General features: G+C 44.7%; 1 protein-coding gene across 1 annotated transcript; it reads right to left on the reverse strand.

Moving 5' to 3' along the window:
- Nucleotides 1-17,226: 17,226 nt before the first annotated feature.
- On the reverse strand, nucleotides 17,227-53,219 carry LOC146174463 (lipase member N-like). Its single transcript, XM_084585401.1, has 10 exons — nucleotides 52,856-53,219; nucleotides 51,691-51,800; nucleotides 47,310-47,514; nucleotides 41,242-41,356; nucleotides 37,833-37,983; nucleotides 35,204-35,296; nucleotides 27,941-28,093; nucleotides 25,227-25,298; nucleotides 21,814-21,882; nucleotides 17,227-17,481 (listed from the first exon to the last, which is right to left on the reverse strand). Exons 1-10 carry the CDS (start codon nucleotides 53,217-53,219, stop codon nucleotides 17,227-17,229), a joined length of 1,587 nt encoding a protein of 528 aa, XP_084441527.1.
- Between the last annotated feature and the right edge of the window lie 18,870 nt (nucleotides 53,220-72,089).

Consider the following 72,089-nt stretch of genomic DNA (forward strand, 5'->3'; position numbering starts at 1 on the left):
AGCATATCGCGACAAACTTAACAAAGCAACTCTCAAACTTGCATATTGGCAACCAGCAACTCGTAGCGGGGACTGCGTGCTTCCCTTTGTTGCATTTCAGTTTGTTATATTCGCTAGGGGCAGTTGCTGAACATCGCAATCAATTTGAAAGTAAAGACCACATCACTCATATTGGTCTCGTTTTATTCCTATCGAGCAACTCAGGCGGCAGTGATATACATGGATGGATTTATTGAAAAGAAAGGCAGAGAGGTCTGCCCGAATGAATAAAATCTGGCCTGCAATTCTGCACTGGGGAAGGGGAATGGAGAAGAAAGAGGATAATGATGGGTGGCGATGTAAGAGACGGCATATGAAAAAACATACACGCCGGGCAGCTTGCTTTACAAGCGTGAAGCAGGTCCGCTGGCGCACTAAAACGGCAAATAGCATGCACTGCCTGGACATCCTTCCCCTTGTCTTGCCAAGCGCCCAGCGGCAGTTCCTCCGACAGAAGCCTCTTGTGAAAGCGCTTCAAGGAAACGACTACAACATTTCTTCCACGAGCATATGATGGGCACATCAATAATATATGCTCCACAGTTTCGGGGAAAACACAAGTTGAACATTAATTAAATGCAAGTACCTGCGCGCGAAAGTCATGATTTAAAGAAGTTTATGTAGCAAACATGTATGATGGTGCGGAAGTCCACGCAGAACATAAAATGTCCATATTGCCGCGAAACCTTCAAAACTCTATTTCTTGTTTTTTAACAGCCGCCGTTATGCAGGCTTACCACTCTGATTCTGGATCGCGTATCAGTTCAGTTCTCTTTGTTTGTTAGTGCTCGATGTCGCGTGTCGCACCTTTATCAGTTTCGTTGTAGCGCAAGATGCACCGAGACCTGCCTCGAAGATTCCGGCCACTCGTGTGTCTTTCGACAATTTTCCAACCCGTGCTGGTAGCTGTTTGTGACGTTATCTAGATTGTTCTGTGCAGCCTTTAAATTTAGCATTGACGAGTGTGACGAGCATTCTTTGTTCGACGATCGACCAGCATGTTTGTTGCTATCGCCACCGCCGAGTTGCTTAGTTCTTTTGAGGGCGCAAGTCAGCCAAATAAAGAAATAATTTCCGTACCATCAAGCCTGTGTCCTCATTTTGTGTCATCGACCCTGGTCACCACCACGTGACAATATTTGATCAAACCTTGTTAAACGAATGTGTCGAGCGCTTGGCTGGGCTCATCTAGTGGAATTTTTTATGTAGTTAGTAAGAAGATACGTCACATCCGCTCTTGCAAAAGGCACAACGGTTTAGAGGCCATTGCTTGGGGCACGTTTTGCTGCACCATCGTCCTGTTTATTTGCAAGGGGCCTGCAGTGGGCAGGGATCAATTGAAGCATTATGATGTGGCTTTGCAGTCCGGCAGATGTAAGAGGTTTCATAAAGTTTAGTACCAGAGACTGGTAAGCAGTGTGGCGTAATAAATTTTCCAAATTTTGCAATGCAGTCTTCAAGGCCGTAAATATACACCATATCTGAGGTGGGTCCATGCATATGTAGCGAATACATTGCCTCAGGGTTACAAATTCAGCGGTGGTCGACTTAGAAGTATCTCCCAACAGAAATGTAGAGTTGTTTTCTGAGCGGATATGACCTCAGCTGTGCTGCCACAGATCCGTCAGTGTATATGTGAATATAATTTGAATAATCTAACCAGATGTGAGCCAGAGAAAGTTCTTTGAGCCCACTAGCTGGCACCACTGATTTCTTTAGTATCCCGGGAACACAAAGGTGCACCAAATGTTTATCCATCAGCCATTGGGGTTAGTCGGGACGATTTGGGAGGGCATATCCTGTTGGTACTTGAGACTGATGGCAGCGGAGTGCACTTTTAAAACTGAAGTCAGGCCTCTCGTCCAAAATCTTGCTCAATGAGTGAAAATGGTGTCGTGTAACCGCTCGTAAATATACTCGAAGTGGTTCGTGTGACAAGTATATATATATATGCGCGAGCATGTGCCTCTTCAATTGCACCTTTGTTAGAGGTGCATGTGAAGAGTCCAAGGCATATTTTCAGTGCATACGCTTTCACACTTTCTAAAGTTCACCAAAATAAAACACTCATATCAGAGAGTACTAGGCGTCTGTACTGGACGTAACTTACAGAGTCTCGTAAAGCCATAGTAAGGAGCGCTCAGTTGAACCTCATTTGATTCCAGCTATGAAACGAAGAAAGTGACAAATATCACCTGCCGTTTCTTCACCATAATAATATAAATCGACAAAAATAGTCTGCGGTCAATAATTACTCCCAAGAATCTAACATTGGAGAAGTAAAGTATTATAACTTGATGAAGAGTAGCCCAGCCGGGGTGGTGCAGTGGTAAGACGCTCGACTACTGTGCCGGAGTACCAGGGTTCGAACCCGACCTCGGCGGCTGCGTTTCGATGCAGGCGAAACGAAGAGGCGTCCGTGTTCTGTGCGATGTCAGCGCACGTTAAAGATCCCCGGGGGGTCGAAATTATTCCGTAGTCCTCCACTACGGCTCCTCTTTCCACTTTCACTCCCACCTTCCTCCCTTCCCTTACAGCGTGGTTGAGGTGTCCACAGGAAACAAGTGAGACAGTTACCGTACCTTTCCCTTCCTATAAATCAATAAAAAAATGTAATCGGATAGCAGCAGACACATTTTGCCATAAATGCGATAATACAGCGTCATTGCAATCTCGCACCTAGTTGTGAGCGCGTCGAACTAGAATCCCAGATGCAGATGTCATCAGCATATGCACTGACGTTGATATTAGTTGGCAGTTCACTCCTGCAGTTAGCGCATCGTTAAATAAAGTTGGGCTGAGGATACCTCCCTGGGGAGCTCCATGACTGACCTGATAGCAGGAAGTATCTCCATCAGGCGTAGTCATGCAAACAAAGCGCCCTTTCACATACAATCCACAGGTACAACTTACCCGCCCCGTTTGGACCAGTAGTGGAGTTGCTAGAAAAGCAACCCATGCCTTACTAGGTTCAGCAGAGCTTTCTCCAGAGTAAATAGCTTTAGGCATTCTAAATATGTCAAATATTTGATTTTCCAGAAAGTGTTTCGCGTGAATTTGTTATTTTGTGATGTATTTGTTTGCTTTAGAATGCGATGTGGCCGCCATCATCATTGTATTATAAATAAAATTCACTGCGACGCACATTTACCTTGATATGTTTCATCAAAGGAGCCTCGCAACCTCCATCGCCAAACCATTTTAGCTGCATGAAGCCGGTAAGTCAATAGTTTACGCCTTGTATTTTGTATGACAAAATGAAGCGCTCTTTGTGATTAAAACGACTAATGCTCCCGCTACCGAAGACGTGCATCGCAAAGTCTTTGAACCGTGAGGTAGCGTTAATGAAGTTAACTAAAACGTATAAAACAGCGCTGGCATTTTTTCCTTCGACAAAGCGAGCGCCGATGCTCCTAATGAATTGCAAACATCATTAGCCCAGCAATACAGAAAAGCAACATCAGAATTAGATCCCTTGATGAAAACTTCAGGTTCCTCCTACGCCCCTAAATCTTTAAATTCCCATCCTGTTTTTGCTAAAAAAGTCGATTCCAAAGAAGAAAAACCTCATAAACCACTAACTTTAATCTGTACTTGTTTTGTTTTGTTTTACTTCCAAATTTAATTATATGGCCACGAAAAAAACGAGCGGCAATTCACCTGCCATAGTAACAGAAAAGTAAGAAGGAAGCCCAGCGGCGCTTAAGATCTCGCCAGTATAATACACTTATTGCGCCTCTAGGCAGAGACGCATTTGAATTAACACCATTTTGTTTTAACGATAAGCAATACCAACGCGTTAACTCAAGGTATAAATATATTTTTTTTAATTTAATGCACCTGAAGAGCGACTACGAAGAAATAAAGTAACTAACCAACGGTTGACTAATTCCAGCTACTAGTCTACTGTCTGGCTACTTCTTAGGCTTGCTTCTATAACCGATGGCCCTGGCTTTTATTTTTAGAGACATATTAAAGAATAGGAAGCCATTTGGCTTTATCAGATATGCAGAACTGTAGTAGAGCATGCTAACTGCAAAGCTTGGACTTATAATGTTTCCTAAGACATTTGATCCCATAAGGTATGCATTAAAGGATTATTGGTATGCTATATAATTCAGTTCAGTCGTTCAATTGTGTCCGACTCTTCGCGCCCTTATAGACCATATCACGCCACGCTTTCTGGTCTCTCACTATCTTCATACATCACATAACGTCATCTACAGCGCCTCGAGGATGCCATCTAGCCGTCGCGTTCGCTGCCTACCCCTTCTCCGGTGACCCTCAGCCTTTCCCAACATCAAATCTTTCTCCAGCGACTCCTCTCTTCTCATCCGATGACCAAAGTAGCTGAGCTTTAACTTTAGAATTTGGCCCTCCAATGAGCAGTCAGGGTTTATTGTCGACAATACCGACTGATTTCATCTTCTGGCAGTCCAAGGAACTCTCAAGAGTCTCCGCCAGCACCACAATTCAAACGCGTCATGCTATATAGTACATCGTGGCAAAATTACACGCCACATGAAGCAAGCTGAAGTGGTGAAGTGATGGTAAATTCAATCGTCGTAGAGTCCTAATGTGCATGCTGAGACAACACACAACACCAGGGAGCATTATCATCCACTGCCATCGAAAAGTAGCCCAAAAGTAAGTTTTTTAGTCGGCCACCTATCGCATCTAAAACGCCACTGGCGCACTCTCGAAGGTTGACGAAACTTAGTGTTCACCCTTTAAAGATTTTACGTTTTTGTGTTGTGGCTACGTCTTTACAAGAATTGAACCTTTTGGCGTTGTTGAAAGCGGAAATATTGACGAACTCTAAAAGTCGCGCGCCCGTTGCGTCCGATATTATCTATATTAGCTTCATAGAATTGTACAGCTGCTTGTTTTCCTGTGAGACAGGTTTTTTTAGCTTTTTAAAATATGGTGAGACAATGTTAGGACAAATATTCTTTCCAATAATCTACTTATTGGATTCGAATGCACAAGCGATAAGTAAATGTTCCAGTGGAAACTTAAAGACTCGGGATATCATCTACTTCTTTTTTCCGGGCTTTTAAGTTGGCTAAATACGTTTTCATGTGATTTTCCCAGCGGCTGCTATATCACACATGACAATTGTAATTACCATATATGTTTGATAAGAGTAAAAAGTATGCATTGCAACATTACAGTAGGAGCGTAAATATAAAAATTGAAGGTTAGCTTCAGCAACGCCGAGAAGCAAACGTTTTGAAAGAAATTATGCATTGCATCTAGCTTATCTGTTTCCTTACACGAAGTTGTCAATTTTTTCTAACGGTGTCTGGTTCACACAGTAACGGAGCAATGCAAATATAAAAATAACTAAAGAAGGAATATGATTTCCAGTGAATCCATCAAATTGGAACAGAGCTAAGAGATTGCATAACGAAACTAATCTGTGCAGATGGTATAGTAGACGCCAACGTCAGTCACAAAATTTTTGTACAAGGGTATTCAGGAAGTAAATGGAAATAACACTTTATCGTGTTAAGCGTTTTTCTGTTTCCGAGCCATGCAAATCTTAAGCATAAGCCCAACACGACTGACTTCTGAATGGATTTAACAGTCAGAAAACTAACTATATATCTTGCTGATTACGTTATCCTAATACCCTGCATTTATGAGGAAAAAATGAAGGCGCTTTGATACTTCGCACAATCAATTTTAATTATTTCAGCAGGTCATAACGGCATGCATTCTCTTGTCAGACTGCCTGGCTATGAACAGCTTATACGTTACAAGGAAATAGCCTTTCTATGTTCGAATCCGTAGCATTCAGCTTGATGTATCTCTATTTCAACTTTAGACGCTGTGCTTATCTTAAACCATGAAGACCCGCAGACCGAAATAACCAAAATACAGGTAAACATTTCCGAGGGAGAAATTCCATCCCGAAGTTGTGCCAAACGATCCATTCCAATGAACATTTCATACAAGCACTCAGTCATCGACCCGCCTCCGCCTTTCATGTGCTAAGCCTACATAGCTAACACTCACTGCCGCTATGTGGTGCAAGTACTCGAATTCTCCAAGATACTGACCCAATCATCCCCCAACACTTCGCTCTCGCACTGCAATTTTAAGATTCACTAGGCTGCCAACAAATGTTATCATGCGCTAACAGCAGAATCCCCATTGATCATTTTCCCAATTCGTAACGTTGACATTGAAACTGTAGGTCTGCACCAAATCGACATTGGACGCTACAAGCTAGCGGACATACTTCCCACTTAGCACATTAAGCTAATTCGTGTTTAATTTTTATTTATATCCCTTCAGGTGTTCAATCAAGCACCTTCTTTCCCGTCTTACATAAGCAAAACTTGCTATAGGAAAGTGGAATTCCTTACGCCACAACTTGCACACATTCAACGAGAAAAATGGTATGCGCCGAGCTAAGGGGCTGTAGTTTTCACAGTGAAACCCTATATCACCTGAACGTGCACTGTATACAACCTCTAAGGTGCCGAGAACAGGACGTTCACGGCACTAAGGTTTGGAAAGCTCGTTTACGCGACACCGTTAAAGGACTCGTTCTCAGGAAAACCTGGCTTTGGCGTTGTCGCTGGAGTGAGCGACATACAGCAGGTATCCTCCTTGCAGGTGCCAATTTCTAGGTAATATAGGCACGCACAGGTTGGTGCCCAGATTGTATGGTGTCACACATTATATATATCATTGCAGAGTTAGTAGGAGCTCCTAACATATGCAGCACATTTGATTTCAGCAGGTGTGAAGAGATCTGACCATATAGGCTGGGTCTAATCAGACAAGCCATTCCTATGGGTACGAATGTTGCATGTTTGTATGTCCAGTTTAGGGCGACCCTTTTTTATTTTATATTTGAATACTGCAGGCAGCAGCGCTGCCCGAGCAGGGAAATGTCACTATGAACATTGTCACTTTGACCCTAGAGCTTTGTAAGACAATAGTGTACGTGCATACAGAAGACTCAAGCAATACCTGGCCGACTTCACTTGCAGCAGTCAGCAGAGCGTCGTGCTGCTTACCTCGCAGCAAAAGAAATTCAGTTTTAAGCTGTTTTCAGAGCATGCGCACGCTGTGTAGATCTGCCTATTGCATTGTGCACGGAACTATTAAATCACTGAAGCCCAGTTTTAAATGTTTGCCCTCCCAGATTACGCCCCTAGTATTAAGAGTTAGCTGGAAATGAAAATGTTTTGATTCATTGGCCTATACAAAAAGTTAATTGGAAGTACAGCTCAATTACCTTTGCTGTTGAGTCCCTGCAAAACGGTCTCGTCCACAATAATTTCAAATTCATCAAACTCCCAGTTGGGATATGGTGCTTCTTTGCTGTTGGTTAGTTTCAGAGAATAGATGCTATATAATACCAAAAGCGTTAATAATTATTTCAAACTGTTTATATATCTCGCAATTATGAGAAACAAAGCCGTCTGTTGGTCTCCTAGCGTGAAAATGGTACCCAAACCTTAATGTCTGTCAAGTGACACCTGACGGTTGCTTTCAGTATCATTGCTATGCCACACATCTGCAGCTCGTAGATAATAGTGGTCAAACGCATTCTCAGGGACAAACAAGCGCACGACAATCGCCGTGTCCACGCAACTATTCTTGCTGCCGTGTAAAAATTCAAATTTGGTGGGCTGTAACCATTTCCCCTCTGCACCAGTATTAGAAAACTTAATAGATCGCTATTGCCGTATCTAGCGTAGAAGCTACAAATAAAAACTGATTTACTTGTATATCATTTCTTAAAAAAGCTTTACTAACGTACAATGTTTTGCTGTTTTCAGTGCGATCCAATGGACCTGCGAATGCAATGCAAGCTGGGATGTCATTGTTTTCCAGAGACACGAAACGAACGATCTGGAGTGTGCCTTGACCCTAGTCTTCAGCTACCTTGGGGATTTAGACCTCAGGTTCATGGGCGTCAAAGACAACGACTGTTCCCAAGTTAAAATGCACTGCTATATAGTTGAATAAACGACCATTTCGATCTGTGAATAAGTTAGTTAAAGATATATATATAAACAAATATATTGGCTATTGGCAAATTCCTCTACATCCATTCGACCGTGAGAAGACTGCGTTTGTAACACCAGATGGTTTATACGAATTTAATGTAATGGCCTTTGGATTATGCAACGCTCCCACGACGTTCGAGAGATTTATGGACACTATCCGTTGTGGCCTCAAATGGGAAATATGCATGTGTTACCTTGATGATGTTAGCATTTTTGGAAATACCTTCCAAGCGCACCCCAATGAGAGGCTCCATAATATTCTTAAATGCATTGGCAAAGCGGGCTTCATTTTGAATTCGAAGAAGTGCTATTTAGAGAGCGACAAACTTTAGTTCTTGGGCTCCTCGTCAACGAGGATGGTGTGAGGCCGCGGTGACCATTTCTTTAATATTTCGGCGCGCGCGCCGCAGAAAACGGCGATGGAAAGTTCTGCAAGCTTCGAGAATGCGGCAAGACCAATTACGTAACCTTGGTCACCGCGCTGCGCCTCCTCATCCTCGTCGTCATGGGCGGAGTCACGCGTGCATTCCCCCGCATGGTCCCGGCCCTCCTCCTCACTTCGCGCGGGAGGGCCGCGCGAGCTGACCATGTTCGAGTAAATTCGAGACCCCTCCACAGGGCAGAGGGGTCCCCGGGAGGCATAGCTTTGGCAGCGCTAAGCTGTTTTCCGTTCCCCCTCCGCGCCTAGAACCTTCTGCGCTGCCTATTTAAGAGCACGCCGCGCCACCATCGACGGTTCTGGTTCTTATTTTGGTTTGATTCTCGCTCGGAGAAGACAGCATAGCAGGCAGGCCCCGACTGAGAGGTCCTAAAAAGAGCGATGCGCTGAGTTTGCAGTTAGTCTTTCGCCCAGTCTCGTTTGTAAAGTGTGATGTCTCACTGCCTTGTGTAAATATGCACGTCTCGTCTGACCATCGCAACTGGGATGCAGTGTTAATGTATGTGATGTACGCTTATAACACTACAAATCATTAACTTACCGGCTATTCTCCTTTCTATTTACTCTATGCAAGAACTCCCCACGTTTTCCTAGACACCATCTTCCCATTGTCCCCCAACGAGGATGCGTCTGTTTCCCTGATACTATGCCGTGCCGAAGAAGCGCGTCGTATAGCCCGCTTACGCACACTGGCTTCTCAAAGCCGCTCGAAAGAACACTACGATCTACATCATCGTGCAGTTGCTTACTCCCCTGGAGACTACGTCTGGCTTTTGACGCCCATTCGCAAGCGAAGATTATATGAGAAGTTTGTCTGCAAGTACGATTGCCCCTTCGTCGTATTGGACCAACTTATTGACGTGAATTACGCCGATCCCGCAAGACACAAGTTGTTCACATGGCTCGCATGAAGCTCTGCCATCTTCCATCTGCCTAAGTTTCTTGAGAACGAGAATCGTTTGCCCAGGGGGAATTTTTACGCCGCGTAGCGGTGTTCCGAGAAGCAGCAGGAGCAGGAGAAGAAAAAGCAGAGGAAGCGAGGAGGCACGCGCAGACTGATCCGGGTCTCTGAGCCGTGTGCGTCCGTCCTTCATACGACGTTATATATATATATATATATAGGGAGGGGGTTGAAGCTCGAATGGGTCCGGTAGGTCATAAACTTGAAGTAGAATGACACACGGTGAAAAAACAACACTTTAATCCGACGTCTCGGCCGGACTATATATATATATATATATATAAACTTGAAGTAGGTGACACACGGTGAAAAAACAGCACTTTAATCCGACGTTTCGGCCGGAGTCCGGCCGATACGTCGGATTAAAGTGCTGTTTATATATATATATATATATATATATATATATATATATATATATATATATATATATATATATATATATATATATATATATATATATATATATATATAAAGTATATATATAAACTACAAATAACAAACCATGGTTAGCAGCAACTAAAGGTGCGATTCAGGCAAAAAATCAACCAAGGCAGCAACACGGCCTCCGGTGGTGTGGTGGTGAAAGACATTTATTGGCTCAAAAGAGCATTCACAGGGAGCTGTATTGGGCTCCATGAAGTGTTCCCTTTCCCGCAGTAACTTTCTCTTGAAATGCGCTGAATGCTTTGCGCATTCTGCGAATTTATTGCATGGCAGGAATGACAACATCAGTTGGAAGGCGTATCATTATAGATCCTGATCAATCCTAAATTATGTAGCAGCTGCTAGCCGAATTGAGTACAATTGCTGAATCTTAAAAAAATATTGCGAGCTTCAGTGCCTATAATGACTCCTGAATTACTAGAACATAATCAGCGGCAAGATAATATTATGTCCCAGATGGGGTGCTGAGGCGATGCGCGAATAGAAGGTATTGTACACTAATAAAACGCGCAACATTATCGAGGAGAATTCTGCACGGACTATAATTATTATACGCAGCTACATTATGATGATCTACAATGGTTCAACCATTATTATGTGTGACATATAGAGTTCTACGTCCTTTCCCCTTACATTTGTCCTTCGTGCTTAACATTCAAGAGTCGTTTTGAGCTAATAAAAACAAATTTCGTCTTCTGTGCAAACTGGTTTTTCTATTTGATATTAAAACGACTTGTGCAAAATAGAAATCTTGGAAAGGTAAGAGAATAATGAATAGAAAAATTAGCTATAAACAACGTACTACGCACGCTCTATAATGGACATGAGGGAACTTAAAAACTCACACACACTGTCCACATTCGCGAAAATGCCCACATCTTTCCGATTGTTTCTTTGGGACAGCGGAATCGCGGGAATTAAGCTGATTAACCAGCTTGCCTCCGACATCCCTGCTCACGCAATCCGCTTTCATTTACCACCGGAGAGGAAGATGCCCTTCAGTATAAAGAAAAACCTTATGGCAATGCCAAAGAGGCCCACCTCACTGCTGTGCAACTTCGCAGAATGCAACATAATAGCCATCCCTGTCCAGACCTACGTCTACCGTCTTTGAACAGAGCCTGGTAAAAAGAGCTTAGTGGCTAACAATGTTTCTAAATAAAGTCCTTTGCTACTCTCAGAACACACCAGAGCAAAAACATAATTCTTTCTGTATCTCAAACAAGCTAATCAACATCAGCAACCAAAAATGAACATAAGGAATCAATAGAAATGGAATGTCAGAACCGAGCTCTGTTTCAGCAGCCTTTTACTCAAGAGTTTTCTCTCACCTTGGTGTATTTATGTTACTCCCATCTGGATGTTTTATTTTTATATCCAGGTAACTTTTACAGAAAATTAGTTCCGCTGCTTTAACAGTTATCTTAATACCTGTCATCTCCTGTTTACCTCCTTGTATTTTATGCTAGCACAAGCTGTCAAAAGTTTTATTTCAGTACTGTAGTCAAAGAAGCGCTGCATTAGAACGCCTATGGTCCGAATGCTTTTGTATAAAATACCCCCTGAGAACCACCGATATCAGCGTGATTAATATCCTGCGTCAAATATGCACAGCAGGTATGAGATAAGAGAACAACGGTTTCCGAATTATTCTTGAACTTTCCGAGTACATGTTTTCGTTGCAAGCGATCACAACTTTCAAGAAAATCGTGTCTTGTGTGCGGAATAATTTCTTTTTGCTTTGCTTTTTTGATAAATATTTATGCCGATGAGAAAGGAAAGTTTTATTTCCTCTTTAATGTGTCGAGAGCTGTTTAGCGATTACACTCATCAATTTTTTTTTTGCTTTGCTCTTTTGATAAATATTTATGCCGATGTGAGAAGAAAAGTTTTATTTCCTCTTCAGTGTGTCGAGAGCTGTTTAGCGATTACACTCAGAAGAACTTCCGCCTCTTGCATGTCCCGAAGATGTAAAGTTTGACAAAAATGTAGAGTGCAGGTGGTGGGCCCCTGAGCCACTTAGTGTGGGTTGTATTGAATATCCAGTGTTGCGAATTAGTTGGTTATAATATTTTTTGTCGTACTCTTTCGAGTAGGAAGGACCTCTACCAATGCTAAACGAATTTTGCTACACGGCTCATAAACAGACCACGGGGGCTATACACTTTCTAACAAGGCTGTACCCGTGAGACTGGAAAACAAACGCTAATAACATTAAATTTGCTGGCAGTCCTGTCTTCATGATCTGAAAGGAAGAAAGTCTAGAAGAGAATTTTGATATGCCTGCGAAGAATATAACTTCTTAATTACCATATGGAAAAAATCCTGACTATTACCCCAGCTGCTATATATTGATTAAGAAATGCGTAGCATTGCGTTGTTACAGCAGTCATAAATAACGTTTTCACCGCAGCACGAGCTTCAGAAGAGCCATTTTGATATAAATAAGCACTTTACAACATTGAGGTTATGGTAATAAATGTCTGGTAGATTAGGTATCCTACAGTTATCATAATATAATTCAAAATGCAGAAAATATGATATTTACGGTTGTTTTAAAACTCTTTTAGAGCGCGGAAGAAATTTGAAAGCGTATTGAGCTACGTGTGGGAGCTTTAATCTATTCCAATCAAATTGTAAATATATCTACTTTTCAGCATCCCACAGTAGCTTCAGAAAATAAATGGATCCCGAAAACCATCATGCGCGAGATTCTTTTGCGCTATTTTCTTATGTTAGGTCAAATATATTGCCACTCGAAACTACCTTAACGGAGACATTTCTTCAAATGTTGACTACATGATACCACATTGAGCGCTATCCATTTCAACCCCTTCTCTTTCATTCGTAATGGTATTTAGGCATCGGCACGTGGCGGCTAGCAGCTTAGCTTTCATCACCTGAGAGGAATGGGCGAGGAACGGCAGCATTTTAAGCAGGAAACCGTTTTCAAGGCCGATTGATTGAAGTATCCTAACGCGGCATGCCCTTATGATGTTCCGTTGGCAGAAGTACGAAGAGAGCGGGTACATATAGATGAGAAGCGATGTAGTCCTTGCGTGCACGGTGAATGAGCTAGCAGTCACGCGGGGGATGTAGTATCTTGAGCGAAAAGACATCGTGGAGGGCACGCATAATTACTATCTCTACGTACGTGCTTGTGCGTTCGTCCTTCCATATATGGGACAGTGCGCATGCTGAAAGCGTGCGTCTACGAGCCGAAGTAGCCGCTACGCTCCCTCGAAGCCATGTCCCTCCTTCCGACCTCAGTGGCTCGTCACCCACAGTCATAACGGCGGGACGACATTTGTGAGGTTTGACAAACATCTGCTTTGATAGAGATAACTTCGATTTTTTTTTTTCGACGCCAACGCAACCGGTGGAGTCGGTTGGAGTCATATGAGGGTACCTGATCTCCGCTTACAAGTCGAAGAAAGGGCTTTCTGAGGAGAACCCATCATGCTTGCACAAGTATTATACTGGCTTCTTTGCCGACCCTGTGTGTTGCAACGTGTGAAGAGGCTGTTGTGGCCTTCGGGGCTGTTTTCACTCTTCGCAAAATCATATCTAAACAGTTTTAAAAGTAACGAAGCAAACGTTTTTCTAAGCCGACCGAGGGTATATTTTGTTCTAGCTTTCATTCAGAAAAATATTTATTATTAAGTGAGCTATGTCCTGAATAATATTTCAGTGATTGCCGGCAGCATACATAAAACCCGACGGGAGTCGGTGAATATAATTTGCTAAACGAAGGAGTACTGGGACAACAGCAAACGTTGAGCAGCACCTTTTTTTTATAAAGAAGACCACAGTTTGATAAAAATTTGATGGCATTTCTTTTGATGGGGCTATAGCAATGCAGTCAGGATGATATTGAACAAATACTTTTTCCCTTTTCACATAAGCAGTTATACACTTTTGCTGGCCCATGGAGTTGTACGTTATTCAATCTTCTCCCTTTTTACTGGAAGAATTCTCTTTTGCCAAGGAAGCTGAAAGGAAACTGCTCTGTAAATTCTCTCGTTAATATAAGGTATGTTAATCACTATGATAAGTAGGTGATATTCGTGCTGTCGAACATCATATAATAGGAACACAAGGTTCCTCCCCGCGTCCCAGTTGCAAGGAATGGTATCAGTAGTTTTTCGTCTGACTACAAATAGCCAAACAGTGCAATCGGCTTTCAGGCAGCTTTTGATGTGAGACAGGTTGGACATACTTTGTACTGTCGTTGAATTTATTAATGCCGCATCCAGAGGGATGTCTTCAAGATCTGATGAATGGCAAGAGAGAAAAGAAAGAAAAGACTAAGTAATTTTAGTAACATGCCAGGCAGCGGTCCGACTGAACCAATGAAATATATACTCTTAGTAATCACGCCGGGCACCCCAAATTTGCCAAAACTGCCATCAGAATGCACACGCGCAAACACAACATATATATATATATATATATATATATATATATATATATATATATATATATATATATATATATATATATATATATATATATATATTTCATACAAGTCTTCCAGGATCCAGGTAGGGCGAGAGCGAATTTATCTATAACTCGAAGTTATAGATCAGTTCGCTCTCGCCCTACCATCTGATCTGCTGACCGTCCTGGTTAGCTCAGTCGGTAGAGCGACTGCCCCGGAAATGCGGTGGTGCCGGGTTTGATTCCCGGATCAGGACGAATTTTTCTTTAACTACGAAGTTTCTGAGAAAGCTGTATAGCTTTCCTTTGTAGCCGTATGGCTGCGCTTGGGTGGATGCAATGAGTAATTACTCCCTTATTACAAATCTACTCCACCTTGGGGGATTCCCCTAAATATTTGAGTAATCATCCTTTACACACACAAAAAAAAAATGCAAAATTCAATACACGAGGCGCAGTCGCTAGTGAAACATACAGAAAAAGATATTTTTGTATGCTGACATCTAGAAAGTTCAAATCAAGGTTACTAGAGCACTCTTTTGTATTGAAAGCAAATACATGTAAAAACGTAAACATAGTCATGCACCTTCACTTAAATACTTGCGTCTTGGGAGAAAAAGATATTTTCCCTAGGTTTTCATTGAGACCACAAGTAACTGCATTGAATATATATTAAAAAGTATTCTCGAACCTCTCTTTCATGATGAGATTTAAAACCAGATTCCAGTATTGTGGCTGTAATGTTGTGAAAAGTATGGCTCGGAATCGCGACATGTTTGAAAAGCGAAAGGTTAGGTGAGCTTTTAGCATGGATCTGTGGTTATTGAATCGTAACCTGAACGGCAGGTCAGTGTGTCCAATGTATTGGAGTTCGCACATAGAACACTGGAGCAGATAGATGACATTGCTACTGTCGCAAGTGAAATCACCTTTTATTTTACAGTAAAAGTCTGATGCTGTGCTTTTCACTACTGTAGTGGTGGTCATATGATCGCACACCTTACAACGTGGCCTTTGGCAAGGGCGGCAGCCAGTTGAAAGAGTGTTAGTCATTTTAGATGAAGTTAGCAAGTCGTGCAAATTTCGCGACCTTCGGTATGCGACACGAGGTGGTTGTGGGAAGATTTGGGTCTGGCGACAGCTCTGCATAAAGATATTGTGATGTTTTCGGAGAATTCCGTTAACACTTGGTGCTGACGCACAATGGGTTAGCACTAAAGTGGGGTTCGGTGATTGTCAAGTATGTTCATGTGAGCTAAGGAGATCCTTGCGGTCCATTACATCGGCGCGTTTTATTGCGTCGTCAATAATTTGCGTTGGATATCTTTCTCTTGTTAGGGCATCACGCAGTTTCCCGCAGTTGTCAACGAAGTCCGAATCTTTTGAACAAATTCTGTTAAAACGAAGTGCTTGGCTGTATGGTATACTGGTCTTACAGTGCCTTGCACGGCTGCTCTCGAAATGGAGGTATTGACGCCTGTCAGTCGGTTTCCTATAAAGTTTAGTCACGAGTTTAGTGCCAGACAAAGACACTGTTACGTCCAAAAAATTTATTGACGATGCCGAATATGATTCTGTAAAAGAAATGGATGGGTGCACGCTGTTGAATCTTGCTATAAAGGACAAGTTCTGATTCACCGTGGTGCCAGATGAAAAAAAATATCATCTATGTAGCGCTTGTAATAAAAGGGTTTAAGCTACATCTACCAAGGAATTTGTCATCAAGTAATCCCATGAAAATGTTGGCGTAATTTGGGCATATCTTGGTTCCCATCGAGGTACCGCTCACTTGTACAAAATGATCCCAGTTGAAACCAATCTCTAATCCCGCGCATTAGGCAATCTCGCCTCACGTTCGCCGACGAAGGAAGAGATCCCCGACAGTGACAACGGCGATTGTCTGCGGCGAAGACAAGCTCGGCACTGCTTCGTTTCCTAAGAGTATCGAGCCTTCACGATAAGCTATGACAGTAACAGCGCGTGTTACGCTTAGTGTCTGGCTTTGCTCTCTTAATCCTCTCTCCTTCATATTCTTTAGAACACTTCGTCTATTTTCTACCTTGGGGATTAGCACCCAGCTTTTTTTCCCGGTTACCTTGCCTACCTTTCCTCCTCCTGAGGACAAAATTGCTCATTTTATAGTTCTGAAAATATACCAGTTCATCATTATTCACTGGCACAAACAAGCACCTTAGTGAAAGTGTCTTTTTTGTGTGTGTTTCAGCTAACTCAATACGTAGCTCAGATATCTGAAATATGTTTCAATGAATTACAAAGCCGAGAAAGTGTACACTGCATTTCACGCAAAAAGAAGTTAGAAATATATCGCAATAAAACTCAACACATCTGCTTGGTCCGGGCCGATGATGTGGCTGCGTGCTTATGCCTAGAAGCTATGGGAGCGAACGACTACACGGTGTTCTAGATTACCCAGTATTCTAAAAGCTACACAGCAAATGCGCATTTTATTATGTACTGTATTGTGTAACTTCCTATATAGTTACAACGGCCCTGAAACCCGTTTTCTGTATTTGTTAAAGCGAGAGGAAGGCTAATGAAACGTTATAATTGTAAAACTGCTTTCCGCATTCAATCACTAATATATTTTTGTACGGATACAATTTTTAATGCCTCTACCCAGGCCTCGATGTAGTAAATTGCAGTGAAGGTGTTTTTTGGAGCTCAAGATTTTGTATAAAGCTAAATAAGGCAACAATTCCTCCCAAATACAAAGCTTTTGCCCTGGACAGTCACAATACCTCGTGCAGGCTGAGTAAAAGGTTACACACACAAATTCTTCCGGAATAATTGCATGTAGTTGGAGAGTATTTATAGAGCCCATACATATCTCCGATTTGCAATGTACGCTATCACTGTTGCCCTCTAGCTCGACTATCGAGGGCGTCAATCATTGGCTTGTGAAGAAAGTCCGCGGCCTGGGAGCCAGTGATGAAATCAAAGTGTCGGAAGTCCTCCTGTGGCATTTTTTGCTGGTAGACAAGATTCGAACCCAGCCTCTTCATGAGGTCAGCAGCGTCTTCAGTGTTGGCTACTGAATCTCCCTCAGACCAGTATAATTGCACAGGAACAGCGACGAGTTCCAGGGGGTACGAAGGTGGTGTGGCCTGAAAGTATAAAATTTTATAGCGTTTAGATAATTATAGAAATACATAGCAGTAATCCATAGCACAACATAGTAATTATTTCCAGTGAGAATTATCTTGCATGCACTTTACACACTGTGCTTACGCAAGGTCGACTGAAGGGATAAGAAATGAACCGTTCTCCATTTCATCATCAGAACGTAGGTACAAGTGGTCGACTCCGTGTTGGGCAAAAGCATTGCAGGCCTAGCAAGAGCCAAGGTCATCGGTACCGCTTTTCATCCTCAAGTGAAGGAGCAGGCTGAGACGGCTGTTATGCATATGAGGTTAACACTGGATTGAGCCAGATGCTGTGACGTTCTAAATATCTAATACATTTTAGCGTGGGCAATGAGCGTACCGCGCTTTCCCCCAAAACCACCGACTTGACATTCAAAAATCTGGTGTGACATTTACCTAATAAGGGTATGTGCCTAACAATCAGCGCTGCCGATAAATTGTACACTACGCCTTCCTTTCACTAAAACCTAACTCAAAGGGTAAAATATAGCGGATACAAAAAGTGGTGTTACAACTATTACCGTGGCTACTCGATCTTTCGTTCGTATCTATGGGTTTAAGCAATGCTTCAACTCCCCTTTTTCCAGCCATTCTTTGTTCTCCAGAACCCAAGGCAGATGACTAATCAGGGTCAGCCTGCAGTCACCTACGCACAAGTTTTGCAGAGACCATTGCTGCTTAACAAACCCTAAAAGCCATTGCTGTATAAAATTCATTACAGTCGTCACAGCCGCAGCCTTTACAGGCTTACAGTCGCCTGGGTCTAACTCAATGACGCTGAATTCAGATGAAAGTTAAAGTAAGCAAACTTCATGTATATAATTGTAGACTACTAAAGGAAAAGAGTGACGCCGTAAGTGTCATATTTCCTTGCTTTACTCGCGACCACGCCAGCGGCGCAGCTATGGCTAATGACAGCTGTGGCTCTACATAGATGCTGCTGTCCTGCGCCTCAGGGACGCTATACGAGCTCAGTAATCTACGAAATACGTACATTCAGGAACTCACTTTCCGTGCCCCAAAGGTTAAACACGAAGAGGAGGTTGCCATATTATTAGCCGCTGCAGGATCAGATTCCAGGGTAATCATCACCGACTCCTTGGATGCCGGCCGGAATGTAAACCGAGTATGCATCTCGTGACGTACTGGCACAATTAGGTGCGAGTAGCAAAATCGAACCGGGACGTTTGTCATAATGTGAACGATAGTACTAGCGGGATTAGACAAAAGCAATACACCAGACGCCTCAGCTCGCGCGACCAACCATCGAGAATCGCCTTAACAATCGCCACTTGGAGTGTCAGAACTTATCCCGGATATAACTTACAAATACACTGTTGAATTATATCAATTCCAGAATAGCTCTTCTCATCTCCCTGCGTAAGTGGTAACCACAACCGATGAGAGTTAGATTAGTCATTTTACATCAACGCAGTAGTATTGATGCCCAGCAGTGCTGAAATATTTCAATCCGGCTTTGTTAAACGCAGAGAGCCTGCGCGTTATCGGACGTATACAACATGGTTTTGCCAGGCCTCTATATCTCCGCTAACCCCAATTCCCTAACCTACCCAAGAGATCTAAGAGGCTGCCCTGCTCAGTTTCAATATCATACAAGCTAATTAGCTCCCGTGGATAGAGCCCGAGCTGCCGCGGAAGCAGCAGGTGTTCCGGAGTAGGGACGACTGCTTGAATGTTTCAGGGTGTGGCCCTTAAAGCAAGCCCCACTCTCTATGCAAATAGAATTGAATCAATACTTTACACCACTACCCCCGAATTTCAGCGCAATCATCGAATCTGCGCCGTAAGGCAAGAGGCGAAAGTTGTGTTTAGAAAACGTTTTATCACGTATTAGTCATTCACATGAGCGGCGACAAATGACCAAAACAGAAAATGTGCATAATCAAGAACAAAGGAAAGAGCACTTAACATACATCCTAAGAACCAGACACATCGTAAATCAGTTTTTACTTAGAGAATTTGGCTGTTGGTGCTGATGATACATACAATTTTAATAGCATTGTACAAGATAGTGCAGACCGCGTAGAATAATTTCCCAAATAAAGAGAGATAGAAACGTATAGCGCAATCGCATGCACAGTTGTATTGTACCTATGTGTTGCGATGTGTACAGCTTTGAGTTGATATTGATATTTACATAATATTACAGGTACCAATGTGGGTCAAAACCCCCCGGACGCGTGCATCCGACATGTGTGTTTCCACATGTGTTTTGCGATCTATAAAGCTGTGAGTTGACATAGATATTTACATTATATTACAGGTACCAATGTGGGTTAAAAACCACCCGCAACTCTCCATCCGAACCGGAAACAAAAAGGCACGATCATTAGCAAAGGAACTCCAGCTGCCTAAGGTAGAAAAGTTCCTCAGGAGAAAACTTAGTTCTCCTTTCGTTGACGCATCGGGACAGGGAAAAGCGCACATTGGCGCCGGCTCGATGCCACAGCCACGCAGCAATTGCGCCATATTGCGAAAGTGCCAGCTACAATCAGCAATCGGGCAAAGCCACCGTGAGGACATCTACCATTTATCACCCTATTTCTATTAACTTTTGTTTTAGCTTCAAAATGTGCGCGGTACGGCGCTTTTCCTTTCTGCTAAACCAGTTTATGTTCATATATATGTTCTGATTGATTTATAGGAAGGGAAAAGCGCGGTAACTGTCTCACTTGTTTTCTGTGGACACCTAAACAGCGCCGTAAGGGAAGGGAGGAAGGTGGGAGTGAAAGTGGAAAGAGAGAAAGAGGAGACGTAGTCTCATATATACGTTCATAGTAGATTAATACTACTTATCTCAACACCGAAAACATGTTCGAATCCTCTGAGTTCAGTTTTTCAGACTTTTTTTCAATTCACAGCATTCAAATAAATTACATCTTTCCTGGGGTGTGTTCCTGTTTAGGTTCAATATGTAATGTTTTTAGTTCCAAAAAGCCGTAAACCCGCCACGAACAGACTGTAATGGTTTTGTTAGCTTTAACTTGGTGAATGAAAGCCAGCGAAGAGAAAGAAATTGAGGGACACCATAGTTGGGACAATGAATTTACGCAGTTTAAAGCTTGCAATAAACAATATGAAAACCTGTTCTTGAAGTGGTTAGGTGTAGGTGTCCATGATTTTATAGTGTCCACTTAAAAGCAAAAAGCATCTTATGTTCCCAAAACCATAATTTAGCCGGCTGCGGTCGGGTTTGGTGTTCACCGGCTCGAACCCGACCGCCAACGGCTGCGCTTCGAAATTATGGAAAAACAACCGCGGATTGAAAGGTGGTGTTATAGATGCTATCGCTGGAACACCTACAGCTTTAGCTGTGAGCCTTCCTATGATTGACGCGCGCCCCAATGCGTTCGGTATCGCAATACCCCCTGCATTCTCTCTCCGTCTAAAAAACCTTCCTCTCCGCTCAACTTCCTTTTCTGACGGCGCTATCTCCATCCTGTGTTGTCCTCTAACGGCGTGCTCTTCAGTAGATGCTCTACAGTAGTACAGGCGTAATGAAGTAACTGAGGCGTGAAATCCAAGGAAAATACCTTCGGTTAAAATCCGTATCAAACATTTACCTCCAGCATAACCAGAAAATGAGATCTGCATGGTAATAAAAAAGTAGTACTTCACTACGGGGTGCTTTGCAAGAAAAGCGTTTCCGTCTAATATGAGCATTGAAATGTGGAAGTCAAGCACGACAGAAAGGTCAGTTGGTGAAGTCTTACGAATAATAGGCATACCAGTTGCGACAGGGGAGACTTCTTCTACTCCTGTACCTGTTATGCATGCGATTGTGTCGCTCGCCCTTTCGGTTGCTGAACAATGCTTATCGACGCCTCCTTTTTGCGCGTCGTGAAGTGTTGAAAGCAAACGTGGCAGCCGGATATCGCGCAAGTATAGGTAAGGCCGGCTTTCGCTCCGAGAACTCTATTCGACAGCCTCGGTCTTGTGAACTATGCCAGAATTGGCAAACGGTTTTGAGAGATGTCCTGAATGTACCTAAGCTGCAATATATCTCAGGGACCATTATCAAGGCATTACTAGCTTTAAAGAAAATATTATCAGGAACTTTTGAGCACACGCACCTTGCTGCACAAATGTTCAAATACAAAAGCTAATTAAGAAAAGCTTTATAGCCGGGCAATGTCTTCAACATACAATTATGGCCTTATTCTACAGATCACAAATTAATGCAAGGAAACCAGCCAATTAACGTTTAACGGTAGACCTTATAGCATTGATGATAGATGTGAATAAAAGAAAAATTGCACATAATTTTCTCACCTGGCCGTAAATATTTTTATTTTGAATTAGCCCATGGTCATACATCACAAAATTCTTGGCCCTGTAAATCTAAAAAAATCAAAAGAATGTATGGGGTGAAGAGTATACAAATTTATCCATATTTCGTCATGCAGAAACAAGATATCCGTTTGTGTGCAAAATAGTTCGTATTCTTAGTAACTTTTATGACTTCGGAATAGAATTGTATTGGGCCCGCGAAAGAATGAAAAGGTTGGTGCAATTCGTGCCTAGTGCCTAGTAGACATTGCACGTTCCGAACCGCGACGTTTAAAGGCAATCCTCAAGAGATTTTTTTCCTAAATTATAATCGCCACTCGACAAAATGTAGTGTGCCTTAGGACTGAAAAGAGTTGCTTTTACTGAGGTAACAGGATTGTCTTATATAAGCACTGCCATGGATCGTGACAGGTTTAGGATTTTGTTTTTAATGCAGGTGGAACTTTCTAAGACACTAGAGCCATGTATGAGATAATAATATAGCCGAGCAAATGTATGTATACCGCTTTATCTAAGAATAAGTAATATCTTTATTAAACTTTATCAAATTATGCAAAAATAAAACATTTCCACTTAGTCATAGCAAGAAATCGGAAACATCAGATACCTGTCTTCATTTTGCAGGCTTAAGAAATAACCTGACATCGTCGACGTCCATCTTACGTACATACTAGCGTTAGCAAAAGCCGAAATCGAATCGATATGTTTCATTTAAGACTAATTGATCTGCGAACAAAATGAAGAAAGCACCAGCAATCGACGTAATAACCTTGCCTCCAACCTAAATATTTTTCACACACTCTTCTCTTCCTCCGGTATTCATTTCATCGAAACATTCTTGCTAATGGAGAAATCCACAAGGCACTAAAAGCAATTATTGAAACGAAGAAAACAATCATCATTCATAACTGCTTTTGCTTGTTTCTGGCATTACGTTTTAAAATCACACACAAATTTTGCATTAAGTCTAACTATGCAAGGGAAACTATTGGGAACACAAATCAACAAATACAGCTCCTGGAGGTTCTTTGCGGATTGTATAGGTTATTGTTAACAGCTCATATGAACGGAATGTGGTTTTCTTCCTCTGCGAATGAGAGGCTTGTGTACCTGTAACAGCACTGACAGCAAGAACGCAGAAATGCAGTCATATTTGGTTCAGAATGTTTTCTGTATTTTGTGTAGTTTTGATTACTTTTATGTTCTCTAATTCTTAATCAGGTTTGCCTAATATGCAGCTGCAGCAATGCTTATACATCTCAATGGGAACCAATTGGCCCCCTTCGCAGCTGATCACTTCACCAGGTATGTAAAAAAGCAGCCTGTCCATACGCCTCAGTGGCCGACGTAGCCTCCTTCATTTTGAAACGATTCGTCCTTCACGGCGCATCTCGCGAACTGCTCAGCGACAGAGGACGCGTCTTCTAATAAGGCGTAGCCAAAGCTCTGCTTAGCAAGTGCAACGTCATTCATTGATAAAGCACCGCCTGCCATCCGCAGATTAACTTTTTATAGAACGAGCTATTCGTACGCTTTGCGATATGCTTTTTAACTACGTATTCTCCGACTAATCAAACTGGTATCTCGTTCTTCCACATATCATCTACGCCTACAATGCTGCAGTGCAGTCGAATACTGGCTTCTCTCAGTCCTAAGCTCTTTACGGCCGCCACCTTTCTGCTCCACTTGATATTCTCTCGTACCAACCTGATGCATATCAATATACTCCACTATCGCAACCTGCCTGACACTCTGTTGAGTGTCGCCAAATTGTCCGCTCCCTCACCACTGACACCCAGTATCACCAGACATCACGCCACAACCGTCATCAACGACTCCACACTTTTTCTCTTGGAGACTCGCATGGCTCATGATTTCATGCAGTAATCCGTATCTCCAGAAACCTTTATACCAAGTTTCATTGTTTTTACGGAGACCTCGAACGCACCACGTCGGTTAATTATCAGATGGAAGCTCTGACACCCACTGCGGATCTTCGCCGGCAAGAAAGTGAGACTGTTCATGTCCAGTGCCTTAAACCGTGTAATGACTCTACCATCTTGCGGACGGTGTAATGCGCCAGCATGACGGCTCTTCTCCGCGGGGCAATTAGAACGAGGAATAAGTTTCTTGAAGAACGTCTGAACGTTATAGTGAGCGGTATTGCGATCGCTCCTGTGTGTTCTCGGACATGACCTGTCTGACCACGGACCGCTGCCGTCACTGCCCGAGTTGTCCTAATGCGTTTTAATAAACCTTCAAGTAACAATTAAAATATTATAGCGCACTCCAGAATCGGCATTGTCGTAATGCGAAAGCTCGGATGCTGCTGTTGGTTGTTTCTGGTTGCTTCTAGTTGCTTAATTCACTTCTTGTTTACCCATTGTAGCCTTTGCTACTTTCACATTATGTGCCAATTTCTTCCTATGCCCTTTTTCGGCTATACTTCATTGTTGCGTGACGTCACATCCTTGACATCGTATTAATTGACTTCTTGTTTACCCGGTTTAGTCTTTGATGCTTTCAAATTGCGTGCCAATCCTTTCCTATGCCCTTTTGTGGCTCGACTTCAGGTTGCGGGACGTCACATACTTGACGCCACCTAATTGACTGATTTATTTAACTATTTATACATTCAAATGTGATGCCAAATCATTGGCTAATATTTCCCTTTTCCTTTTAAATGTTTTGTCTATAATTAATTACCTAACTAACGTATTGGCCAAATATGTTTAGGATAACAGTACGTCACCTTCTATCGATTTCAACCACTCATTAACCTGTATCACTTCTCAATTACTCACAACCATTGCGGACACCATATTGCGAACCGTTCGGTGGACGCTTTCTGCGGAGAGATATTTGTGAAGATAGGGCTTTAATGCTTTCGCTATAATAATTGTACTTAATTGAGAGAGTGCCGGTTACGGTGCCGTACTGCCCAGACTGATTATCTAATGAACTCAAGCACTTTGATTTTATGAGCGCTCTGATCCTCATCTTTCGAGAACTAGCAAACGTAGAATTTAGATATAGAGAAGGAATGCTGTTACTGGATTCATAAGCATCACTTTGAAGCGCAATATTCACGGCATAATTCTCAAGCATTTACTGAAGCAGAAGAAATAAATGTAGCTGGTTGATTGTTTTAAGTAACGGATCGAAATCATTTTTTTGACACGCGGTAGTTTGAGGAAAGGGCTCGAAATTCAAGCTTGAATGTAAGTGCCATTTGTGTATATCTCCATTTGTGTATATCTCCTGGAATGTAAGTGCCATTTGTGTATAGCTTTCTCCTTGTTATAAGGTAACAGGTTTTCATGCATAAAAAGGCATCAGCAAATAAAGTGTCTAGTGCATCAAGTCCACAGTTTTACTCAAAATTTTGCTCTAACCTGTACAAAGTGCCGCAGGTTTTGAAACGATGTACCGATGGGAGCGTGGGACAAAATTACTGGAGACCTCGTCTGAAAAAAATCAATTTTTTATTTAGACAAAATCAAATTTGAATCCGAGTTTTTTGAATTTATAATTGTAATTCAATCGCTTTCCCCAGGAGTGATTAGCACCGTTTGTCTCTTCACTTACTAACGATCCGAATATTTGATTTAAAATATTCACCACCAAGATTTACCAACTCCCATCGAGTGCAACCAAGATATCCATTGGTAAAATACATTTTCGGTATTTTGGTATTTGGTATTTTGGTACTTTGGTATTTTGGTACTTCAATGAGCGCGATAAACTAAAAACCTGAATGATTTGTATCACTGGAAACCTTGTCACATGACTGACATTACTCACCGCTGAGGAGGCTTCAATCTCTATGCCTAAAATGATTTTTGGCACTCTTTGCGCAGCAACAATCGAATTAAATACAGATTATCTATTGACGTTGCTGTAACATAACGCTATAGTTATACTAAGACTAAATGTATAAATTATTAAATTTCTAAAAACTTTTTGAGCCCAAGGTTTACTTGCTTGAATGATCTTACGTATCATGCTTGGTATTTTGTACCTTCTAAGAGCATTCTGATGCCCTCTACCTTCTCAGTAAAAAGAGAACGATTGAATATAAAATTCAGAAGTCAAATGATCACTTTGTTGACTTTACTACTAACTACAGGGGCGTTGATATAATTACAGGCTACCTTGTGATGTTTCATAGCCAAAACACCATTCTTGTAAACACAATATCAAGGACGAAAAAAACGCCCTTCTTTGGTGCTTGTTATTGATGCTGATTATTCCTTCTCTCTTACACAAGAAAGATCAAGTGCAACTTCTGCCCCAAACCTCGTCCTCTTTGTGTGCATTAATGGCAGAACATTGTACAACAACATTGTCGTTTAAAGAGGGATGCATATAAGCTATATTTGATACTGAAATATGAACGTTTTCTAGGACTACACGTTGTGGTCTCCAATGCAAATCATCAAGAGTTGGGGTAATTTTACGTTTGGGGAGGCAAAAATGTTTTCTTATTAGCGTTCTCAGCAAGTTTTACTTTCTCGTACATCGCACCTTATTGATTATCAGTATAATTTAAAGAAATTGGCAGCAGCATATGTTCCTCTCTTGCAGTAGATGCAATAGCGCGTATAAATTCAATCTTCATTTCTCGAAATTCTGGTATCGATGAACTAGAGCAATGTTTTGCAAAGAGACGTATTTACCTGGTTTTGATTGGGGAATGAAAGGGTCTGTATATCGTACTCTCGTCAGGTACCTCACATTATAATTAACGGCATGAAATTAGAAGTTGTTCATATAGTTAGAATATCTATCGAAAAGCATCATCCAATTTCTAGCAGATGACTGATTAGTGGAAAGAGAAATGGCATGACACCAACCGTTTGACATCCCGCCCGTATTTTTCCGAAGTGTTGTTCTTAATGCTTGGTTAAGGCAATGCCCACGCATATGGGAATGAACGAGCCATGTACGCTCTGCACAGAAGGTAATCTAGGCCATCTTCCAATTGAAGAGGCACGCTCGTTATTATGTAAGTAAAAAAAAATTCTAGTCACTTACTGACACTTCCGGTGCACTATTGCGAGAGCAGTGGTGTTACAGTAGCTGTGCGAATCTGTTACGGTCTTCCTTCTGTGGCTGAAATATTTACCACATCTGCATGTTGGTTTGGCCGCTCCTAGCGGTTTGCGTGGCCAAGTAGTAGTCCGTGCTGATGAACACGAATTATCTCTAAAAGCCCCGTTGTTGCGGTTCCGCTTGCAGAACCGTAGGGCGTAAATGCCTCATTTGTAAATTCACATTCTTTTGCTGTAGATCTATGTACTGCGCTCAGTTCTCAGCGCTCCGTCACTCCCCTTCCGACCTCCACGAGAAGCCGGCGCATTACTAACCGCTCTAACTGTGCGTCTTTATTTCTTCTCCACATATCCTAACATCTGTGAAGGAGGAGGAAGTTGATGTGTAGGCTCGCTAAATATACCGCTATAGGAAAAAGGAATCCTGCCGTTTAACAAAGAGGAGTGCGCAATCTGCGCTGATGTTTCCCATGCATTCACGAGATTTGAGATAGATGTTTAAGAAAGTCCGAAATGTTTAATCTTTTATTTGTCTGCCCCTGACGGTCAAAATCAACCGCAAAACGTTTGATGCGAAACATAAAGCAAATGACTGCGTTTGGGTGACTCCCTTACGCGTTTCCTAAATGGTAGGTCACCTTTTACGATGACCTAGGCTCTAATGCCATTCCCTTCGTTTCAAGCAAGTATATGTCCTGGTATTACCGATGAACCACGAAGGAACATTTTTGTTTATTCATTTTAGAGATGCACCTTTGAGGAAGGAGAATGTCATGAAAGGGAAATTATTACAGGTAGCTCGTAGGACTGGCCAATTCAGCTACTACTCCGGCAAATGCAATTATTGCACCTCTAGAGAGCATTGAAAGTAATGTGTTTATCATGCGCAAATTTACACGAGAGCCTCTGTGATTGCAATAATCTAATCGAACCGTACTGAAATATTATATGCGCAGGAAAATACCTGATGGCCAAGAATACCGTTGCATATTGAGGCCGTGCAGGCGTCTAGGGTTTCCATTCAGTGGTCGTTAACGTTGAACGCAGTGCCTTACCTTGTTAAACTGCTGGGGACTGCTGAGCAGTGGCAATATGTAGAGCAAAGAACACGGCATTCCTTGAAATACGTTGCAGAAAGATTCCAGGAATTCTCTCGGAGGGTCAGGAAGATAGAGATAGCCGCTGTTTCCGAAGGGGTCAACAAGAAGCTGTGAAGAATATATTCTGAGCATAAGAGAAAAATAAACCGTTGCGCATCTAAATTATCTGGCCCCTTGTTGATAACGTTTTCTGGTACAGCAGTTTTGGGGAGGTTAAATATACCTTTTACTTTTCGGTGGTAAGTGGTAAACATGAGAATAGGATGTCTAAGAGGCCAAAAGTGATTTCTTGAACAACATATCGAGTTCGTCTTATGAAAAATAAAGCCTGAACCTTAGAGACTGTCTCAAATATTGATATTAAGTCCCAAGTGCGAAATATTTGCTCATCTACTACCTTTGTCAACTATAGGTCGTCGAATGTTGCAATCGAAGGAAAATAATTGTCCAATAAAATACTACGCTCTAAATTTTCTACAATTACTTTTGACATGACTGCTTGTGTTACGTGGGCAGTGAATAAATTCCACAACATTGTTGCTGTTTTACTTCCTGCAAACTTAGGTTGCAGTACATCATGGTCATTACAGAAATATCAAAGTCACTCTTGCCGCATTACATGGACCAGAAAAGGGTGTTCAATATACAAATATCAAAGTCAATCTTTCCAAAAAGCACCATGTTTAAAAGCGCTGAAGCGTTAAGGAAAACAGCATATGATAACTCCAGCCGGCTAATATTAAACTGTGAAGCGCATTTAAAGGAACAGTTCTGCGTTCTATTGCATTTTGGATGCATTTTCCGCTTTGGGCCACCTTTGAAAGTTTTTGTCAATGAAGGCTAGTGTAGCTTGTAAATTCTTATCTAAGAGGAGGCAAATAAGCTTTTTTATTTTGCGTGCTTGCTCCTACTCTTGCATTCGGTGTCTATTTAGACACACAGAAGCGAGATTTGGCATCAAAAATGACGCTCCTAGAGAGCGGACTTTTTCTGTGGTTTAACTGCTGTACTTGAAGCTCCACCGAGAGTCGTATAATAAAAGGTCCCAATAATGGCCAAGCAACTAAAACTGCCGATTTAAGTATAACTAAACTGTTGTTTCTGAAACGAGTTTTTGGATAACTTCATTTTTTGATTTGCAGCCCCGTTTGGCAGTGCATCCAGCACCGAAAGATGCTGAAGTGAACTATGCGTGCGCAGACAAAAGCAAGGATTGTTTTGATGTATGCGGAAAGTCTTTCTCTCCAGTCAAGTGTCGAAGTTATGCTCTTTAAACATCAACATTTGACGCAAGTTTAAAAACAAAATTTCTGTAATTTCTATAGGAATGTCTCTAAACTAACTTTTACTTGTGACATTTTGACTTCTTTTAACTTCTGTATGTGTAAGAATTGTGTAGGTTCCACTGAATGCATTGTAACCATGCACAGAATCATTCGAGAGTTTAATTTCCTCTATTATTTGAGGAGGTACAATACACGTCAAGAATAGAACCACACCCATCTCATAGCATTGTTTATCAACGTTCCACTGGGAACCGATAATGCAGTCCAGATACTAGAAGCATTCAATTCCAAATTGTTTCTAAAAATTATTAAAAGAGATCAATATCTTGCGAAGGTATTATAACTCATGCGGCACAGCTCAGTCTGCAGAGTAACCACTGCAGGCTATCTTTCATTTTAAACAGTAAAGTGTCATACGTAAGAAATGATTTCAAGTTTGTGCGAGGTTTTAAAAGACGTCACGATGCTGAAAATATTTACCTTTCTTCTTTTATTGATTTTCTTTAAATATTTTGACTTACGTCTCATTTATACAGCTAGTCTGAATACAGGACATCTTAAGGTGTCACAGCATCTCGTTAAAGAATGCCAGTCTTTATTCTTATTTAAAGCCCTTCCATTCACACTGAACACAAAATCCAGAAACATTTCGCGGATAAATCAACACCGACTGATGATCTCCTCGCGCACGAAGACTAATGTCATAATTCCGTTCATTTTCTGCCCTAATGAATAACCTTCGACTCCACTTCTCTGTTAGTTACGACATTTTAGCAACGAGCGTAAGAAGATATATGCTCTTATATTTCACCTATTCTTAAGACAATTTTCCTCATAATTCGATGCATCTTCACTTTACACTTGTTTACTTGTTAATAGAACATCGGGAAGCTTGTTTCATAGTGCAAATGATGAATCGATTCCTTCGAAGTAGCAGCTCCACCCTTTTGACACCAGCACTTGCTTCAAATTAGTAGAACATGTGATGTTTTTGCAATTAGTTGGTTCCTAGCATCTCCGCTCGGCATGGCGTTTGGAAATCATACTCATATAAAACTCAGCTAGGGTCTCGTAAGAATAAACAATAACATCTTAGTCCGCCACGGCCTACGGCCTACCTATTTGCAATCTAGTACCCAGCAAGGTGCCTCAGGCTTCTACTCCCCGAGCTAAAAGAAATAACTTTTCAGTGTAGTACTCTGAAATGGATTGAATCTGTCCTGACTAATCACTTCTAATTTGTTACAGTGAGAAATAAAACTTCTCGCTTACACCTTTCTGCATTGTATCGCATAAGGATCTGCGATTGAACCCCTTTTACTCATTATCTTGATAAATAACATTTCATCCATAATAAGCTCCAATATTTTGCAGATGATTGCGCTATTTCCGACAGATGTAACTAAAGCATTTACCATGAGTTTTGCAAATAGATCCAACTGTTCTATGAAAGTTGTCTAGCGTATGGGAAAAGAGCTGAAGACTAACATGTGTAAAATTATCAGTGTATCTCAGACAGATAAGGTTCGTCACGTTACTGCATAAATATAATTGCTTTAGAATGCCTTATCTCAGAAAAATAATTCGGCGTTATGAAGCATTGAAACTGCCCGGGATACCAATATATATATATTATTAATACTGTTAATCACATGCCCCTTTACCTTCGCAGTAGTTTCTGGTCTGTTCCGTCTTGCCTAAAACATCTGTTCTGTATACACAAGTATGGCCGGAACTCGAGCACGTGTCATCACTATGGGACACGGCTAATATGAGTTTATGAAATTCTTTTGAAAGTGTTCAACATAATTTGGTTTGGTTTGGTTTGTGGGGTTTAACGTCTCAAAGCGGCTCAGGCTATGAGAGACGCCGTAGTGGAGGACTCCGGAAATTTCGACCGCCTGGGGTTCTTTAACGTGCACTGAAAACGCACAGCACACGGGCGCCTTGCTTTTCGCCTCCACCAAAAAGTGGCCGCCGAGGCCGGGATTCGATCCCGCATCCTTGGGAACAGTAGCCGAGCGCCGTAACCACTGCGCCACCCCGGCGGGGCGTTCAACATAATTTGACTTCCTATATTCTTCTTAAGTTGGACTGAATAGCCTGCACGTCAGCGATCAAAATCAGCCCTCTCCTTCGTCTCTACCATTACGGCTGAAATCTTTTGAGCCATTTAATAAACTTTTTGCCAATTTCGTGCTTATAGCGAGCTAATTATAAAGTCATTTTGTGTTCCCATCGTATTCACGACATTCCAAAGTCAGTATTTGTTGCCCTATAGAAACATGTTTTCTAGCAATTACTTCTGTGACATAAAGGGAATGAAACCGCCTTGCCAGTAAAGTTTTGTTGATGATAACGTAACCTTTCGCCGTTCTTTAGCTACAGCTTTATATTAGGAGAAGTTTGTTTCTATAACGATTTCCTGCCTTCAATGCTACCCTGTATCACATTGTTACCGCTTTACTTTCTGATTTCCATGGATTTCACAATAAATAAATAGAAAATAAAAGCTTGCCATTTCAGCTGCTTCAAATAAACAGAAAACGCATATAGGAGCTAAGATCGGTACTACTGAAGGAAAACATTGCTTTCATCTGACTTCATTAGCTTTGACTGAACTTGAACGATTATGAGAAGGGTAAAAGGAAAAGATTGAGACCAGGGGAACAAGCAAATATTCTTATAAATGTACACGGAATGCGCAATAGCCAGCTTTTTGTTCTCAGTGTGAATTGGCGTATAGGAAAAGTCACAAACCAACCGCGATATATGCAAGTTGGGTTTATAGAGGCTAATAACAGCTAGAAGGCTAGCAAAAAAAGCGGCAACCATTTTTGTTACAACAATGATAGTTCAAGCAATTTTAATAACATCAGAGAAGGAGATATTACACTTTATGCCTACTTGTCACGCTCTACTACAATCCTATTAAAGACTATTAAGAAGAAGATTTGGCCAATGACAGCATGTGCATTGTGGCGTCTCAGTACATAGTCATGATGCCTTTTGCCACGAAACACCTATTTTAACTCTTTTTTTTTCTCCTTTCGTGGTGCTATGCAGTCCTATACTTTGCACTATTATATATAAAAGCTTAATCATGACGTATACAGTGTATAAACAATTAGTAAGGCAACGCAGCAGCGTGGTATGTAAAATGCATAAAGGCGTTACATCACCGGGGCGGCATTCACTAAATAGACGTAAAAATAATGCCAACGATTACATTACTTCCTGATGCAAACTTTGAGCGCAGCTCATCAGCTGTTTCACCTTTTCGACAGATTGAGGCAAAAATTTCGAGCAAGACACGTATGTACAATTACAGACTTTTCTTAATTTTTCACGCGTATTCCTTCAAGAAACACTCCACTAACAGTTTCTGACTATCATGAAGGATGCTTTGGGGTCGAAGAAAAGAAAGCAATTAAGTTGTCGGGAGGTTACAGGAGGCAGCACGTGGGCCCATGGGAACGTTGCGCGGCGAAAAAAAACTGATGCCACAAGCTACAGACGAGAAGAAATCATCTTCGCAAATGTCTTGTAATCCAGATGACGAGTGAGATAGTGGAATCATATTTTATTTCAACGGACAATAAGTGCGTCAACAAGACTTCTCTTGTTCTTTCAAGCAAAGAGGTGTCTTTTTTGAGTGATTTTTGCCCAGCATGTGAGCCCAGGGGTTGTTTCACGTGAATGTTTCGTTTTCTTCATGTTTGTTTTTCTGGGCCTTGGAGTAAAGGGCTTAGGCATAACTGTGAGTCAGCGCTTGTACTGTGGCTTTCTTTCATCTTGTCCTTTGTCTTCGAGTTTGTGCTGTTGAAATTAATAATGAATCGGAGAAGACTGCCGCCGCCACGAAGGAAGACGAGGAGGGGGGTACACGCAGCGGCAAATGGTGGCGGCAGGAGTGCACGCAGCAATCGGAGAACACTCGCAGTCGCCGCCACGCAGAAAGAGTGAAGGGGGAAGGGGGGCGGGGGGTTGAAGCAGCGCGCGCTGCTCCAACTGCGGAGCTGGTTATGAGAGGCAAAGCAGACGGTGGTGGCGACGCCGACGGCACTTGGACTACTAGTCCACCTATGCCACGGTATATATCTACTTAATGCATCTTACTCCAATTAGATTTTTAGCTAATGTTCGTAAGCAGCCTTAAGTGGCCTCAGGAGCATTCGTACTCCTCACACTTTGAGGGCGAATTTCTTCTTAGCCGCAGTTTAAGCACATGTGTTACTCACTCAGGTACTGCTGTAGTGTCTTAATAGTAGGGTTTGTCTTGCTAGAGATTTTCACATAAGGAGGGATGATATTTTATTTTAATATTTTTCTGTAATATATAGCTCGTGAAATTTGTGTTGGCTTGCCATCAGCCCACATGACCTAATGTTTTGCAAATGGATAGTACCGAGAATCTTTTATGCGGCGCATGCCTTCGTAGCACAGCCGAGCGGATCTGAATTGTGGAGGCTAATCGTGGTAATATCAATAATATAAAGAACCTCGGCCTAATAATCAGCATAATCAGAAATTTGCACAGGTGGCTGGGATAATGCAAACGTGGATGCTTAAATCTCTAAACCTGCATCTGAAACTTTTTCGTTGTCTTGGGGTAGCTCTATCAGATTATATAATTTATGCAGCACGTCATAATCAAGCAATAAATAGTGATACGAATAATAAAAAAGGAACCGCACGGACGCAGTATATTTCGCGGCACATAAAATATATTTTGTATCAATAAATTCCTTGCAGTGTTTGCGACATGTACAACAATGAATACCTTCAATGCTCACTGGAATCATATAACGTAATTGTCTCAAGTAGATTTCAGAGAGGTGTTACAAATGTCAGAGTCCTAGGTAAAAGACAACATATGAAAGATTATCATAATCTCTTCAAATTTACTTTTCAAAGCAGTTTGGCTGGTCGATATTTCGAAACAATTCTAAGCATTGATTGCATGGACAAACTGTCAGTGGAGAAGATAAAGATTTCCTTCACAAGGAACTGAGCGAACTTTTGGCGCCTAGGTAACATTTTGTACAATAGCTTTTTGAACGCTTTTACAAGACCGGGTACATAAACAATTTTCCCACGTCCTTTGGGTAAGCTTGAGCACTTCGGTATGCGTCTCAGAGAACTAAGTCAGGTTATATGACGAGGGCTCTCGAGAAATCTTCTTTGAACATACAATAGACTATACGATATAAGCAGCTAGTAACGTGGTGGTAACCTTCACTGAATACAAATAAAGCTGCGTAAATGTTAACTTTGGACAAATAATACACCTAGTGGTTTCCATTACATATTTAAATTTTTCATTCGAACACAATGTTTGTCAAGCCAAGAATTTAGAATTAGATATTAGTATGTGCACAATATTATTATTTTATTAGTATATTACCCCTGTAGAATAAACATCGCTGGATGTCACTCTATCTGTACAACATTTTTTGTTCTCTTTAAGACACTCCGCCTTCTTAGCAGGATGATTGCATTTACCTTGGAAACCTTCTATAATGAAATGGAATGATACTTGTCCAGAGGGTTTCATAAAACTTTTTTTGATACATGGTTCGCGAAAGCGATGCTAAAAAAGCGACTCTTTACACTATAGGCATAGTATAAACGCACCCCTGAACCTCGCTTCATTTCTGGACGAAATTATGAAAAGACAAAATAACAAGTGCTGTTTTCTTTATTGACATATTTTCATGAAGAATGTAACTTTCGGGTGTAGAATATTAAACACTAATAGGTTTTAAAGTTCAGCTCATAAACTATTCTTATTCGAGTGTTATACAGTTTGACGTTCTCTTTTGAGGATCCAGGTTTTATAAATAATATCTGACGCAATCATGCCACGCCAGCCCTCAAGGGGCGCTGCACAGCAACACGGCCTAGGGTATATAAAACAAATAGAACTCACGAATAATATATCCGAGATGGCTATTAACAGCGGAAAAGGAAAACCAATATGAGTCAGATTTGCAACAGGAGCGTATCCCATTAAGACATCCACCTGCGAGGTAAAGTTTCAGATTATTAATTATGAGCATCTGTCATAAATAGGAAAAACATTTGATCTAGCTCAGGTCAACGATGAACCGAAACTTCTGTTGATCGGACTGTACCTGAGGATGTGGCTGAAAACATTTTAGCGGTCTTGTACATGGGGAAATATTTGCACATATGCATTCATTGTATTTCATTCATAGAATAACTACACTTAATTCAACGCTACCATACGGAATACGCTGTAGTCTAAATAATGATTCGCATTCAATCCTTCTGCTTAAATAATAACGACTTTCTTCGAGATTATATCTGATGATTTCGTTCTGAGTTTTATAGATAGTGCATATAGTTCCTAAATTCTGGCTGTCACCTGTTGTCACTCAATTGGTAGCCTTCCGGGTATATGCATGATTCATACACTGCAGTTAACATCACCTAAAGAGAACCAAGATGAAATAATGTAGACCATGATGAAATAATAGCAAGGAAGAGGTTCATACATTTCTTGTGATACAATGTTAAAACAAAAGATGCGGTGATAATTGGATTTTGATGGGATTAAATATGCTTACCTGGCTCCGTGACATTTCAAGAAGTAATGTGTTGCTGCTCAAACAGTTTTTACAGTGTTTTACTTTTACATAAAATGCCAATTCAGCAGTTACGATTATGTACCAGTGGCATCTAAAGCAAATTTTGTAATACAGAAAGAATAATTCAATCATAATATTTTTAGGGTACGCAGTCTTGGAGACGACGGCGAAGTGCTGGAGTATAGTGAAAAACACCGACACTGAAGCTAGGTTGTGTTGGTGCGCCGATTGTGCTCCTAACGGCGAACTGTTGCGGCTACAATGGAGTGTGCTTCGTAACATTTTGCTAGAGGTGCGGGGCGCATCACCAATTTCACAATCTGGATCTCTTTTCTAGAGGCTGCCACCGTGGTGCAAGCATAATGCTGTCTGGCGCCGCCCTTTCTACAGCGGTACAACCAGCGCCAACTGTCGCCGTAGCACAGCTTCGTAATCCGGGCACCTTTTGCGGCCCCGATGACGTCGACACCGAAGACTGGCTCGCTATGTACGAGCGGGTTAGTAAGCATAACCAATAGGACGCAACCCTGATGCTTGCAAACGGCATTTTGTGCCTGGCGACTGCGGCGCACGTCTGGTTTGAGAGGTACGAAGAAGATCTGACATTCTCTAATTTGTGCAAAGAGAACCTTCGGGGTTCTTTGCCAAGCCGATCGGACGCAAGCTTGGGGTTTAAAAGGACCTAGCATCGCGAACACAGTCGTCGACTGAATCATATATCTCCTATATACAAGACATCCTAGCTCTATGCCGCTAGGTGGACTGCGCAGCGTCCGTGTCTGACAAGGTGGACCACATCGTAAAGGGCATTGCTGATGACGCTTTGGACCTCCTCCTTTCCAAATACTGTACGAGGCGACTCTGTCCTCGCGGTATGTCGGAGGTGTGAGCAAGCTAAACACCGTCATATTGATCCCCGCTTAGCCCGCTTGCAAAACACAGCTGCTACATCTTCGTCGGACACTACTATAGCTCTGATCCAGGTTGCCTTTCGACAAGAATTCGCGAATGTGGGCCTTACTGCAAACGTAAGCCTAAGCTCTGGTCAGCTGTCCACACAGCCATCTGTCCAGCACACAATTTCAGTGGTAGCTGCTGGGGCTCCTATTGCCCCCTTCCCGACGCGATACCGCTATCGCTAACGCAACGCGGAACAATGGCGAAACTTGGACGACCGACCCATCTGCTTCAACTGCTCACGTGTCAGCCACATTTCTCGCCAATGCCGCAGCCGTTGGGTTCCGCCACCTCGACCTCACTACTACGTGATCGCAGCGAAGCCTACATACAAACCACACCTAAACTCTCGCCATGATTTGCCCTCTCGTGATTCTTCCCCTCCCTCTTCGTGATACACCCCGCAACAATATATTACACTATAAATACATTATGATTCTAGCTGTAAAAAAAGAACTGATTAATCACATGACATAATATTTTTATACCCGCCGGAGATTTATCAGCCGATAAAATTTATACACCAAAAATGTTCGCTAATGGCAGCAGAATTCCGATATTTGTCTAGCATCTGTGATATAAAGCCCGAAGTCAATACCAGCTACAAAAACCCTTTTAGCAATACAATTAACATACTTCGCACAATATATCTTGCTGTATTACACAATACTTACTTTATATGTACGAATAGGCAGCAGAATTCTAAATTCTTCAATAGCAGTAAAAATCTAAAATGCCTCTTTGCACTTCAAGAATTTTTACGCTACGATATACACAGATACACAGATGCGTGTGGAACGTTTTGAATGTAACCCTGTTATCAATAAACCTTAGATGTCAGTGCGCGCTTTTCCTGTGTACGGGGTTCCTGCTTTCTTGTGTATCTGTATATCGTAGCGCGAAAATTCTTGAAATGGTAAACCAACTAGCCCCTATTGCTGCTTTGCTTACTCTTTGCATACTACGCTGAACCCCTTTTGAATAGCGCACCTTGTCGTTGTACTCAGGCCTCGTGGAGAGAAGTATTAAGCTTGCAGTGAAACCTTGGGAATAGCCAAGCAGAGCCACCTTGGCTGCCTTAGTGGCATTTCGAACGAGGTCGATGGCCGCAGCGACGTCCAGCCTGCCAATCTCATCAAAGCTGTGAGAAAAACGCTTGTAATGAGACACGCTGGGGATTAGTGGTTGTTCTATTACAAGAAAAAAGCAAGGACGTCTAATGCCACATAATGAATAGTACTTTGCACAAAATGAAATGATCAGTGGCACACATCTCAAACCAGGAGAATACACTGAATAGGTAGCTGACTGTGTTATTATTGGCACTTAAACTATTCCTGTCAAGAAGCACTTTTCTAACAGAGAGATAAAGGCGGTCGTTACCTGAACTCTCATGAATAGCAACTCATGAATAGTAAAATTACGTAAGAGGGAATCCATTCGGCTCGAATATTAAGCAAATTTAAGCTATCGCGCCATGTGCACTGGGCCTTACAATCAGTCCTGCAGTAGCCCATCCTCGCGTACTCTGCTTGCCTTGGGGACAGCATGTGCCGCTGTTCGCTTCTACCGCCGACACCTAGAACAAGACTTTGCAACCTTTGTAAGTTTAGTGTCATCGGCTGAATGCAATTATTTGCGTCTGGGCGTTTTGGAAGAGCACGTCAGTTGCGGAGGTATTGCTCTGAATTTGTCAACCGCACCTCTTAGTGTGTGCACCTATCCAAATTGTAAAACCCTGTACGTTTGTACTTAAAAGCTGATAAATGCATTTCATGGCAACAAGGAGCTTCTTGGTAGGTAAATCTTTAGTAATGGAAATTAATTACAATCATATGTGTTAACATTACATGCATGAAATTTGATGTCCGCAACGTTCATAACTTATTATACCCAAAACCTTTGCCGTGCCTCAAATGCCGGGATTTGAATATCAATGGCGATCTATCTCAAAACAGCTTCTATAAGAGGCAGATAAACTAAAAGCTTTAACTCCAAAAAGAGCACTTCCTTTCCACAAAGCCACAAGTTCTGTCAGATATATCTTGATGACTTCTCATGCAGTCCTTTGATGTTCTAAAACATCTATGCTATAATTCTGTTTTAAAAATATTTATGTCTGCCACAGACAATTAGCTCTGCACTCTATAAATAATTGCATAACTTAATAACTGCTGGAGTAAACACAGTGACAAGAGATACTTGCAGGTGATAACCTTCGATCACTGCTCAGTGGTGTAATGTGCGATGGTATTACTGGGATTGACGATTTTTAAGCACTGCTGATAGCCCCGATCCGTTGAAAGTAGAAATCAAAAGGCTATGTTGTGACGGTTATGACGACTGTGTATCTGGGAATGCGCCATCTGAATTCAAGCTGAATATTGCATAAACCCCTGGTCTTGCACGGAGTATTCCTACGTTTTGTTCCACCAGAGAGTCGGCGAGAGAACTGTCTTAACGATATGGGAGCAGACTTCATGAAAAAAAAGGTAGCGGACAATACAACCTTTTCAAGCATTTTTTAGCTGCCGTCTTGAAAATTATGTAGCCCATTGGTTTATCCTACCTTATGTGTCATATGTGCTTCTAGAAAAGAAATCAGACTCCACTACTTTTCTAGCTTTATAAAAGCAAGATTTACACCTTGTCCGTCTGGCAAAAAGCAACTAGCCAGCACGCTAGCCTGCTCAAACTCACTTGCTCTGGAGCGACATTTTGGCTCCCGGACTGGAGGCATAAGCCTTATGTTTGTCAGGATTCATCAAGGCGGGCTGAATTTGAGCTATCTCTTGAAGTGAGCAAGGACGCATTAATTTCTTGGAATAGGGCTGATCCGAACTATCATCGTGATCAATGGGATGTTTCGCTATTCAGTCATTTTCCTCACTAAAACAAGGTTTATTTATGTACCATTAAATTGGCTTGTTTTCATTCCCAAAGGTCAAAGATTCAGTGCTTCTTTAACCAAGAAACAAAGGAAACTACCAGATTAATCCCAGTTTTCACCTAACATCAGCGCCACTAGGCATGCAATGTCACAGTGCCATATTGATGACCAGACGGGGTAAAGTATTCGAAACGTTCTGCTATAGCATGTCCCTCACTCCCTCTCTCTCTCATATTTCTTACGGTGCATTCCTCACATTTGATGTGATTGCGCATTCAGTGCTTTACTGATTTCTTTTTCTGGACTGTATATGCAAATATGAAAGAAACTAATACTGAAATTCAAATTTCGCTTCCTCTCAGTAACCATTTAGGTTGAATTCTTTATGGGGACTAGCTTGCTCTCCTTAAACTTTCCCGTATTGCAATGTAGTCGCATCATCTATTCCTTCTTTCGCCAAAATATCCCTAACCTTTTCATTTCATTTCATCATTTCATCATCAGCCTGTATATACCCACTGCAGGGCGAAGGCCTCTCCCATATTTCTCCACTGAACCCGGTTCTGTGCTAGCTGCATCCACTTGACCACTGCGAACTTCTTAATCTCATCCGCCCACCTAACTTTCTGCCGCCCCCTGCTACGCTTTCCTTCCCTTGGAATCCAGTTTGTTACCCTCAGCGACCATCGGTTATCATCTCTTCGCACTACATGTCCTGCCCATGTCCATTTCTTCTTCTTAATTTCCACTAGAATGTCGGTAACTTGAGTTATTTCCCTGCCCCACTCTGCACGCTTTCTATCTCTTAACGTTACCCCTACCATTTTTCGTTCCATAGCCCTTTGGGTTGTCGCAACTTAAGTAGGACTCTCTTGGTTAGCCTCCACGTTTCAGCCCCATAGGTGAGTACGGGCAAGATGCAACTGTTGTATACTTTCCTTTTGAGCGATACCGGCAAGCTGCTAGTCATAATCTACGAGTGCTTGCCAAATGCGCTCCATCCCAATCGTATTCTTCTTGTTATTTCCTTTTCGTGGTCCGGATCTGCGGTTACTACCTGTCCTAAGTAGACGTATTCGCTTACTACTTCCAGTATTTCGCTACCTAATGTAAACTGTTTTTCCTCCCCGACGCGGTTAAACATTACCTTAGTCTTCTGCATATTGATTTTCAAGCCTACCTTTCTACTTGTCCTGTCTAGGTCATCAATCATTATTTGCAGTTCATACCCCGAGTTGGTTAGCAAGGCAATGTCATCAGCGAATCGCAGATTACTGAGGTATTCTCCATCTACACTTATCCCTAACCGCTCCCATTCTAAGTCTCTTAACATATAACCTTTATATATAAACTTTACCATAGACAATTTATATGTAGAAATGAAATTAAGGTTTTAAAGTGTCTTTTTTTTTGCTGAAAGCAAAACAAAGTGTACTTTAGGAACAGGGATTTTGATGCTAGCAACTTCGAACATTGCTAGCATCAGTGCCAATGTCAGAAACAACATGCCTGAATTGCCAATATCGGTCGTCCTCTTGGCTCAGCTCCAGATGATGTGCGCGGAATATTATATCCCGTGGATTCATTGCCCAAACGTCGTAGCCGCGGTCTGCCAAGAGGAAACCTGAGATAGAAGATACGTAAATAGCGCTGAATTTATTTAGCAGAAATCGATTTACCCCCCTATTTCAGTGATCTTTTGTATGGAAAACGTTGTTAGAAATCAATACATTTTGCCTGACCGAGGCAACCTTACAAGATGCGTTCAAGGCTCATGGAGGGGCTGGGTGATAATACTACGTGAAGTATATAAGCACACCACCTATGCACAGTAGGAAGCTGAGTTAACCTTTGTCCGTGGTTAAGGCTCACTGCCGAATGTTTTTGTGCCTAATATTTTTATATATTATGCATTATATTATATTCAGCTGGAAGCCTTCCTGGGCTCACGGTGAAAATCACGCGTTTGCATTTTGTCCGCGAGACATAATAGGTTTAGACGTCGACATTATTTCTCTTTTCAGGTACAAAGGCCTTGATTCTCATATGACGAGGAAAGGTGTTAGGAGTTGTCAATGTCGATGATGAAGCCAGACAAAAAAAAATAAAATTAGAACCTGTATACACAAGCATGTATTATAGAAGCAAAACGGTACAGGAAAGAGGTACAAGAGGAGGAGCGAAAGTTTCCTCATTCAAGTGCCTTAAAAAGCTAATAGAAATCCTGTACTGTTAGAACGGGTCGAAGGAGATACATCTGGAAATATTTCAATGATAATTTTGCCGCACAGAGAAAGGCTAGATGTCTATATAGTTTTGAGCCTTCAACTGCTGTGTTCTATAGATCTCATAATGTTACTTTCCACTAAAAATTACATTGCCATTCGAGTTCCCACGTAATTTAATGTACATTTAAGACGAATAACATCATGTTCAGCCAAACTGCATCAAGTCAAACATAATGCAAAACACGTTTTGAATACAATAATATGAGGTTTTAGAGGTAAAGAAGGATAAGATTAATGTTTCTCTTTAGCCCGCTCTTTTTGACGATCCTAGCTCTTGAACAAATAGTTTTGCTGCTAACTCATTCGCTACTCCCTATTTTTATTCATCTGGCCAGTACCTTAAGCATACAGTTGTATGTGAAAGGTCACCTGATAAGATTTATATCTCATCCTATTAAAGCGGCACTTATTTTAGAACTAGCATGTCCGGAGTTTGCAACTTGTACCAAGTCTCTGATATCTTGTGCTCATCTGGCGTAAGAAAAACCTACGGCGATTCAATTCCTCACCATTGCAGCCACCGAATGCTACCTACCAGAATCATGCCCACAACACAAACGTCGACACCCTTGACGCCAATTTCTGGAGAAATGATATCGTACGTCTACTGGGTTAAACATAAACATAATGCAATATTCGTTATTCGCAAAGTGAAGGCACGGCTATCTACTCCAGGTCTGTCTAACGGTGAGGGCTGCTGCATGCATGGGTGGAGTAAGAGTTGAGTTTTGGTTACCACAAACTTATAGTGATTTTCTAGATTAAGAGGAATTTGCTCACACTGACTTCATGATACTGTTATATGTTTGTCCTTTTTTTTTCAAAGTTCTAGTTTCCTCGCATTCCACTCAGCAATGCTTGCTGATTTGTTGACACTGTCAGATTTAGAAGTTTTTTCGACATTGATTGGTGCAGACGTGGCTGCACCGCCACGCATATGTAGCTCGACGACGCCGTTGGTTTCATAAATGGTCGTACGGTTTGGACAGTACAGGTGCATAATGCGCCGTGGATGCCTTCATTTTAGGTTCTCGTCGTAAATATCGATTGGTAGTGTTTGTAGGCGACTTTTTTCTTACTTCTGCACTGTCATACATTATATTTTTATAAAACGCTGTCATATAATAAACAGAAACGCTTGCATCGGTGGTCGGTTGTAGGGTGCTCGCCTGCTATCCCGAAAGATGTGGGATAGAATCCCGGCCGTGGAGGTCGCTTTTCGATGGAGGCAAATAGCGAGACGCGTGTGTGTTTTGCGATATCCGTGTACGTTAAAGAATCAGAAGTGGTCTAAATTTCCGAGCCCTCCCCTACGGCGTCATTCATAGTCTGAGTCGCTTTGGGATGTTGAACCCCGATAACTAAGCCAAAGCGATACATGGAAACTGCGTCGTGCAATGCCCAACCTTGGGTGTTTCAAGGAGTGACAGGGGGTGCGAAAATTAAAGACGCAGTACACTGTACTAATGGGCGACTTCAATGCCGAGGTAGGGAAAAAGCAGGCAGGAGACCAGGCAGTAGGTGACTAGGGCATTGGTTCTAGGAATATCAGGTGGGAGTTACTAGTTGAGTTTGCAGAGCGCAATAACTTAAGAATCATGAATACCTTATTCAGCAAACGGAAGTATCGAAAATGGACATGGAAAAGTCCTAACGGAGAGATTAAAAATGAAATTGACTTCATACTATGTTCAACCCTCGCTATTATGCAAGATGTTAGAGGTAGTCGGGAATATGTGATGCAGTGATCACAGAATGGTGAGGTCCCGTATGGTCTAAATCTAAAGAAGGAACTAAAGAGGTTATTAAAAAAGAAGTCCATCAAAGAATTAGCGATGAGGGGGAGGGCTGAAGAGTTCAGGATCTCGCTACAGAATAGATATTCAGCTCTAAGCTAGCATAGCGACATTACCCTTGAAGCAATAAACAGTAATTTCAGAGATATCAATAGCGTGTGCGCTGAAGAAGTAGGCAGTAATCTGGCTAAGGAGACGAAAGATTTGATTAAGAAACGCCAGAGTTTGAAAGCTTCCAATCCAACAGACCAGACCGTATTGGCAGAGTAATCAAAGGTAATCAATAAGCGCTAAGTGGCCAATATAAGAAAATATAACATGGAGAAAATTGAGCATGCTGTAAAGAACGGCGGAAGCCTTAAAGCAGTGAAGAAAAATTAGGCATAGGCAAAAATCAGGTGTATGCGCTAAAGGACAAGGCGGGCAACGTCATCACAAATATGGACAAGATAGTCAAAGTAGCCGAGGAGTTCTAAACAGATCTCTACAGTAGCCAAAGTAGTCAGGACCGTAATGAGATTGGCAGTAGAGAAAAACAGTCAGATGTACCACCAGTGACGAAGGACGAGTTAAGAAAGCAATAGAAACTATGAAAAGGGGGAAAGCAGCTGGAGAGGATCAAATAACTATAGATTTGTTGAAGGACGGGGGGGGGGGATATAGTGCTACAAAAACTGGCTACGCTGTATACGCAGTGCGTGGTGTCATCGACGGTACCGGAACCATGGAAGAACGCGAACATAATCCTCATTCATAAGAAAGCGGACGCTACGTACCTTAAACATTACAGACCAATCAGCTTACTGTCTGTAACGTATAAGGTTATTACTAAGGTAATCGCTAATAAAATCAGGACAACCTTAGACTGCAATCAAGCAAAGAATCAAGCAGGGTTTTGGAATCGGTACTCTACTATCGATCATATCCATACCATCAATCAGGTGATAGAAAAATGCTCGGAATATAACCAGCCCTTATACATAGCATTCATTGATTACGAAAAAGCATTTGACTCAGTTGAAACATCGGTGGTGTTGCAGGCATTGCGAAATCAGGGGGTAGACGAGCCGTACGTGAAAGTGCTGGAAGATATATACAGTGGCTGCACAGCAACCATAGTTCTGCATAAGAAAGTAACAAAGTTCCCATAAAGAAAGGTGTTAGGCAAGGAGACACAATCTCCCCAGTACTATTCACAGCTTGCTTAGAGGAAGTATTCAGAGACTTGAGCAGTTAGGGATAAGGGTAGATGGAGAATACCTCAGTAATCTGCGATTTGCTGATGACATTACCTTGCTAAGGAAATAGGGGGATGAACTGCAAATAATGGTGGATGACCTAGACAGGAAACGTAGAAAGGTAGGCTTGAAAATCCTTATGCAGAAGACTAAGCTAATGTTCAACAACCTCGAGAAGGAACAGCAGTTCACGTTAGGTAGCGAAGCATGGGAAGTAGTATTCGAATATGTCTACTTAGGACAGGTAGTAACCGCAGATCCGAATTATGAAAAGGAAATAAGAAGAAGGATGAGATTGCATGGAGCGCATTTGACAAGCACTCGCTGATTATGACTAGCAGCTTACCGGTATCGCTCAAGAGGAAAGTATACAACGGTTGCATCTTACCTGTACTCACCTATGGGGCTGAAACGTGGAGGCTAATTAAGAGAGTTCCACTTAAGTTGAGGACAACTCAGAGGGCTATGGAACGAGAAATGGTATGGGTAACATTAAGAAATAGGAAGCGTGCAGAGTGAGTCAGAAAAATAACTCAAGTTACCGACATTCTAGTGGAAATATAAGAGGAAGAAATTGGGCACGGGCAGGACATATAGTGCGAAGAGAGGATAATCGATGGTCGCTTAGGGTAACAAACTGGATTCCAAGAGAAGGAAAGCGTAGCAGGGGGCGGCAGAAAGTTAGGTGGGTGGATGAGGTTGAGAAGTTCGCAGGGGTCAAGTGGATGCAGCTAGCACAGAACCGGGTTAAGTGGAGAAATGTGGGAGAGGCCTCCGCCCTGCAGTGGGCATAGTCAGGCTGATGATGAAGAAGCCGGATTGGAAAGCTTTGCGTGAAGCCGTTAATTTGCAAACAATATTAAGACGAAACCCTTTTTAGGCTCAAGAACCGGAATCCCCTGCACTCGAGTTGTGCGCGGAATCTGTGCGTCGAATCTGTGCGCTCATGTGTCACTTGGTAATAACCGCTGTGTGAGGAGAAAAATTAGCTCTTAATCAACCCGATGAGTCATCCGAAAATAAAAGTTCTGTCTCTTACGGGGATCGAATATCTATTTTTCGGACCCCCAGTCGAGCACTTTAAGCAACTGCGCCGCGTCTGGGATCTTGAAACGCACTTCCTAAGGCCCCTTGTCTACCGCGAGGATACTAGTAGCAATGACAATGACGCTACAATTCGTGATAATGATAATGGTTACAGAAGCGTTGACAGTGACGGCCATTTATATTGATAATGATAATGGCAGCACTCTTCATGCACCCTGTGCAGTAACAAGGTTAAGCTATTCGCATTTCTGCAGTGTAAATTCCGTACTGCTCTCGAAATTTTTAACAAGTGGCCCTCGCGATCTGTTTGCTTCATTTTACCTGCGCGCGGACACGGGTTGAGTTTATTAGGGAGAGGAGCATACTTTTTGATCGTCCGTATGTTCTGTGCTTATGCTGCTAGATTAAACATTTTTGCGTTGCAGAAAATACTGATCTGACGCCTATTGCTAATGCGCATTTTATACTTCTAAAACATAGCTTTTTCAGGGGCGTTTTACTATTACTAAATTCTTAGGTTATTTTGCACATAACCGGGTGGTAGTTTTGAGTTAGTTTTTGCTTACATATCTATCAGCCTATTTATGCCCTTTTCTTCCGTTTTTTTTTCTCTTCATCTATTTTTTTTACATCTAAACATGGCCTTTTCTTCATCACTTGACTGTCAGGTATTCTAGGTGTATGCATGATTTACATTAGTTGTTTTTTTTTTCATTTCTTCTGCTTGCATTTCGGAATTAGTGCCTACGATGTTCACATATCCCAAAGGCATTCCATTGGTGAATGCAGGCCGATGGTCAATCACATTCCGTTCCGCACATATTGAAAATGAAAGCCAACGCATTCGCCCTTGGAAAAACAATTCCCTTATTGCTGCATTGCCAGTGCCGTTTAATCAACACTTTAAGACACCTCTACAATCGCACCCCGTGCAATATTTTTAGCCATACGCCCTAATGACCACACTGCAAGAGATTTGGCCCTCCTACAAACCTAAAAACCATGTCCAGCAAGCGCAATGGCTTTCATATCAGGCAACGCGCCTATTATATCCGCGCACAAACCATATTTGCAGCATTCTAAGTTCGCCTCCACATATTCCGCTTCCTACTCGCTTACACGTATTTTGGAGGTAGACATTTCAAGCTCGGGGTGTTTTAGAAATGTCAGACAGAAAGAGATGCAATGGAATGTAAATATTTAGTCACCTGGGCTTTGCTCCGGGAAATTGACGAACCATGCACCGGATTCGCAAAATATTCCTGGCACAAGCAGAATGGGTTGAAGCTGTGTTGCATTTGTGGCATTCCCTTGGGCAAGTGTTTGCACTCTGTCTATTTCGAGAACGTACCCATCAGATGTGGTGGCCTCAAATGTCTCACAGGAATAGCCGAAGTCTTGGACCAGCTCACACTGTCAAAGACAGAAAAAAATTGATCACGGGTGCAACAATTCGCAATCTTTCTTCCACTGTTTTAAAGCTACTCAGAGCAGATTGTGTGGTCAAATGAGGTTGTCTAAATGACCAAATTAGTCTCAATATATTATAATATTAAAACATGGTGCATTCCTTTCTTTGAGATTAACGCAGGATGTTGTTAGCGAGCCGTATACGCAAAATCAATGGACTGCTTCAAGTGATTACCCGCCGATACGATAACATATTTTATTATTTCCAAATAAGTGAAGGTTGACTGCGGCAATTTTATTGCATAATATACTGTATCCCACAGACATGGAGGATTATAGGTTTAAAATGCATGAGAGATGCCAAAGCTGTTGCGCACATAATGGGCATTGACTGAGATGAGGAGCAATGGACATCGAGAGTGTGGATTTCCGCACGCTGGGTGCTACAGCTACTGAACTACCTATTCGATCTCTCTTTACAAGAAAGCCTAAACTCATAATCCACTTTACTGCAATAGCTGATATCAGTGCTTATAATATAGAAGTACATCTAAATGCCCTTGTAATATTGGCTAGACGGCGAAGACCTGCGACCACCCTTGCACCTCAACACCTCTCTAGTAAGGACAAGCCACACGGAGAAGCTGCTCAGAAGACAGCACTCAACGCCACTCGCTCCACGCCGCTTTGCAAAGGAGATCGCGCAAAGGACCCACAAAAGATGTCATTAGGCGACCGAGCAGCTGAAGTCATCTCCAAACACCCCCCCTCCCCCCCCCCCCCCCGCCCCACCAGGAGGATTCATGTGGCAAGGAACTCAGGGCCCTGCGGGAAGAGGTAAGCTGTCTTTCCTCTCTTATACAGACCCCACACCAACCCTCCTCATCCACCTCCTTTCCCCCATCCCCCCTCCTCCACTATGGCGGGGCAGGAACTTAAGTTCCCCATTTTCTAGTGAAATTGCCGCGGCTTCCGGGGCAAGCGCGCGCCTTTCCAATTACTCGGTCCCATCCTTCCCCATCACCACAAATCATCCTTCTCCAGGATAGGCCCACTAGAGCAACACTTTCTAATTTTATGCCCTGCCACTCAGGCCACGGACAATCCTAAGGTGTCCACACTTATTCACCCTTCAATCACCCACCAAACACGCACCATTACGTTAAAGACACTGTGCGTTATCACACAAATAATGCATCACGCACACACAGTACCCTTCATTTTCGTGGCGAATATATACCACCCTCCAATGTCAGACTTTTCTATACTTCTGTGGTTTTTCTGTAGTATGCTTCGGCTGTCTGTAGTTCCGTAGCACGTTTCTGTTATAAGTACAGAAATTTATTATGTTGGTAGAGAGCGTGATGTTTTCACAAGAAGTTTCACGTGAAAAACCACACAGAAATGTTACCGTAACAGCAACTTTTCTGCAGTTTTTCCGATTGGGCGAGATGTCATCAATTTCATCATCATTGCCAGCAGCCTAACGATCATTCTATGGCAACAAAGTCTCCCCTTTCCTTCAAATAATATGGTCTTGTGCCAGCACTCCTCATTTGAATATCGCAGGATTTAAGCTCATCCGCCCAGCCATCCTTTTGCAGACACTTTGTTTCTCTTCGGTGAGAAAACCCGTTATCTATTTCATTAGGCGAGCATATAGGCACGTATTCTGCTTAGCCGCCATGCGTTGCTTTTGTTTCCAAATGTTCTTGGTGGGCTGCAGCTACTTGGGGCACTCTTCAGTCTTCCCGCTGCCTGCCTACCTTATTATATGCGCAAAACTGCGAATAGGCAATGCGCACGACTAAATTTATCTTTATGGCATTCTGCGCTGACCTCTAACGCTGGTCAATTCTTCAGAACATACTTCTCATCTGGTCATAATAACAATATTAATAAAAATAATAGGTTCACAGAAAGGGAAAGTCGCCGTATCTGTCACGCGTGTTTCTGTGGATACCTGAACCCCGTTGTAGGGAATGGACGAAGGGAAGATGTGCTAGAAGTATCATGGTCCACTCTGAACTAATCGCAGAATTTGCTTTTTTGAATGTTTAACTTCACACTACAACAGAACTACAATTAAAGAAATAGCACCTGCAATCGTTTCAGCATCTACGCAGCCTAAGGGGTTGGTAAAATACGCTCAGTAGGCTGCTAACTCAGCAGTGCCTTGCTGGTATTCATGCAACTGCGTGAGATTCTGCTTTTTATCGAAAACAAGAATGTGCAGCTGCGTGTCACCACAACCGGATAATTTGGCCTTTCGTTTTTGCTGACAGAAGTGCATGAGACGGATACGCCGCATTTCCTGTAGTGTCCACACAGCTGCCTATGCATGCTAGTCTGCGCGTCAGCTGCAATAACATCTACTCTTATTTTGCCTCCAGGACATTCCTCGAAACACGCCTACACTGTTTGCGGATCGCCTAATGTAACAGACAGCCAACCTAATTTATTGAAATAACTCCCTACTTCTTTTTCTTGTATAAGTGTAAGAAACAGTTAAGGGACGAATTTGTGATAACCGCTTGCGTGCGGCTTAGTCAGCAAGAAAATTGCCCTTTGTTACGAATATCGGTAAGACAAAATTTTAGCTCAGCATCTGTTTCTCGGCCATCAATAAAGTCGCCTCCACGTCTTCATTCATTCATTCATTCATTCATTCATTCATTCATTCATTCATTCATTCATTCATTCGAAGCTCTGTTGCCAAGGATATTATTAGCGGTCCTACTCTAACATTCGTAGGGGCGTAGGGGGACATGCTATGCTGCCGCTGGTGTTCTCACCCCACACCTCAGCTATGGCTCTTCGGTGAGAACGTAGGAGAGTGGGCTGCTGTCCTTCATCCTGCGCTTTATTTCGAAGTTGGCTCTTGTGAATACACAAAGGATAAAGCTGACGGTGGTTCTCGATCAACAGCTCTATAGCGGCGAGTAAGAACTGCACTTTGGGACCTGAGCCGAGGTGTTTACCAAGGAATTAATTAGTGTGCAGAAATAATGTGGGATAATAATTAACGGAAGCGCAAGGCCATTGCTGGTATATACCTCTTCTTCACATTTTTTGCGATGTGACAGCGCTTATATATTTAAATATGCCTGAGATACCTCCTTCGCAGTTGCAAGTTATCAATTGGATACCTCGCGTTAAAGAAGCAAAAACTGCCATCATGCACTAAAATGGAATGCTAAAAGTCTAAAATCGCAAGCTGATTGCCAATGAACATGCCGCGTATAGGGAATTGTTCCTGTTAAGCAGCACATGGGTTCGATAAAGAGAAAGTGCTAGTGCAGAAAACACCTTCTCGAGTTGTGACATTCTTTTATCCTCTTTTTTTATTAAAGCGGCTCTCACACTGGTCAAACTATTTTATCCCTGTTTACAAAAGTATACAGGCAGCATTGGGTTATCAATATTACAAGGAACTGCCAATGGTACGTTTTGCTTTAATATTTTACCAGGTAATGTTTCAAAGTGCATGAGCCACTATAATCACTGAGGGCATGCTTCATAAGAGAAAATAGGAACGTTTCCGGCTCACAGATTATCTTAACTCTTAAAATATGCAACGGTGCCGACGCCTAACAAAAACTTCAAGAAGATCACTCAGAATATTTCTATACGTATTCATTACGTACGTATGGCTGGTAATACTCAGCACTGAGAACAACTACATAATATTTGTCTCTGATGATCTTCGAAGAGCTGTTGGTGGCCCGTGCAAAGGTCGTAAGTAAAATAGCAATAAATTGTCACTCGACACTTCTAAAGACACCATCCCTAAAATAAACGTTCATGCATTTCTCAAATTACGGAAGAAAATTGAAGCAGAACCCGTGATAGGTATTCAACCACTGATGTAATAAATTAACCATAACTGTTAAATACACACGTTAGACATCTGCATAGAGAAAATGAATAGTGAATTATTAGAATAGCCTGAATTTGATGCAGCGCCGATCAGTTCTAGCTAACCCGCAAAATTGAAAAATGCCTCCTTTATTAAAATACAGCCTTTAAGTTCCCGGCACATCATGTGGTTCCTGTTTCATCTCAAGTGCTTTCGTGTTTTACATACGTCTCTTGAAGGGCATATATATGATTAGCGAATACGTTTTTTGTTTAAATATAGGCAGCGGTAATTATTCATTTCGCCTTCAGGCAACTTGCCGTAGTCATATCTGCTTGGCGTTCCACATCAGGGGCGTAACCATTCGACAAGGTCAGAGTCATCAAGAAAGCGGCGAGGGATGTATGAAGAAAGCACGAGAATCGGCACTCTTGTGGCATTTTGACGGCAGTACTCACGTTGACAGGAACCGGGGTTTATATGGGGCTCGAAAGGGGTTTAAAACTTTCTTTCTTTATTCAAGTTTTTTCTTCATCAGTGTATTTGTTACCCAGCTCAATTTTAAATTCAGCTTCAGAAAACCACTCTTCCCACTACGTGCTCGTGTGAATTTCCGCTCCCCATTTAAAGCCTCGAGTCATTGCCCCACAGGCACGTTGTGATCGTGGTAAGTTATGCATTAAGAGTGCATTGCCTAAACGGCATACTGGGAAACGTGTGAATGCAAGCCGCGAGGAATAACAACTAATACGATGTAAGGCGTTTGAAAATTGGCTCTTTTTATATTGTTATCCTTTCAAGAGGGTTGTGTGCAAAGGATGGTAGAATTTGCTGCTGGACGAGGGCGTCCAATTTACCAGCTTTTTGAAAAATAAGCATTTGTCATCAAGGATAACAAGTTTCTGCTCATTTCCTAGTAACGTAATTTCGTTAACTATACCCGGCGCATGTTTAGAACGTTTTAAATATGTCATTGCAAGTGCTGCACCTGAGCGTAAAAAGTAAGCCTCATTTTAGCTTGAAGCTTGTAGTGCATTACTGAAGACGTGCGGTAGGAATTATGTTCTTTGCGGGAACGTGTAGTGTTAGAGGTGGGATGCAGGTGTCGCTGGACGGATCGTCGGCCGTAGCGACGCCAGCTGCACCTCAGGAAGTACCGCTGAGCGGAGTTAGGAGTTGAAGGACGAAAACTTGATTTATTAACATTGTCAGTAGTAGAAAAAACTCCGGAGAAGTGATGATGCTCGCACACACATAGTTTTAAAGGGTTCATGTTTCCCAGGTTCCCTATGTAAAGGGCGCGCTCGTTGTCGAGGGAGTGTCTTTATCACTCTAATGTCACTCAAATTGCCACACTTTCTCTCTCACAGACGCGCCCCCTCGAAAGTTTAGACTTGGTGGGGAAGGAGGAAGCCGCTGTGGCGGTGTAGAGAGCAGCACACAAGGAGCTCGCTGTCTGCCGGCATCGCATAGTCTGGGACACACCTTTGTCGGACAAGCCACTGAGCGCCGTCGGCAAGACGAATCGGAAAAGCGTTGACCGCCGGTGCTTCATGGTCTGGGCACAAACGTCTGCGTCACATGGGCCGCTGCGCGCTGTCTTCCAGACGAAGGCGATGACCGCGTGACCGCCTTGAGGGTACTGACTCATGCAAGAGACGCCGGGATTCACTTGAGCTTTTGTGTTTCCCGATGGCCCAACAAGGTGGAGTCTCGCTGTCGCCCTTCTGGACCCCTCCACCTTTTTCGATCGGGAATTCTTGTCTGGATGGTTGAAAGCGGCAGCTCCCGCGCCCGTCTCGTGGTCGCCATCCTTAACAGCTCCTCCGCGGCCGGGGAATGTCTTCATCGGCCAGTGGTCGCAATCACTTGCCGAAGAGAGATGGCCAGGGTTCTGGTGTAGGATGTTGTGTTTTCCTCTGCGAGCTTCTGACCCCGCTCATGCAGCAACTGATTCGACCTATTCGAAAATAGGTACGAATACTGTAATGAAACCGCGCGCGAGACAGCGGCTTCTGTCGCTTACTCTCCGAACTGGCCCGAAATCACTACCCTTGCCATCGAAGGCACGCACTTTGATCTTCTAGCACCTGCTTTATCCATGCCATTTCCCCAGTCAAGTCTTCCTCTTTAACATAGGAAGGATGAACAATGTCCGTTGTGGCCCCGCTGTCCCTAAGGACTCTGTACGGCTTTCCATTTATTTTGAGCTCGTGAATGTACGACCGCAGGAGCTCCAAATTTTCGTCACTGTCATCTGCGTAGGAAAAGGCTACCCGCGGCCTTATGCATCTTGCTGCAATGTGTCCGGTCTCCTGACAGTTGAAACAACGAAACGGTTTTCTCTTTTGTCAGCGATTTCTGCGCTTCGGCCTGCCTAGAACCACCCTCAGTTTTTTCCGTGACCTGGTTTGCACCTTCCATTGGCTAGGGGTTTCTATATTGTGCATTTTTCGGCACAAAACGCTTTCTCATGCAGAAACTGTTCATTTCAGGGCCATTATAGGCCTGCCCAAACTACTGGCTGATATCCCCCACCTGCATCACAGCACTTATGCTGACGAACTCACGCTTTTGATCACGCGTTGCAGTGACGCCCAGATTGAAGAGGCTCAAGAGACCGCCGCGAGAGAGAGGTAGATGGAGAATACCTCAGTAATCTGCGATTTTCTGATGACATTGCCTTCCTAAGAAACTCGAAGGATGAACTGCAAATAATGATTGATAACCTAGACCGGAAAAGTAAAACGGTAGGCTTGAAAATCAATTTGCAGAAGACTAAGGTAATGTTCAACAGCCTCGGGAAGGAACAGCAGTTTACATTAGGTAGCGAAGTAGTGCAAGTAGTAGGCGAATATGTCTATTTAGGAGAAGTAGTAACCGCAGATCCGGACCATGAAAAGGAAATAACAAGAAGAATAAGATCGGGATGGAGCGCATTTGGCAAGCACTCGCAGATTATGTCTAGCAGCTTACCGGTATCGCTCAAGAGGAAAGTATATAACAAGTGCATTTTACCTGTACTCACCTATGGAGCTCAAAAGTGCAGGCTAGTCAAGAAGGTTCTATTTAAGTTGAGGACAACCGAGAGGGCTATGGAACGAAAAATAGCAGGTATACATTAAGAGATAGGAAGCGTGCAGAGTGGGTCAGAGAAATAACTTACATTACCGACATTCTAGCGGAAATTAAGAAGAAGAAATGGACATGGGCAGGACCTGTAGTGCGAAGAGAGCAAAACCGATGGTCGCTTAGGGCAACAAACTGGATTCCAAGGGAAGGAAAGTGTAGCAGGTGGCGGCAGACAGCTAGTTGGGCGGATGAGGTTACGTTCGCAGGGGTAAAAAGGATGCAGCTAGCAAAGAACAGGGTTAATTGGAGAAATATGAAAGAGGCCTTCGCCCTGCAGTGGGTATAGTCAGGCTGATGATGATGGTGAAGAGACCGTCATCGAACGGATCAGAGATTATCTCAGCACCGTTGGTGTCACCTGGTAAGCGACAGTCAGAGTATACCATCATCCCGTCTCCGGGACGACGCCCTGCAAGAATACTTCCTGACATCTATCTCCAGGTGCATGGAAATCCGATTCATCGCACAGACCACATCAGAATCTTGGAATTACACCTGCAGGGCGACAGGTGGTGGTGGTGGTGGTTATTTTTGTACATACAAAAGGAAACAAAAGATGTTTGCCAGCCCCGGTACCTGCTATCTGATATCTGAAGCACCTGAACTGTGGCGGCGGAAATAAAGGGACTGCGAGGAAAAGGTAGAGGAAATCAAAGAGGTGAGCGATAGGGAGAAAGAAAAGGGTAGGTAAAAATAAAAGAAATATATACACTATGGTACAGTGTACAGTAGTTTGCTTGAGGCCCACCCGCAAATGTCTTAGGTCACTGAGGATTCGGCACATCGGGCGGGCCTCCGCAATAGCTCTGCGTCCTGGCAACTGTTCACAACGCACGCACTTGTACACTGTACAAAACACTGATGGCTGTCGTGGGCGATCGGCCATTATTGTGCAAAATAGCACACGCGGAGCGTCCATTCACAGCGCGCACTATCTGGCGAGGTGCAATAGGCGGGTCATCAAGCCCGCCTTTTCGATTACTCACACAGGCTCATGTGTGCTCGCTCGCGGTCTCTCGCACAGCCCGGCGGCGAAAGGAGCACAGCTACGCTGTCCGGGATTACCCCCTGCGCTCTCTAAGCCGACAGCAACTCACGTCGTGGTTCGGCTTGCGGGGCGCAGTGCAGTAGATGTTCAAGAGTTTCTACCGCGCCACAGCCGTCACACACGTCACTGGTGGCAAGTGTATGGCGCATCCGTCGTTCCGTGGCCGCACACGTCCAATGCGTGCACGGAGGACCAATGCGCGGTGCAGCCGAGTCAGCGAGCGGCCACTGACACTGTGAATGCGCTCACCTCTTGCGATGTGTGGGTCGGAGTGCTGCGTCCGGAAGTGGTCGTCGATTACCGCACGCACGTCCTCCAAAGCGAGTTGCTCGTCGCTAGGAGGGAGTTCATGTTCTGCGGTCGCGAGCTCGTCGGCACGTTTGTTGCCCTCTCTGCCGCAGTGCCCTGGAATCCACTGTGCCCGTATAGCGCTGCCGCGCTCTGCCAAGCGCTCGAGACGCGCGCGAATCTGACTCAGCAGCAGAGTTCCCCGGCCGGTGTTTCGAAGGCGGCTGAGGGCAGCGCGGGAGTCACATAGCACGGCACACCTCGGTGGCGGCGGAGTCAGTTTAAGTAGTAGACCCAGGCCTAGGCGTAGGCTCAGCAGCTCCGCCGCGGTAGAAGAACCCAGGAATGACAGGTGCAGCTGTCCGTGCAGTTGCAGAGCGGGGATGATAGCCGCCGCTGCTAGCGAGCAACTATCTCTGGCCACGGAGCCGTCGGTGTAAACGAGGAGGTGGTGTTGGAGTTCCTCGTAGATGACGGCTCTGGTCAGTTGCTGCACTGCACAGAGCGGTGTGGTGCGTTTCCCCGCGATTCCGACAATCTCTCGCTGAACCTCCGTAGCAGCGGGCCAGGGCGAGAAGAGGTCGTAGAGGGGCGTTGCATGGGTGAGCTGCTTGTACTCGAGCAGCGCCGCTCCAATGCGCAAGTGGCAATGATGTCGCAACCGATGTAATAGCGGGCCGCCGTCCTTTGCGAGCTGTAGGTGATCGATGTGTCGGAGCGCCCGCCGCGTGGCTTGAAGTTGTAAAGGCTACGCACCTGCCTCGGCCAAAGTAGTTGCGCATTGAGAGTTCTGAGGAAGGCCAAGGCAAATGCGAAGCGCCTTGCGATGCTCGACCTCCAGCTTCTTCCAGCATGACTTGCACAGTGTGACGAGCGGTAGCGCGTAGATATTGCCCCCACAGCCGCGGAGTTGTACAGCCGTATCGCAGCTTGCTGGGAGCTGCCCTGGCCTCGAGAAGTGAGCCTCTGTACGGCAGCGGTGGTTCTCTTCATCTGCAGGCAGGCCTTGATCGCGTGGGTCGGAAAGAAAGGCGCTGGTCTATGTCCAACCCCAGGTACCGCACCGAACGTCGCCACGGCAGGAGGGTCCTGTCCAGTGTGAGCGGCGGTGGTCGCTTGCGCGAGCTCAGACCACAGGCCATTGCGACGGACATGTCCGCGCTGAGCGAGAGACCTAGGTCGTGCAAACAGTTGCTCACCGTCGTCACAGCTGCCTGCAGGCACGCGCGCACCCGTGCTGTCTCCCCGGCGGTCCCAGGCACCACAGAGCAATGCCATCTGCGTATATGGAGATGTACACATGATGCCGGCAGCCTGCAGGCAGGCATCCCGGCACCACCGACGTCGCCATATTGAACAGAAAAGGTGACAGGATAGAGCCCTGCGGCACGCCTAGCCCAACCGGGTGAGGCGCCTAGAGAGCACCCCCTACGCGAACGCGCATGGAGCGCGCCTGGAAAAAGCTCCGAACGTATTGTAGCAAGCGTCCGCCCACGCCAGCCTTCTGAAGCGTCGCGAGAATGGGAGCGCTGCAGACATTATCGCGCCCGACACGTCCAGCAGTAGAAGCAAACATCATGCTCAAATGCATCGACCAGTCAGTGGTACAGATCGGACGTCTGCTTAGGCGAGTATCCAACAAGCATCCTGGCATGCGAGAATCCAACCTCCTGCGCCTCGTTCAAGCTTTAATCTGCTCCCGCATAACCTACACAGCACCCTACCTACGTCTCACTTCTGTCGAAAGCGAATGGCTAGAAATGTCACTTTCCATGTCCACAGCTTCTCATAAGCTCGTGGGTCTCGGGATCTCCAATACCGTGAGTGAACTGATGGAAGCAACCCTCACCGCCCAATATGAGCGGCCCTCACTCAAACATGCTGGCCGAGCGGTACTGCAGCAAGATGGGATATCTGTGCCGAGAGCGGCCCCAAGTTATACTGAACGTCGGAATATCGCTTTATCCTCCGCATCCCTCCCATTCACAAACGGATGCTTCTGGAGCACCACGCCGAGAGACGGGCTAACAGCGCACGTCAATTCCAGAAACGCTTCACCGGACACCCAGACGTCACGTATACTGACGCCTCTTACCATCACTCGAAGCGAGCGATGGGCAGGTAGCTCTCGCCCTTAATCGCACCTGGTACACAGCCTGCAGCATTCGCAATACAATAACACTCACCGCAGCTGCGGAGATTGCCATTGCACTAGCGCTAGCCGACCCTAATACCGAAGTCGTCACCATTGATTCTATACAGGCTATTCGCGACTACGATGCTGGCCGTATCTCTTGCTAGGCGTTACTCATTCTACGTTCTACAGCACCATCTTACACATCTCGCTTAATTCTTTGGGCTCCAGCCCATTAGTCGCTCAGCGGAAACGCCCCGGCGCACACTCTCGCTCGAGATCTCAGCTGTTGACCCGAGAGAATCATCAGCCACCCTGCTTCCCCCGACACTAATATCTCACACGCTTCTCTACTCACCACTTACACGGACATATTTCAGCTCTACCGACTCCAAAGATGCACATATCCTCCCGCACACCGCGACCTAACATGGCGCAAGGACGTTAATGGCACAAACTACTAACCGCAGCCTCCGACACACCTCCTTATACAACAGGATCTTTTCGAAATAGATAGCCCTAATGTGCAAGCACTACTCAACTCCGTCCACTCTCATACACATGGCGTGGACTTGTACACACTGCAACACAGACAACTTAAAGACCACACAGATGTGGGAGTCTCTCTTGCGTACTTCCGAGCCAGCAGACTAACACCGGCGTATCCAGGGCGCTGTGGAGGCCGCGACAAACCAATGTTATCCATGCGGACCTCCTCTAAGCCAGCGCAACCAGTCCATTGACTGGTACCTTGCTTTTGGGCGCAATAAAAGAGTTCACCACCACCACTCTACTCTCTACTCTTGGCTCTTGAGGAGGGTCCCACTAAAGGAAGAGGCCTCAAGGAGCGAAATTTGCTAAAACTAATCCAGGCATACGTAATAAGCAGAATCAGTTACGCCACGCCCTACCTGGACATCAATTCCGGCGAAAAAGAGAAGTTAGACTGCCTGATTCGAAGATGCGTTAAGAAGGCGCTAGGACTGCCCATGGGTACCTCGAGCGAACGACTGCTCGAACTCGGAGTGCATAACACGTGGGCAGAATTGGCGGAGGCAGTGCGAGTCTCCCAATTAGAGAGACTAAGCACGACCGAGACGGGCAGGGTAATCCCTGCAAAAGTAGGCCTCAACCCAGACAGAGGAGTTCAAAAAAAGTCACAATTAATAGTGAAATCAGGAATGCCTTGGTAGCCCCCCCCCCTTCCCTGGGATTATGCATCCAGAATTTAATGTCGAAAGAAGGGCCAAACGAGCCGAAGCTCTAGAGCGACAGTTCAAGAACATGGGAGCAAAGGAAGTAGTCTATGTTGATGCGGCAAGTGACAGAACAGGTGCGGCAGTAGCTTCGGTAGTTGATGGCCGAGGGGCACCGGTATCCGCGGCAGCCATCAGAGGCCGCAACATAGAGACTGCGGAGGAAGTTGCGATAGCGCTAGCTTGCGTAGGAACAGAAGCCAAGTTCATAATTAACGACAGCAAAACTGCCACTCAAAATTTTGGGAAGGGGAGGATATCACCGCAGGCGGCCGAAATCCTCACCCGAAGAACGATAAATAGGAAAATTCAGTTAATTTGGACACCCGCTCACGCTGCCGTCCCTGGTAACGAGGCGGTTCACGAGCTAGCCCGAGCTCTCTACTTCCGGGTAGCCGTCGAGCTCCCCGAACACTGGGCATACGACCAGCGTCTGCAAAATTACGGGAAAATCATCGACCATTATAAATTGGGACGTAGACTGTTACCCCCGCCAGATGTTAGACTAAATAACAGAGAAGCTGTCGCGTGGAGGCGGCTACAAACTAATACGTTCATGAACCCGGTCAGGGCGTTTCACGCGCTACCAGACCTTAGGGACAATGATCCCTGCAAATACTGTGGGGCGAGAGGAACCCTCGACCACATAATTTGGGAGTGCCCGCTATCTCCAGGGATAGGGCAAAATATTACAAGTAGAGAAGCCTGGGATACCCTGCTGAGAAGCGCGAACCCTGCGATCCAGCACCGCACCGTCCACCTGGCGGAAGAAGACGCAACAAGCCAAGGGCTACCTGCCAGCCTCTAATCCGCGGGCGCACTACTCCCCGTTTCCGATGGAATTAACAGTTGTACAACCAACCAATCCCACCGCGCAGCAGAGGAGTCGGCGGCAGCTGCGACGTGGTTCTTCAGCTGTGCTCCGTGTGACGTGACTCGCTCCTCGTGTATGCGCAGCTTGGCTCATCGGGGGCTCCGCGAATTGGCTTAGCGACTGGCGTAGCGTTTCTACCGCAACAAAACTTTACTACACAAGGCAGTTTGAGCAGTATAGTATTGTCGGTTTTCACATTGAAGTGACCTTGACCGATACTCGGCCTTTGCTTTCTTATAAACTAATTTACATTGTAACCTAAACTTTCAGCACGCTAGGTATTGGAGGCCTTCGTATGACACTAAATTTTCCCTTCCAATCACTTTGACTAAAGTGTGTTGTCGGCGAATTCGACGTGTTCACCCAAATATATATACTGCGCCTTCCTTTTCACAAAACCTAACTTAAACCGCTTCGCCGTGGTGCTGCAGTGTTAAAGGTGCCCAACTACAGTGTACCCGGGTTCAATCTCGGCCATCGGCAGCTGCGTTTGACTGAGGCCACCGAAAAGAAGAGGCGCCAATGCGCTGTGCAATGCCAGTGCTGTTGTTGTTGTGGCTGTAGGAAGAAGGAAAAGAAAATGCAAGGGCCTGCTACTGGCGCTGTAGCTGTGCCACCTCCGCTGCCTCGTGCGGACAGAACAGAAACTGATTGATTTATAGGAAGGGAAATGCGCGGTAACTGTCTCACTTGTTTTCTGTGGACACCGCAACCGCGCCGTAAGGGAAGGGAGCAAGATGGGATTGAAAGTGGAAGGAGAGAAAGAGAAGCCGTAGTGGAGGGCTACGGAGTAACTTCGACCACCTGGGGATCTTTAACGTGCGCTGACATCGCACAGCGCGCGGACGCCTCTTCGTTTCGCCTCCATCGAATCGCAGCCGCCGAGATCGGGTTCGAACCCGGGTACTCCGGAACAGTAGTCGGCCGTCTCACCACTGCACCACCCCGGCGGGGCACAGAAGAGAAAATAGAGAAGAATAAAAGCAGAGGGAGAGACTGACGCGTGCCGACACAACGGCCATCGTCCACCACCACCGAAGCGGGGGCGGATGCAATGACGGGCTACAAGAGATTGATTGGTTGATTGAATGGCCTTTATTGAATGGGACGGCTCATGGCCATGGATGAGGATAAAGGGGAGTAGACAGAATCTTCATTGTTTAGGTCGTCACTCGAATCACATTGCTCTAACCAGGCCACTAAGCGAGCCAAACTTGGCAAATATCATCTGTGTGTTAGCATCAGTTTCTAGAAGAGAACGGTAGTTCAGGCGGTAGGGTTTGATCGCGGAGCGTCCAGTATAAAACGCAGGGAAATTACAGAGTACATGAGATATGCCGCCGCGAGATAGAGTCGTACGTGGGGGCACGTAAAAAGAGACAAACATTCGGTGGCTGGCTAGCCCCCGCCGCAAGCGGCGTTGACCTACCGTCCCAGCCCCGTAGGGGCAGGAACTGCCACCCTTCACCACCTCCCAATGCCAGTGCGCGTTAAAGCTCCTAAGGTGGTCGAAATTACTCCGTAGCTCTCCACTACAGCACCCCTCGTCTCCTTCCGCTTTCACTCCCACTTTTCTCCTTTCTCTTACGGCGCGGTGCAGGTGTCCATAGAACAAGTGTGACAGAAGTTACGCCTTTCCTTTCCTGTGAATCCATTATTTCATTAATATTAATGGAAGGCCGCACCGCCATGGTGACGCACTGGTTAAGATGCCCGACTACTGTGTCGGAGTATTAATAACAACAGTAATAATTGGAAAAAGAGTACCCGAGTTCAATTCCAGCCTCGGCGGCTGCGTTTCGATGCAGGCAAGACGAAGTCCCTAGTGCAGTTGTTGTTGTTGTTGTGGCTGTAGGAACAAGGAAAAGAAACTGCACGGGCCTACTGGCTCTGTAGCTGAGCCACCTCCGCTGCCTTGTGCAGACAGAAGAGTAAATAGAGAAGAAAGAAAAGAAAAAAGAAGGAAAGAAAGACGCGCGCCGCTAGTACAACCGTCGTCCACCACCGCAGCGATGGCGGGTGCAATGACGGCCTACAACACCTGTCCCAGCCCCATGAGGGGTGATCCTACTCTAGTGCAGTGCGATGTCAGAGCTGTTGTAGTTGTGGCTGTAGGAAGAAGGAACAGAAAAATTTGGAGGACGCTTAAGCTTCGCCTTCAAAAGTGGAACGCGATAGCGTTATTGCACCTCGTCGAGAAAACTTACTAAACGCAAGGGTATTGGGGCATCCTCGCACCGGTACCCGCGCGGCCCGAAGGGGAGAAGCGGGTGAGCGAAGATAGTGATCTAAACAAAGGAAAGACGCTTGATTCTACAACCTGTGAGGGTGCACGGCGAAACGTCAGGGGCGAGTGGCGCGGCACGTGTCGGGGCAGCGCCGCACATTGCGAGGAGGGGTTCTTCTGTGTTTGCCGCAAGATGGCTCTGCATGTGCGCAGAGCGCAGAAGAAATGTAGCGGAAACGTACTTCGCTACTCGTGTAACTGCGACTTCTGTAAGTAACATGCTCATAATTACCGATATACACTGCAGTATAACGTTCTACGGCATGTTTCTAAGGCAACACTGCATTCACTAGAAGCGCTTTTGTACCGCTTTCAAGCATCGAACTCGTGGCTGAGTGATCTCCCTCCCAAGTAACTTTGCTTAATATGTAAACAGCCAGAGACAATAGACCATGTATTTCTGCACTGTTGGGAGGGCGTCTATTTTTGGGATGTGCTGCAACGAACTGTTAAAAAAAGAATTACCATTAGACTCATACGGGATTAGATTCCTGCCAACTGAAAATAATGATGGGATTCCACTTGATACGGTTATGCTAATAGGCCTGCACAGTCTATGGCGGTCCAGAATGGCGGGTTTTCACTGTGACCCTGACGCCCGCCCTGCAAGGCTCTACTTCCGCGAGAGTATACACGCATTGGTTGAAATGTATAGTTGGAAATTGAAGACCACGGTGCCAGACTGGATTTCAAGAGTCGAACCACTATGCGAGCTGAAGGAATTTTAACTTGACAAAGGCAACTCGTATGAGCCTGCCGGCTTCTGTATTAAGTGCCATGCTTGTGGTAACCGCTCTGCTGTGAGCATTCTGTTTGTAGCGCGTTTTTGTTGGTTTTGTTGTGTGGTGGTAATGACCGGCAATAAAGAAAAAAAAAACTCGTGGCTGAGTGGTAGCGTCTCCGTCTCACACTCCGGAGACCCTGGTTCGATTCCCACTTAGCCCATCTTGGAACTTGCTTTTTATTTATGAAGTGCACGCCGGGATTTATCGCTCACTGGACGCCGACGACACCGGCTTTTCTGCGACACGAGCTCCTTAACGCTACTGCGTTAAAATGCACGAGCCTGCTACTGGCTCTGTAGCTGAGCCACCTGCGCTGCCTGATTTTATGTATAGGAAGGGGAAAGGCGCGATAACGGTCTCATTTCTTTTCAGTGGACACCTGAACCGCGCCGCAAAAGGAGGAACTTGGGAGTTAAAGTGGAAAGATAGAAAATGCACGGGCCTGCTAATGGCTCTGTGCTTGAGCCACCTCCGCCGCCTGATTTTATTTATAGGAAGGGAAAGGCGCGGTAACTGTCTCGCTTGTTTTCTGTGGACACGTGAACCGCGCCATAAAGGAAGGAACTTGGGCGTGAATGTGGAAAGATAGAAAGAGGAGGAGTAGTGGAGGGCTACGGAGTAATTTTTACTAACTAAGGATACTTAACGTGCGCTGACATCGCACAGCACACGGATGCCTCTTCTTTCGCCTCCATCGAAACACAGCCGCCGAGGTCGAGTTCGAACTCTGTTACTCCGGCACAGTAGTCGGGCGTCTTACCACTGTACCACAACGGCGGGGCACCCCCGCTGCCTTATTGACTGATTGATTGATTTATAGGAAGGAAAAGGCACGGTAACTGCCTCCTTGTTTTCTATGGACATCTCAACCGCACTGTAAGGGAAGGGATGAAGGTGGGAGTGAAAGTGGAAAGAGAGAAAGAGGAGCCGTAGTGAAGGTCTAAGGAGTAATTTCCACAACCTGGGGATCTTTGACGTCTCGTGCGGCAAGAAGAGAATAGAGAAGACAGGAAATAAAAAGGATGGATAGAGGAAGAGTCAACACAGCGAAGCGCTCAAAATCACAAAGGACGAGGAGGGGACAGGACAATAGCGCTCGTCCTTTGTGATTTTGAGCGCTTCTCTGTGTTGATGATGAACCAACACTCCCAAACATTTTCCCTTCTAGAGGAAGAGGCCCGTCGCAACGGCCGTCATTTGCCATGGAAGCGGTGGCGGGTGCGATGACGGCCTATAACAGGTACAACCACAGGTGGCCGGCTAGCTCCCCCCACCCCCCTAAACTGCTGGGACCTACCCTTTGAGCCCCGTAGGGCCAGGAGCAACTGCAACTCTTTCCATGATAGTGCTCGTTAAAGATCAGCACGAGGTCGATATGACTGGAGCCCTCCAATACAGCACTCCTTTCTCTTTTTCAACTTCAAATCCCGAATTGCTCCCTTCCCTTAGAACGCAGTTCAGTCGCCCACAGAGCAAGTGTGACAGTGAGCCTTTCCTTCTCTTTGAACCAATTCTTAATATTATTTCTCTTTTCAGAAACTTTGCTGAAAGTCACGAAGAAGGTATAACTGAAATGTCTATGCAGTGCCACACATGTTTTGAACAGAACACTTTTGTGCAATTATCAGAGTGTAGTTTAGCTATAGCGCAATTGGTGCTAATGAAAGTGAAATTTGTTACATTCCTCGGTAAGTTGACACTTCTTGCTCCTGTCTGTGCGCGTTTGGTAAGATATCATACAGGATACTCTAAAACTGTGCGACTTCTAGAACAGTGAGTTCATGTACCGTCTTTGCCAAAAGTAACCAGGCTGCTCCGAAGGCTGGCGGAGCAGGCACGCGGCCGTGTGGCGGCGTTGCGCTCGCTGTGGCTTATCGGTGCTCGCTCGTCAGCTTCGAGGGTACAACAGCTAACGTAACTTCGCACCCTCACTCTCACCTGTTGGATGAGAAAAACTAGGCGCGTATGATGTGGGTGCTGCGGTTTCACGCGTGTGAAGCCTGGTTGTGCCCGGCGATAGCGCTCAGTATAGCGACGGGCTATTCGATCTTCTCGGCCACTGTGGAAAAAGAACGGTTACTGGAGTGTTTGCTGAATAAAGAATATGTTTGATTTAGTTTCGTTTATCATGTTTATCATCCCAAAGCAACTCCGGCTATGAGAGCTAACCCAGTGAAGGGATCCGGAAATTTTGAACTGCGGAAAACAGAAAAATAGGTGATAGTAGGCACGGTGAGCTCTTGTTGTTCGTTTCTAGGACGAATATGTGCTAGGTTTGCCAGACAGTGTCGCCTTGAAATAAAGGTTCCGCGAGCGAGAAAGCAATCATGTGCATATAATGGGTAAGCGTGAGGAAGGTTTCATTTTAGTTCTTTACTTAAACCAAAACTTACCTACAAGCAAATGCAAAAATTTGTTCCAATCAATCATTGCACATATTTTTAAACAGCTACCCCGAAGGGCTAACGCAATTTCGCAAGCCTAAAAGTGAGATAAGGTGGCTTGAAAGGGTTCACAAGCTTTCCCTAGTTACGACCGTAATGTGGCACTACGCAAGGCACCTTGAAGAAAGCATATTGCAATTTCGAGGTGCGATGCGCAGGCGCATCAAACACACAAGAGAGCGCAATTCTGCTGGTGCGTTTCAGCAGCGGATTACAGATCACAAGCGCGTATAATTATACAGCGTGAAACGCGACATATTATCTGCTTCAGGGCAGTTGCCGAGAAGAGCGAATGGCCCCGTCATAGGGTGCCTCGATTAAAACGGCACTTACTTCATGATCGCGTTTGCACGAGATCTTGCATCGAGAACGCATCAGAGGGCAGGTTGGCGTTGCCCTCTGATGCGTGCCTGTTGTGACGAGTTACCTAGCCGGTAGCAGTGCCTTATTAAATCATCGTCCTTTGGAGTGGCTGCCTGGCGTGAGAGGCGCAGTCAATCTGCACATCCCGAGGTGCTTCGATCTGCGCGGAGAATTTATATCCATAGCTCGACGTTGAGAGAAGCGCTCCCCTCCGCGTCCCGTCAGACTAATGATGGTTGGTTCACAGGAAGGGAAGGATCTGTCACACTTCTTTCTGTGGACACCTGAACCGCGCCGTAGGGGAAGGGAGGAAGGTGGGTGTGAAAGTGGAAAGAGAGAAAGAGGAGCCGTAGTGGCGGGCCACGGAGGAATTTCGACCACCTGGGGATCTAGCGCGCGCTGACATCGCACAGCACACGGACGCCTCTTCGTTTCACCTCCTCTGAAACGCAGCCGCCGAGGTCGTGTTCGAACCCGGGTACTCCGGGAAATAGTCGGGCGTCTTACCACTACCCCACCACGGCGGGGCACCGTCAGACGCGAGACTGTGTGCGCTTTTTGGCGCACCTCAGAGACACGGCGTCTTTGGATACCACGAATGAAGTAGGGGCTGTAGAGAGGCGTCCAATTTTAGCTGGGCTGCAGCTGGTGAGCCCTGAAATGCATGACGTGCTTTGCGCACTTCAAACTTTAGGAGAGTTCAAGAGCACCTTAGAATCAATGAAACGCAGGTGAGAGCCTGGGCCTGAAGGGCCCGCTGTAGAATTGTATTGAGCTTTATGAGACGTTGTCTGTCCGCTCAATATCCTTAAGCACTCCTCCCCCCCTTCCCGATCTATCCAACTATTTTGGGTTCCGGCTCACGCGGGGCACCCTGGAAATGAGGCGGCAAATTCTATCGCTCGCGAAATGACCGACCGAGCTGGCCCCCTCCACCCCGGGATGGACACGCGTGACTCCCTCCTCACCTTCCATGACATCACCCTCCACTACCGCAACTCCCGATTATCCCTCCCTCCCCCTCACAAGTCCCTATCTAAAATCGAACAGAATACGTGGCGCCATTTACAGGCCCACACTTTCCTCTCCCCTGCACGCCTTGCCCTTATTCACCCTGGTGCCTTCTCGCCCCAATGCACGCTTTGCAGCTCTCCCCGAGCAGACTATGCTCACATTCTTTACTCTTGTCCGGCGCACTTTCCCCCCGTCTCCTGGCAAATAAACAGCCCGCAGCTGTGGGAGGCTGCTTTGGCCAGCTCGGAGCCGCATATTCAACAGCGGCTTACGACCTGGGCAGCGGAAGTCGCCGCCAGGCGTGACCTGGAGGCCACGACCAGCAGCCGGAAGGCCACCCACGGAACGGCGGCAACATAATTTTACTTTTTTTAATTTTTTGGCCTTCAATGAATAAAGTTTGTACCACCACCATCTACTGACGAATGTCCTTCGCCAATGTTTTGAACCAATATTGAAAGACCCAAAGCGTGATCCTGGGCGAACTTGTCCAAAACAGTGGAGGCCGAATATGCTTCTAAATGTAGTTTACAAGGCTATCGAAGCTATCGTGGTTCGGCGCTTGAGGAGTGTGATGGCCTTCCTTATTGGTTCCCATCAGATGGACTTTGTTGCTGGAAGGAAAATACATTGGTTGTCGTATACCAATTTTGATATCATTGATTACGCACAGAAATGCTTAGCTAGTGGTATTCTTGTTTTTTAGATCGAGAAAAAGATTTTCATCATCTTGAACATGGCTACAAACTCGGTGTTCTCGATACTTTTCCATTCCCGCAAACTTTATTTATTTACTAATGTGTCTATAGCGCCCATTGAGGGCATTTTTGGAAGGGGGATACAGTATCAAAGTGTACGTCGTCGCGCAAGTGACAACTTGCAAAAAAATACAGGAAACAATCGGTATAACAAAAATACAATGTATTCCAATACTGAGCAAACTGATAACAAAACAATCATGAAAGCAAGAAAGACGACAATGGCATATTGATACATTAAACAACTGTGACAAGGAATTTAGAAAACGCACACCAGCCCAGCACATAAAAGAAGAAAAAAAGGTTGACTCAACAAGAGACGCGACAGAGCATTTTCAATTAAAGATTGCGGGGCTAAGACAACTTCTTGCAATTTATTCCATTTCATGCACTGTTCTACTAAAGAGTGAGTTTTTAAAGACATTTATACGGCACTAGTATTCTTGAACCTTTCGAGACAGCTAAACGACAGGATATATAGCCGGGAGCTTTTGTATAAATCTTTAAGCAAACCGGTTGCGCCTATATATACTTGCGCCTATAATATTTGCACCTATGTTTAATTTCATATGTTTAGTTGAAGGCACCTATGAGGGCATTCAAAGAACACTGGCGATGGATGGGTGGGAAAGTGCCTCTTTCCCTGTGACCCGCGGAGTCCGACAAGGCTGTTCCCTTTCGCCTCTTTTGTTTGCTCTCAGCTTAGAGCCTTATTTAAGGGCAATAATTACAGACCACAGTATCCGCGGCCTCTCTCTCCGGGGATGTCAGAAGCTGCGAGTAACAGCTTACACGGATGACATTACGTAATATGTGTGTGATGAATCGAGCCTGGGGCGCTGCGTTAACCTTCTTGACAGCTACGCAAGTGTCTGGGGCCGCTCTCAAATTTGGCAAAAGTAAATATCCTTTAATGGGCAGCCCAGAAGCACGCCTCAATGCTGCCCTACAAATTACACACAACGACGTAATCCGTGACCTTGGCATTGATTATGAGGCATGTCGGAAAGCATATTCGGTATGGAGTTTCGTCTTAGACGAGGTGCGTAGCAAGGTGGCTACGGCTAGTGCTTCTGAACTACCCATGCTGGAGAAGCGCGAATTTGTCCACATTGTTTCCTGAGGCTGAATATGGTACCTCGCACAATTAACGCATCCTTCTCTCACGGGTTCATGTTCCCTTTTCTCTCTTGTGAGCTCATTTTTTTGGGCATGGCGCACGGAACTGGTATTCCGTGCGGCACTCTGCCAGCCGTGTTCGAAGGGTGGGTTTGCCTTCCCTTCCTTGTCTGTCTGTTGCCGGCTCCTTGCTCTGCGCTACTTTCTTTGTTTGCTCCAAAGAGGTAAGTGCCTAGCAAAAGTGCTTGCCTACAATTTTTTCATCACAAATGCTATTAAGCTTGTCCCTGATATACCGCTCACCACGTGTCCACAGGCTTTTCGATTGCCGGTTCTTTATTCTTGCATTGTGGCACTTCGGCGCCACACCCGCCATGTGAGCCCTGACTTAGACATTCCGGCGAACAGGGCAGTAGAGTCAATGGGACCTTTACTTCTTCCGCTAGTGCCTGCAGAACGCAGGCGAAGGGCGGATTCCATTCCTTGGTTGCCACTCACAGCATCGTTTCTGTCAGAGCATTTACGTGACTTTATGTGGCTCTTGGAGGGGGGGTGGGTAGGGTTTGTCCACACGAGACCGGCTCTAATGATGGGCGGCATTGTGCGGTGGTCGTGGTAAGAATATTTATTAGTTATAAAAAGGCCAGGGGGTATGTTTGGATCGGCCCTTAAGGAACCGGTCCTAAAAGCACAAGGTGGAGGTCTGTAGTTTTAACCCCATTGGCGGTTGCCGCCGCCCGGGCGCGCACGACTAAGGCTTGCTGGGCCTGTAATTCGTGGCAGCCGAGCAAGATCACCTCCCAGTCCTCCCGGGCTGGGTTCGGGATGGGAGGAATAGCCGGGTTGGAGGGGCAGGCCCACACCTTGTGATAGATGTCAGAAGATACTGCTCCACAGTGTGGGCAGCTGCCGCTAAAGATGGTATCAAAATGTTTTAGAGCTGCCGGGCACAGCAGCTGATTGGTGTGAAGGCGAAGGAGCCGCTCATCTGTCTTTTTAAGGCCTTTACATGGGCTGGAGTAAAAGCGATGACACTTTTGATAATACGTCGGGATATCTTTGAAGGTGTAGACCTGATTAAAATCGGGCTCCTGATCGGGTGGGGAGGAGAAAACAACCCGGTGAGAGAGCACGTGGGTGGCTGCGTCTGCTGCCTCGTTTACTACCAAACCCTGAAGATCAGGGGCCCATGTAATGTAGCGGTGTGCGGTGTTCGTATCCCGTATGCAATTTAAGTAGATTCGTTAGGCTAGACAGGGAGTCCAGCCTTGTTCGACGTTCCCACAGGCCCCTCGCAAGGGGGCAATTATATATTCTGAATCGGAGTGTGAGGCCGCGAGAGCAGTAGCCACCTCTTCTGCGTTGTTTGTACTGTGGGCTCTAAAGGTGAGACTCTTGACCACTTTGCTGTTGTGAACTACAGCTGCCGTATGCCATCCCCCATGGTGAGGGCCGGAGGCGTCCACGTAGTATACACCTGGTTTGTTGCCATAATGTAGGGGCTAGGGCTTCCGCTCGTGCCAAGCGCTGACCATTATGGTCTTCGTGTGACACATTGACTGAAAGAGGTCGAACATGGAGGGCGCGTCTCCACAGTTCGGGGATACGGGACATTTCTTCCATGAGAGTGGTGTGTTAGATACCGAGTCGAGCAAGAAGGCGGCGACCCGACTCCGTTTGCGATAAACGTGTGTACTGGTTTCTAAGGTACGCCTCCAGGAGCTCACGGAAAGTATTCACCACCCCAAGGGCCATAAACGGCTGCTTGAAGTAATGATTGGGAGGTCCAGGGCACGCCTAATAACTTTGCGAAAAAAGAACTGAAGCGCATCCTCCTCTTGTTTCCCTAGCAGGAGATAAGGTGTCGAAAAGAGAATCCGACTGGTCTCGAAGGTGTTTGTCAGCCGCAAGGCATCCTTACTTCGTAACCTCTCGCGTTTGTTCGAAACCTGGCGGACCATGCGGCCTACATGGTCCGAGTACTCGTATCTCGTCATCTCGACAGACTCGTGTATAGGACCACCCTCGAAAGAAAGACTGATTTGAGTTGTGGGGAACACTGAAGACCACAGCGGCGGGCGTAGCGGTCTGCTATCGTCGCCGCTGTTTGCAAAGCTGGTTTCAATGATCCCTATGCTGCCATGAGTGCCCAACAGGATGATGTTATCGGCATACAGGGCGTACTGTACATCACTGACACCATCCGGCTGGGCAGGCAGGTGAATCTTAGTCAGATTGAAGAGCAGCGGGAAAGTACCGCGCAATGGTGGGTTCCCCGCGTGCCGAGTAGTTAAGGACCATGTTCATTATCGTGCTAGCTAATATAGGATTGATTCGTGAGAAATAGCTTTTGTATTGGAATATATTGAGGCTACAGTCAGTCTGGCTTAGCTTAGTAAGTATGATGTTAAAACAGAAGCTTGGGCATGTTGGTAATCCATTGTGTAGAACAGCGCGTAAGTATGATCTCGTGTGTTACATTATCAAGTGCCCCTTTGAGATCTAAGGCAAGTAATACCCGCTCATTATGGGGGCATTTGAGCGGGTCAAGGACTTCCCGACAGAGTTGCAAGAGCACCTTTTGAGCGGATCTGTGTGGGTGTAATCCAAACATGGTGCCCACGAATACATATTCGTGTCCAAGATATTCAGATAGCCGGCCCCCGCACGATCGTCTCTATTAGTTTGCCCACACAGGAGGTGATAGAGATGTGACGGAGGTCCTCTGTGTGAAATGGTTTGCCTGATTTAGGAGTTAAAGGTCACCTGAGCCGTTTTCCAGTCGCTTGGTGTAGTCGAGGAATCGCATTGGTGTGGTCGAGGAAGGACTAGTATGCCGAGTCGGCCAGGTTCGTCAAAAGCTTGACGGTGACCTTGTCCCTTCGCGGTGCAGTGCCCCGTTTCATTTTGGGAAGAACCGCACGCAGATCATGGAACTGGAAAAGTTCCTCCAGTTCTATGTTCACACTACTTTCATAAAAGTATGCTAATCCATGGGGGCTTGACTGTACACAAATACTGTTCCCTGAGTTTCTCTGCCAGTGGTGTCGTCTGGCCAGAGAAAGTATGCATGGCTCTCCGCAAATGTTTGTTTTTCGGTTACTGTTTGGGTTGGGTTGATGAGGGCTCGAAAGAGGCGCCATGTATTGCGGCCGGACATTTGTTGCGCGGCTGTGTTGCATCTATCCAACCAGTTGGAGTCGCCGAGACATACCGC

Source organism: Amblyomma maculatum, chromosome 11 (genome assembly GCF_055883805.1).
Source record: "Amblyomma maculatum isolate TAMU_Amacu chromosome 11, ASM5588380v1, whole genome shotgun sequence".
NCBI lineage: Eukaryota > Metazoa > Arthropoda > Arachnida > Ixodida > Ixodidae > Amblyomma > Amblyomma maculatum.

What these genes read in the sequence shown, in the direction of transcription:
- LOC146174463 (XM_084585401.1), bottom strand. Translation starts at nt 53,219, where the DNA reads ATGAAGACATTCCCCGGCCGCGGAGGAGCTGTTAAGGATGGCGACCAC. An exon ending in CAGTGGCTTGTCCGACAAAG is followed by an intron (nt 51,801 to 52,855) that starts GTGTGTCCCAGA and finishes AAATGCCACAAG; the next exon opens with AGTGCCGATTCTCGTGCTTT. An exon ending in GTCCCCAGCAGTTTAACAAG is followed by an intron (nt 25,299 to 27,940) that starts GTAAGGCACTGC and finishes GATTTTTTTCAG; the next exon opens with ACGAGGTCTCCAGTAATTTT.